At 42.0% G+C, this 71624-nt stretch overlaps 4 protein-coding genes and 1 non-coding gene across 6 annotated transcripts; 3 read left to right on the forward strand and 2 right to left on the reverse strand.

Moving 5' to 3' along the window:
* Nucleotides 1–4255: 4255 nt before the first annotated feature.
* Nucleotides 4256–4327, reverse strand: trnaa-ugc. The gene has a single exon. It is a non-coding gene; the product is annotated as a tRNA-Ala (tRNA).
* Nucleotides 4328–14932: 10605 nt separating this feature from the next.
* Nucleotides 14933–18171, forward strand: kcng4a (potassium voltage-gated channel, subfamily G, member 4a). The gene is made up of 2 exons (XM_007889558.2): nt 14933–15691; nt 17236–18171. The coding sequence occupies exons 1-2, from the start codon at nt 14933–14935 to the stop codon at nt 18028–18030; spliced, it is 1554 nt and encodes a 517-aa protein (XP_007887749.1). The 3' UTR covers nt 18031–18171.
* Nucleotides 18172–21319: 3148 nt separating this feature from the next.
* On the reverse strand, nt 21320–35417 carry si:dkey-246g23.2 (solute carrier family 66 member 2). Its single transcript, XM_007889255.2, has 5 exons — nt 35388–35417; nt 34019–34632; nt 33424–33557; nt 26168–26384; nt 21320–23208 (listed from the first exon to the last, which is right to left on the reverse strand). The coding sequence occupies exons 2-5, from the start codon at nt 34234–34236 to the stop codon at nt 23034–23036; spliced, it is 744 nt and encodes a 247-aa protein (XP_007887446.1). The 5' UTR covers nt 34237–34632; nt 35388–35417; the 3' UTR covers nt 21320–23033.
* A 3430-nt stretch (nt 35418–38847) lies between these two features.
* Nucleotides 38848–42331, forward strand: hsbp1b (heat shock factor binding protein 1b). 2 transcript variants are annotated; one of them, XM_042340510.1, is made up of 4 exons: nt 38848–39054; nt 40479–40524; nt 40876–40970; nt 41935–42331. In XM_042340510.1, exons 1-4 carry the CDS (start codon nt 38863–38865, stop codon nt 41944–41946), a joined length of 345 nt encoding a protein of 114 aa, XP_042196444.1. In that variant the 5' UTR covers nt 38848–38862; the 3' UTR covers nt 41947–42331. The 2 variants fall into 2 exon arrangements, with proteins under 2 accessions (XP_042196444.1, XP_042196445.1); XM_042340511.1 differs by lacking the exon at nt 38848–39054 and adding an exon at nt 39344–39428 and having other exon boundaries at nt 40458–40524.
* Nucleotides 42332–58962: 16631 nt separating this feature from the next.
* On the forward strand, nt 58963–61107 carry LOC103175947 (E3 ubiquitin/ISG15 ligase TRIM25-like). The gene has a single exon (XM_007889258.2). The coding sequence runs from the start codon at nt 58963–58965 to the stop codon at nt 60643–60645; it is 1683 nt and encodes a 560-aa protein (XP_007887449.2). The 3' UTR covers nt 60646–61107.
* The last annotated feature ends 10517 nt before the right edge of the window (nt 61108–71624 follow it).

Raw genomic sequence — 71624 nt, forward strand, 5'->3', positions numbered from 1 at the left:
ATGTCCTCCTGATGTGAAAGGCCGCTACATCGAATGCAAAGACTGCCATTATTTTATTCTAAAGTGACTCGGCATCCTTTCGGAAACGCGGGGAGAAAAGTAGACGTGAAAATTGCAGGCACGTGTGCTCAGGATTTGCATGTACACGGGAGGGATGAATTGACGGACGCTCAGTCTTTCACGAGTTTTCCAGTTCACGTGCTGTGCACATCAGGATGGATTTTGTTCCCACACACCAGCTGCTATGTGCACTAAGCCGATGCTTAATGGAGGCAGATATAGAGGGACAATTAGTATATCAATACCTGAGGCAGGTTCGAGCAGAATGCAGAAGGCGAGTGTGATTAGGTCTACGGACACCGCCTTTAACTTCACTTCCTCCACATTATAATCTGCAAAACGCAAGAATCTATTGCTGATATTTAATTCATCCGGTATCGCAACCAAACGTATATCTTTTTGTGTTTTGAGTTTTTGTTTATTCTTACAGTTCTTGCGAAAACGCTACTCGAGTATAAGCACCTGTTTTGTAAGCATAAATACGAGCATCGAACTTGTTAAGGACCGTAATCTCTAAAGTGAAATTGTAATTTAGAATTTAGGAGCTTCTTGGGTGGACCATGAATCTGACGTATTTTGGCTTACAGCAATGCCACCTTCTGGTAAATGATCAACATGACTCTTGTATTTCGAGAGATTAAATGGACTAACTGTGTCTTCAAACCTGCTTTGCTGAAGTCACATTATTTGCCCAGGTAAAAATCTTATTCACTGACATGACTGAACACCGTCCTGACCAACAATCCTGACCTGAATTAAATCGCTCATTCACTTCACGGCCGTTTGTGAGATGTCGTTGCGCGAAAACCGGTCACGTTTGCCTACAAAACACACAGTCAGTAGCATACTTTGCAGTAAAGTTCTTCTTGAAGGGCTTTGGGACATCCTCGTGATATGAACGGCGCTTTAGTTTTTTTTTATCACCTGTTACCTTCTTTTCTAAGGGTTACTGTAACACTGCCTGAACTGCAAGGAAGCACGTACAAAGACTTTGGAAGTAAAACAAGATAGAATTTCACTCTCTCACAGTTACAGTGTTGACTCATTGCTTAGCAACAATATAGTGTAGTAGTCTGCCAAATCAATGTTATATTTCAGTTGCACTGTAAATAATTTTGACTGTAATTTTGAAGCAAGCAAAACCTCTCTGTCGATTTATACTGTATTGGCACATGGATATTGAGCATCCATCAAATTGAACACTACAGGGAACAATTTGTATTGTTCGGTCTGTTTACACTTATTAAACATCTTGTTTATGTGGCAATTTAACTCTGGCAGTGAGGCGTGAACACGCTGGCCAGCAAAGGTATGATTCACAGCAACACTCTGATTTATTGATCATTATCGTACATTCTGGTAATCTTCTAAAGTTCAGTGAAATGTGTCCAGCTATGTGCATGTTCAATTTATAACGATCTTTGCGTTTGACATAGCACCTTATCATGGCATCGAAAAGGCTCGAAGCCCTTCATGTGATTTTAATGTCAAGTTTGGCGACTATATGTTTATAAGCAAATGCAGCAGCCAGTTTGTGCATAGGAAAGTCCCACAAACAGCCATGAGGTGAATGACAAATGTATGCTGTCTTAACGCTAACACAGGTTACCAACAGGCAAAGTCTTAAAACATTGCTGTTGAAAACTTTAACTGATTGCTATGCATTCTTTATAACCAGAATGGCTTGCAGTTATCACTGAGTTTTAATGACCTCAGAGAGAAGTCAAATTGCAGTGGAAACCTCGGTAAAAGTTAATCTTAACCTGAAGGGATTCTGTCCAGAACCATTGTATAAGTAGCGAATAGGTCCATTTGGATTAATTTCAAATCAATCTTAACATGGAAATGGGTTATTATCCATGGAACGGTTATTTCTCTTGTGTCAGATATTAATAATGGAAAAGAATCTTAAATTCACATCTGCATTTTAATTAGCAACCTGAGGCTCATAATTCTCACACACAGTCACTCCACTTTACAGTACATCCTTTGAAGCGTTTGAGACGTCCTTCTGATATGAAAGGTGCGATGATGTCAAACATACGGATTATTATTATTATTGTTATCATAATCGAAAAGGCTCAAAGCCCTTCACATGATTTTAATGTCAAGTGTGGTACAGCTGTAGGACAACTTCTTGTCTTCAAAAAACATTAACAACAGGCAGGATTGTGGAAAATTCTCAACTTTGCTGTTAACTTGGAAGCCAGTTTTCTGTGATCCTTCAAAATTAAAGCGAATGAAGAGTGGACTTATTTTTGATTCCACGTTCTGTAAAAAAAAAAGTCTTTGAGACTTATTATGATTATTAATGATGAAATATAGACATAAAATACCAGTTGGGGGAGAGAACACGAGGCATGTTGGGATAATTAACACTAGTTATAACTATCACGTCAAATGCTTTTCACCTCACAAGCTGTTTAAGAGTCATGTATCAGCAATATTTTGTCTGTTTCAGCTTGACAAACAAAAATACTTCGCTCCAACAAAGAGGAAAATTCGGTATCTGATTACCCAGCCCTGGACTATCATCCTTCAACCTAATGAGTATCTGAAACTGACGTTTGAGGGAAAAGATTCATAAATCTGTCCTCTCTGCATTATTGAGTGAAATTAATTTAAATCCCAACACTGCGACTGCCTTAACGGCATGTTATCAGAGGTCTTTGATGTATGTCCAGCCAGAAAGATGAAACGCCTTCACTTCAGCTGATTGATAGTCATCTGCATTAACTCTTAAGAGATTCTCTTTGTGTGCTGACTGATCAGGATCCTTGGTCGCTGGCAAAGGCACAGACTCCATCCAATCTACAAAGACAACTTAGATGTCCTGCCACCAATGCTGCTTGGAATCGAATTCTAGGCGTTTTGAGCACAGACTTCTCCTCTCACTGAGCTCCTGACTTCAATTATCCAGTTGTGTATTGGTTAGAGCAATTCCCTTTACAGTATATTCTGTGAAGGGCTTTAAGACGTCTCAATGACATGATCAGGCGCTATATCAAATACAAGGTTTATTAATAATTATGCCACTGGAGTTGATACAAATTAAAATGAAATTGTTTAAGGAATAACAGGCACCTTTTTTGGGGGCCAATCAGCTTTGTTAACAAGAGGGTGAAAACATTTCATTGTTCACCGTAATACCTTCATTTGGAGGTGGATAGTTTCAAAGTACTGTACATTTACCTTTTGCTCTTTCAGTCTGAAGAAAGCCCTCAAGGTGAAGGATGCAGTTAATGATTTAACATTACACCTGTGAAATATACGAGCACAGAAATGGAGCTGTCCCCCTAATAATGGGAGCCATAGATTTTACTTTAAACAGTTGGGAACGTGCAAGTGTTTTGTGTCACAATTAGACGACAGAAACATTTATCAGATGTTTGACACGACTTTTTGAGCAGGTCAAGCCATTTCCAGCACGTGTACATCCATCTATCAATTCAAGCAATCCGAATAAGTGAGCAATTGAATGCTGTCACATTCAAAGATAACACACCATGAGCACAAGTGGCTTTTGTGGCTCATTCTTTAGCCTGATTGCGTGCTAAATCCCTGGTTATTAAACTTGATTTAATGGGCACTGGAACAGACATGGGTAGATGGGACGCAGTGGCTTGGGAAAGAACCAAATTTTTTTTACACCATCAGGAATTATGAAGGACACAGGGACCTGTAAAATAAATTCGAACGACGTTTTTAACTGATGATGAATATTCTTCCGATCAATATATTCTGCTTGTGGCGCATCCACCAAATTGAATTTGTTGCATCTCTTCGGGCGGTGACTGGCACCAATAATTGAGTTTATTGTGCTCCTCTGCTGTGTCAGCTTGTCTCAGTCGGTAGCATTCTCGCCTCTGGTGATAATTCAGTCTCTAGTTCGGGATTGTGAGCTTGCAGTCACGGCAGTCGATGTCCGGTTATTGTCACGGGGGGAAACCCTGCATTGTCAGTTGTGTTGTCCTTCAGATAATAATAATAATCCTCGCTTTGATATAGGGCTTTTCACGTCTTCTAGACGTCTCAAAGCTGCTTCACAGAATATACTGTAAAGTGAATTGACTGTGGGTGAAACTCGGCAGAGAATTGCGCACACAAACAGTCGTGGATTGAAGTGACCAAATTATTATTTTTCTATTGAGGGATTATTATCAGGCATGTGTAGTAAGGAACCTTGCCCAAGGTTTCACCCTGCTGGGAATCGAACCCAGGTCTCTCGCATGCAAGGCGAGTGCTCTAACCACTGAGCTACAGGACTCCAGGTCAATCAAGCTACATTCGCTGTAACAAAAACCCACCAGACTTTGATCGGGAGACCCGATTCCTGTCACATACTCACAAAGACGCGGCGTATAGTTGGGGTTTGTTGTTAAATTGCAGCAAATTCTCATTGCCTCATGGATCTGCAATCACGAGAGATTATTATTTCTCCGCAACATAACATTTACCCATCTCGCACGCATTGGTTTTTTGATCGGCCGAGTGTCTGACACGTATAGAGTCCCATCACCATGCTTGATGCTATCCAAACCAGAACTGAGGCAGACGTATGATATTTACATGTGGAAATGTCCAAGTGTCTGGAAGGGAATACACACTCTCTTCCTGGAGAGACGCACCCTGCTTAACTAATTGCAGAGAGTATTTGACTCAGGTTGGAAAGAGTCAAGTCTCCCCTTATCTTCCATTCAGAGACTAAAACTACTTTGAACCTCTGACATAGAGACAGATGAGTATGTGAAGCAATTGTTTCTAAAGTCTTTTGCCAGCCAGATACCCAGTCAGTTCTCAACAACCGAAACGTATTGCCTGTTCTTGCTGGCTGCCCCTTCTATATATTCATTACCCTGCCAGGAGGGAAGCATAAAAAAATTACATTTCTTCCAAACATTGATCATTTTCCGAAGGAAGAACACTGCCTACATTGTGATGTACAATCAGTAGGTACGAACTATTTATGAAGTCACACTGTCATCCATTTTCAAGTGAAGTGAAGTTTGAAAACTTTCAGCCTGGCTCAGTCAATAGCACTCTTGCCTCTGGGTCAAAAGGTTGTAGGATTCAAGACCTGTGTTGGGAATGTGAGTTTATAGTCCAGGCTTGAGAAGTCCTGTACTGTTGGAAGTGCTATACCTTTGGATGAATCATTGAACTAAGTTCCCCCTGACTGCTCAGATGGACGTTAAAGATCCAGTGGCACTAATTGAAAAGAGAAGTGAGTTTTTCCTTGTGTCCCGCCAGTAATTCCCAGCTAACATTAGTCATGTACTTCATGGCTGTGTGTGGGAAACTGCAATGAGTAAATTGCCTGAGGAGCTCATCTGCAAAATATAAAGTGCTTTGCAGAAGCTTTGAGATATTCTTGAGATTATAGGAATATTGAAATAATTAATCCTTGCATTTGTATAGCATCTTATCACGTCGGAAGGACGTCTCAAAGTGCTTTACAGGCTTTACTGTGAAATGGAGTGATCGTGTATTTGTAGGCAAGCACACAATTGAGCACAGCGATGTCCTACAACCAGCCATTCAGCAAATAACCATTTTTTTCATTGGGGGATTGTTGGCCAGGACACCGGGAGAGGGGAAACTCCCTTCTCTTTTTGAGCAGCGCCACGGGATCTTTTAACGTCCACCTGGACAGGTAGACACGACCCCGGTTTAACATCTCATTCGAAGGAATGCAAGTATTGTTTGTGAGGGTCGGGGAAAAAGCTCAGCCCAATCTGGATAAGCAACTTCTAAATTAAGTGCTTGAGCAAGATTTTAAACTTACATCAAAGGCAGCTCAACCACACTAAGTTTGGCTTGCCCTTCCAGGCCCAGTAAGATTAGATGCCCTGGCCTTTAACTTTGATGGAAAACCCATTAAATTGCATTACTTAAGAAACAAATAAAAATGTTGCCAAACAGGCGGACAGCACTCTTTCAAGTTATTTTAATCCTCATAGTATTAATCTGATTGCATTCCATCTGGGAATTTTCCTTTCTCTCTTTATAATCCTCCCACCGTTGACTTTAACAGAAAACTTTTCCCTCCTTGGTTAAGAATCTAGTTAAGGTAATTGCATTTGGCGAGAGGTTAATGCTTTTGCTGTGATGTTCTCTTGGCTCCCAATTCGATTCATCCAAGGAGATAGTCACTTTATTCATTGCCTTTCACACTAAGCCTAAACATGAATTATTCAATCATCTTTGCTTTGCATGGTTTAGAGCAAAAGAACGTGATCTGATTTTCTGTGATGTGGATAGATTGCTGTGTCTTGCATTGTCGTCATTGATGTATAATGTTAGAGGTATAACAGTTCTACTTCACAAACCAGTTTTTGTCCATTTAAGATCCATCACTGTCAAGCACTGTGGGATGCTATCCTGCATGAGGGGCACTATATAAGGTAGATATATCAGGTAGATAAAGCTGTAAAAAGGGCATATGGGATACTAGGCTTTATAAATAGGGGCATAGAGTACAAGAGTCAGGAGGTTATGGTTAACCTATATAAAACACTGATTAGGCCTCAGTTAGAATACTGCGCCCAGTTCTGGGTACCACATTATAGGAAGGATGTTAAGGCATTGGAAAGGGTGGAGGAGATTTACGAGAACGGTACCAGGAATGAGGGACCTTGATGATGAGGAAAGGCTGGAGAGGCCGGGATTATTCTCATTGGAGCAGAGAAGATTACGAGGAGACCTGATAGAGGTCTTCAAAATCAGGAGGGGATTTGATAGGTTAGAAAGGGGAAAAACTGTTTCCACTGGTGGGTGTGTCGGTGACTCGAGGTCACAGATTCAAAATAGTCTCTAAAAGAAGCCGAGGGGAGGTGAGAAGACATTTTTTCACGCAGCGAGTTGTTCGAATCTGGAACGCATTGCCTGAAAGGGCGGTCGAGGCCGATTCAGTAACTACTTTTAAAAATGCGGTGGACGGGTATTTGAGGAGGACGGGTTTGCAGGGTTATGGGGAAAGGGCTGGGGAGTGGGATTGACATTAATTGCTCTATTCAAAGAGCCGGCACAAACTCGATGGGCCGAATGGCCTCTTTTTGTGCTGTACGATTCTATGATTCTATGATTCTATAAATATAAATTGTTGTTGTTGTTGCTGTTAGTGAACTAGTACTGCTAGTTCAGTTCCAACAGTATTGATGGCGTTAGTATGGATTGGCTTCCTGTTGTCAAAGGTTATTCTCCCACTAGCGGATTGCTTAATAACACAGTGTACTGCAGTATGACCCTAAGGATCAGGAGGATAATGAATGCACACATAATCTGAGTTGATTTAACAAGCCTAACAGTGGTTGAAATGAGACAGAAGTGTTTATCTCAGCAGCGTAGCTGCAGAAGGCAGCATAGACCATATAATTCCTGCATTTGGATTTCAGCCAAGATTTAGACAAGAATTTGCCTCAGTCGATGGGGTTGCGATTGGTAAGATGAAGCATCTAACGCTGTAATTGACATGGTTGTGTTCTGGGGTACGACACACGCTTAAGGACGCTACCCTGTTTGAGAGATGCTATATAAATGCAAGTTGTTGTTGGTTGCTGGTCCAAAAGCCTTTTCTCGCTCCAGGTTTTCTTGTGCCATTAGGTTTCAGGTTGAGCAGGCTGGCTGGTGTGAGCAAGCTTCTCTCGGGTTGTGGCGTTAGCATTTTGGCAATTCCTAATCACTCGCCGTTCTGGGTTGCAACAATCTGACTCTCCCTCCTGTGCACAAAACATTGGCGTAGCCAAGCAGTGCTGTTCCACCTCCAGAAAAAACAAGCCTCTTTAAAGACTCCTTCACAGGGTCAGACTTTAGATAAGGACAATGACTTGTAATTGTCACTTTAGTAGGTGTCAGAGTTTATAACAACAATAATAATCCTTGCGTTTGATATATCACCTTATCACGTCGTCGAGACGTCTCAAAGCGCTTCACGGAGTATACTGTAAAATGGATCGACTGCGTATTTTGTGGGCGATTATCTAGGAGAGGGGATGGAGCTTGGGTTTATTGTCTTCTCTTCAGCTATCTTTCTGTTCTCCTTGCAGGACGGAGAGCGAAAGTGTGGCCAAAACAGAAGCTGTGAAAATATCTGAGGTGTGAACGGAACCTGTTTCTAACCCAGACGCTGCAAAGCAAACTCAACCTACAGAGAAATGGGACTGGAAAGTGCTGAGAAAGGGGCAGACAAGTCAGTCAGAGGTAACTAATTCACGGAGGAAGAATAGAGTCCAGAGGTCATTGAGAGAATATAATTAGAGAGGCTTTCAGGGAACAGATGCAGTATTGTTGTTGATGAAGATGTATCTATGCCACACAGGTGCATAAAGGTACATAAATATTACAGGAGCTAAATTCATTCCACCGTCACACTTAGTTATTTCATCCACAAAACCCACAGTTTATATGGGAAACGCTATGAGATGTTCTGCCGATGTGAAAGGTGCTATACTGTATCAAATGCAAGAATTATTATGATTATTATTATAAAAGAGAAACTAACACATTTGTGAGAAAACACATTTGTCAGACCGTGTGGAGAAACTGTATTGAAGTATTACTGAGTCATCCACGACAAGGTTAGAAGCAGAGCAAAGCTGCCTCTACACTGTTCCATTAATCACTCCCAGGTCAGTTACAGCATAGGTTAGACACGGAGCAAAGGTCTCTCTGCACTTTCCCATTAAGCACTCCCAGATCAGGAGCGTGGCGGGTTAGATACAGTGCAAAGCTCCCTCTTCACTATCCCATCAAGCACTGTTGTTTTGCTCGCATCTGAAGGGCAGGTGAACCTGCGTGCAGAGTACGTTGTTTGAAAAAAATAATCCCGATTGTCCTGCAACTCGGCAAATATTTATCTTATTTTCTGCTGTAGGCTGAGATTGGACATTCTTTGCCAATGGAAACAGTCGCAAGTTCGCATGTTGTTTGCGTTCGATTTATTTCCACGAGTTCCGGAACGTGAAAGGCTCCGGTAAATGGTGTTTGTCGGTGTTTTACTGTAGATCTCAGTTGCTCAATAATCACTCGATAAAATGCAACTAGGAACAGCTCAAGGTTCTTTTCCGGTCAAACTACGTCATCTTTCCATCTGTCAGAAACCTTTAGGATACAATTAGTCACAACTGCAAAGGAGCAGATTTCTCATCGAGACGGCCGAATAAAAGGTTGGATGTTAGGCTTGATATTTCGGAAGCCTTCCTCATCCGAAACTCTCTTGTGATCAGCATTTAAGATGTAACACCGCTGTAATAAAAGACAAGTGCCATTTCAATCGTTTTCAATTGAAAGAAGGTGCAAGATTCTGAACATGGCGTGTGCATGCTGAAGGCAATGTTACGCACTGGCTACGGTTCAGTCTCTTTGTCACTCTAATTAATTGATAATAGTTTGAAGGTTGTTTAGTTCAAACAGGCGTTAAATAGAAAAGTAAATCATGTATTATCCGTGTGCGCATTTGGCCTCTATCTTATTGTCTTATACAACAATTTGCATTTATATAGCATCCTTCACGCAAGGTAATGTCTCAGAGCGCTTAATGGTTTATGCAACTAGGTAAGAATAACCTTTTTCAGCTGTATCAAGAGAGCACAGCCATAACATTATATTCTTTAGTTTGTGTGGGTTTTCGAGTAACATTGAGTTTAATAGGATATTTAGTTAGATAAACAATAACCCTTTCGATCCAAAGTTGGGTTGTGTTTGTACAACAGTGAAATCAGGAAGTATAATTCTATTTTCCAGTTCTATTGATTTAATTAAACTTGTGTACTGTGTACTAAAGGACAATAGATTTTATTCAGCACAGTCATTTTCATATTGTCCTGCAACAAGTGCAGTCAACCCAATCTAATCCCACCTCTTCTTTGGGTATTATTGATCACAATACACAAACCATCTTTGAAAAGACATGCATTCAATTAACTATGTTTGCCTTTAGTTTCAACATCTATGACAAACACTTTATTTGAAGGATAATCTCCTTTTATGTTTGACCTGCTGTCTTACTGTTTTCACTTGGCTCCAATTGGATTAATTGCAGTGTATTTCAACTGGGGCTTTATAGCTCCACATTTTATGATGGTATAATGTAATAATAATCCTTGCATTTTATATAACACCTTATCACGTTCAGACATCTCAATGTGGTTCACGGGATACGCTGTAAAGTGGAGTGACTATATATTTTGTGAGAGAAGGCAGCAGCCAATTTATGCTCAGCAATCTCCCAATGGAAAAAGTAACCATAGAAGCACATGCTGTGTCAGGCAGTAGGAAATGATGACTAAGAGAAGCAGGAGCCCAAGAGGAAGAGGGATGTTCTTACAGCATACAACTGGGTCTGTTGTCCTGGCTCAAACACTAACATAATTCCCTCTCAACACTTCACTTCACTTCAGAAAGATCTGAAGGTTAATGGGGGGTGTGTGAGGTGAGTTTAAGTACCACTTGTTGATAACAGCTTTATGAGATGACTTACGTTGATAGAAGGTGATCATTTTTATTTGATAGAGCGCCTTTCGAGTCAGGAGGACGTCTCAAAGTGTTTCACAGGATTTACTGTCAAGTGTGGTGACTGTGGATTTATGTAGGCAAACACAGTGGCCAAGTTAGGATAAGTCAGCCGTAAGATGTTTGCAATATACATTAGGATTGTTAGCTAACTGAATTATGAATGAAAAGGAAACATGTGCTGATGTGAAATACGTACACCAGTCCTGAAATAAAAAGAAACAATTAAATCGGATTCAAGCTTATGTAATTGATTTGGGGCAAGTTGTCAGCATGAGAAAAAGGCTTTAATAGTCAAAACATGAGAGAAGTTCGGAAGAGGGAATTATTTACACCATTTAGAATTTTAAATGGAATGAGGTGTTAAGAAATTGGTATCAAAATCTCGCACTTGGTACACGTCGTATGTCTTACGCTACACGTCTTACTCTAGGATTGTTGCTCAGTGGTTTTGTTTAAAATCATTTTTTGCATTTGGCTCCCTTTTTGTGCTGTTCAAGACGAAAAGCGCTGTAAATGTCAGTGCTGCAAAAACTCAACACTTCCATCCCAGCGAAGCATTAGACGCGCCTGCATCAGTTAGAGCAGGAACCATGGGTGAGATTTTTCACTGAGTGTTGAATATATTGACCTTGGCACCAACTGCAAATGTAACAAGATTTTCCCAGGTTGAGAATTAATCTGACGTCTTCTGTATAAATAAATACATGATCAGCAAAAAGTGCAAAAACAAGGCCGAGGGGAAGAGATTCCACCTGAGTCCGGGTTTACTCCATTCCCTATTCATCCGGAATTTCGCTGATTCCTAAATGCGGCCTTAGCTCTGAAGCCATTTTCCTTCATAGTTCTTTCAAAAACGAACAGAAAAACGGCTTCAAAGTTAAGCCCGAATTCATCAAATTTCCAAATTCAAGAGATTCTTAAATTAAAGTAGATGGAGTAACTGGAGACTGAGGTGGAATTCTTTCCCTATATGCTGCCAGCTTTTCTTTCACCCCCCCCCCCCCGCCACCTACATTCCAATACGTTTTTCTAGTGTCTTTGCCCACTTACACTAACTGTACACTTTTATTTATATCTGACTGTGCTGCTAAGCTATCAGAATGGGCAGGAATTTTAAGAAGAATAATCAGAATCCTTGCCTTGGATACAGCGCCTTATCACATCGTCGAGACGTCTCGAAGCGCTTCACAGAATACACTGTAAAGTGAACCGACTGTATATTTTGTGGGTTAAAATGTTCTTCTGCGCAGCGAGTGCAGCCACAGCAAGTTTCCTTCAGCACCTGTCATTGTTGGTTTACAACGTTGATTTATAAATCACTGACTGACATTTCAGAAACCTGAGCTCAGCCGTCCAGATGTTGGTACCTTTAAGTACAGTAAGCACCACCATCTGAGCCGCCCTTTACCTGAGCATTGACTCCTCATCGTTGATTGTAATGGCCAGCCCTTGGCTGATCTGATCCCGATTTTAAACGTGCGTGGCTAAAGGTTATCCGAGGTTATCCGATCGGATCCAAAAGCGTAACTCGCGCAAGCGCCTTTAACTTTTGAAGCTTGACGGAAAGCGTTAACGTTTGCAAGCTGGTAAAAGCAAGTTACAACCGATGACTAGCGTTCTCGTGCAATCAAGCGCTCTGAGACGCTACCCTGTGTGAGGGGCTCTATCTAAATAAATGTAAGTTGTTGCCGTTAAGCGGAGCACATAATAGCGGTGCAGGTTTCGAAAAGGTTGTGCGGACTGTGTGTGGACCGTCAGGGACGGGAGGACAGCTTCTGTACTTTACGTATCGGAGCGAAAAGATTCAAATCAAAGGCATTTGGAGTGCAAGTGAATTGCTTCGACGCTGGGCTGATCACTCTTCATAATAATTCCGATAATCCTTGCATTTGATACAGCAGATTATAAATGATAACTGTGCTGCAAACACCAAATTTAAAAAAATCTCTCACACACATACACACACACACACACCTATTCAGAGAATACCAGGGTGCATTTCAGACAAGTTCAGGCAAAGACTAGCAGTCAAAATGTGGTGGGTTAATCCAGTTGCCTTTCACAAAGCCCAGAGTGATGGTCTGCTTTGCTTTGAAAGGATGCAATCTGTCTCCCAGCTCAGTTTGCTGAGTTCCCTCTTTTACACACTGAGTCAGAAGCCTCGCCTTTTGTCCATCTCCTGTGGAATCCAGACACCCAGAGGAGCTTTCACAGCAGGGACAGGGCTGGGAAGACATCATTTGGTGTGGTTACTTCTGCCCAGACTGTTTTGGGGCGAGAGGAGAAAGATCTCAGAGATGCTGGGGCTGTGATTCCAGCTTTCTCTCCTGGTCTATTTCTAAAGATGAACCTTGGACACAGGAGGCACATTGATTGGGTGTTTGGTGGATTGGGGAGTGGGTTTGAAAGGCATCGACCCTCCAGGATTTCAAGGCAACAGCAGCTGTCGCACTCTTAACATGGTGAGTTTCACCTTCTTGTGGCTTCTCGAGAATTAAAACGCATTTTTGCACAGTTTGGGGTTTTAATTTCTGCAAAGAGTGAAGGTATTTTTTTAAGTCAAGTGCAGGCAAGAGGTTTGGGGGTTTAAAAGGGAGGGTTTGGGGTGCAAGGATGAAGGATGCTTTCCTTGTGGCAATGCTTCTCTCATCTCAAACCATCTCTCTCTCTCTCTCTCTCTCTTCTCTCTCTCTCTCTCACACACACAGACACACACCACACTCTCTCTCTCTCTCTCTCTGCACTCTGGCAACCTCTCTGTTAGCTCCAGCTCTGCTCTCAGGTTTGTTGGAATAACTTTCCAGCTGTGTCAGGACCACGTAGATTGAGTTTAAAGATTGCCAACAGCATTGCATTGCATTGCCTTTATATATATATATGTATTGTATATATATGTGTGTGTAAATATATATCTGCATCTGCATTCACACAGTGTGAAATGACATGTGTTGCCATTTCACCTTCCCTCAGGGACTTGTGTAGACACATCTGAACCTCCAAACACAGGGTATTTTACACATTATAACATTGTGGGGGAGTAAAAACACACGTTGACTGTCTTTGACATACTGTATTACACAGTGCACGTTTCCTACCTCTTGCTTTATTTACGACTTTTTTTAAAAAAAAACACAGAAAAACCCATAAAGTCCTACTTTTCTGGACGTTTTGGAATGCTTTGCCATTGCAAAATGCAAGAGTTTGAAAGCTGCATTGTAGTGTGAGTTGAAGAAGTGGGAATAAAAAAAATCACATTTCTCAGTTAAAATGAGATGACCGTAGAAAACGATGGGTGAATTCTTACCAGAACAGGGAGGAAGTGTTTCAGCTCTTAGCGAATAGCGAATAACGCAATGTAGGGCTAATGGGATAAAATGAACAGTTCCAGAGGGATGTGCCTTAAGTTTAAACGCTTCGAGGTGCCACAACCTGTGTGAAGGGCACTATATAAATGCAAGTTATTGCAGTTATTGTCGTTGTTCTGGTACTTAAAGTGTATGTGTAGGAGTGAAAAGATTACATCAGAGGGAATGAAAACCAACACTGAAACATTATCATCAGCCCCTCAGCTCAGTTTAAACTTATGTTTTTTTATTTGAGGGGATGAATCATGTAAATCATGTACCAGGTTGGTAAAGGTGATTGGGGTTTGTGGATGGAAGCAAATGTTTCTTAACAAAAAGAAGTTTATTCCAGCTGATTGAAGTCACGCTCCTTCCCATCCATGTCACGACTGTCCATCCGTCAATTCACTTCACGATATATTCTGTGAAGCGCTTTGAGACGTCTCAACCGCTTGATAGGACGCTATATCAAGTGCAAAGATTATTATTATTATTGGCGCTGGAGGCGTGAACCTGCATCTGCTCTCAGCCTGTGTTTGTCTTCTTGGTGTTGTCTTAAAATTTTGAAGGTGCGGAAAACCGACTTCCGAGCTAAAGACGGGATTTAGGAATTTTTCCGCAGGTCTACACCGTCTTAAATAACGATAATAATCCTCGCGTTCGACATAGCGCCTTATCAGGTCACGTTGAGCCGTCTCAAAGCGCTTTCGCAGAATATACTTTAAAGTGAATTGACCGTGTATTTAGTGGGCGAGATATTGTAAAGTGGATCGACTGTGTATTTTTGTCGGCAAAGCGCCCTCTTATAAACGGCGACGGTTCAAGGGTTCGCCATTTAACCGTTCGCCAGACGGTTCGCCTGCAGGTTCGCCATTTAAGGTGGTGCGGAATTGTGTAGCGCAGTTTCGCCTGTAACTTCGCCTGCCACGCGAGCATTTCTGTCTGACACCTCCTCGTTCCTCCTCCTCCTCGTGCTCAGGTGACTTCGTCGCGGGCTGCGACTCACTAACGTCACCATGCCCATCATCTCCCGAGGCAACGACCACGATTACAGCAACCTGAGCTCCAGCTCGTCTGGCTCGCTCGATCAGATCGCACCCGTCTGTCAACCCGAAACCCCTCCCGTCAAAGGGGCGTACTACCGGCGTTCCACACGGATCCTCCGCCGCTCGGGACTAAAGCCCTCCCCGGGCCAGAGGCAGCACGTCACCATCAACGTGGGGGGAAACAAGTACCTGGTGCCCTGGAGCACTCTGGACGAGTTCCCGCTGACGAGACTTGGGAGGTTAAAGGGCTGCAACAGCTACGACGAAATCGTGCAGATCTGCGACGATTACGACGAGGATTCCAACGAGTTTTTCTTCGACAGGAACCCGCGGGCTTTCCGCATGATCATGACCTTCGTGTCCGCCGGGAAGCTCCGGCTCCTGAGAGAGATGTGCGTCATGTCCTTCCGAGACGAGCTCGTCTACTGGGGCATCGAGGAAGCCAGCCTGGAGAGCTGCTGTCACAGGAAGCTGCTTCATAAGGCTCATCAAGTGGCTGAGATGAAGAGGGGAGATGGGGAGGCTGAACTCAGCAAGGCGAAAGCAAAGGTTTTGGCTGAGAGCACCAAGTTCGGTGACTGTATGAACAAACTTCACGATATGGTGGAAAACCCAGAGTCGGGAATTCCCGGCAAGGTGTTTGCGTGTCTGTCCATCTTGTTTGTGGTCGTTACTGTGATAAGCGTTTGCGTCAGCACAATGCCAGATATCCGATTGGAAGAAGACAAGGTAAGGCTGCTTATTGAACAAGGTATATTTGCATGAATCCGGCGGAGGGTCGGGTTAAAATGCAGCATGTGTTGTGAGAATTGCCACATGTCGCATTTTCACTCCCTGGTTTTTTCATTACCCTGTGACCTCCCATCTTTATTACCTCAAGCCTTGGTTCTTGCCATCCTGAGCCTAATACTTTCCGGAAATAGGTAACCAGGGGAGAGTGTTCGCATTCGCATCCCATTCCTACAATCTGTCTCTGGAATTTCCATGTGCAGGTTGGATGCATGGAATTCTCAGCTTGGTTCGGATGCGTGTGTCAGACATTTTTGTCCCCCCCCCCCCCCCCTGCACACCAAATAATCTTTATTATCTGGTGTGTGAAATTTAGGCAGAATGCTGGATAAATTTTTTTCTGTGTGTGTATGTCAGCGTTCCAGAATCACGGCATTTTTGCAATTTGATATCTTGATCCCAGTTGCACAGAACTCTTGTCTTGATCGGATAAACTGATCTAAACGCATGCATTTTCTTTCCCGTGAAATTAAACCACCTCCTGTTGCAGTGTTAAGTGAGATGTTCTTCCAGCACAAAATGCATGAAATGACGAGGTGTAGATGATAGAACTTTCAGGGACATTCTTAACAGGTGATCACTTTGCAAAACATCTGTTTATACAGAGCAACACATTTGCACAGTGTTTAAAACTATATTTGAAACCTCCATGCCCAGTGTCTTGCATGTTGTGTGTTTTTTTTCCCCATTATGGCTCTGAGGTTATATTCTGTTTATCTTGTAAGGAATCAAAAGACCTCTACATAATCCAGAAAATGGGATTAATCTTCCTGGGTTTGTCAATGCCAGCAATACACTCTTTTTGTCAAACATCAAACATGTAGTTTTGACAGACCATCAGCCCACACTCCTGTGTGTATCTGTTGTACAGTAAGCTGACAAGTATCGAGTGTTCATCCTCTGCATGCTGATCTTTATTGCTCTAAAATAGGAGAACATTCGTTTTGTGATTACTTACACACGAGGAAAGAAAGTCATTTTACCCTCCAACGCATGTCCAGTCTGTTGGTTAAATATGGTCAACTGCAGAACCTGTTAATCACAAGATCGGTTTGGATGAAGAAAGCCCTTTGGCCCATCTGATCTTATCCCAATAGAGCACCCACCCTCATCACAACCTCTTTTTAAATGAGTCCCAGTATACTGGCCTCAAATACTCTTCCTGTTCCAGTCGTTAATTACCCTTGAAGTAAAGGAAAACCTCTTGGTGTCTGTCCTGAAATTGCCCTTTGGAAAAGAATGAGTACGTTCATCTCAGAGCTAACGGTTGAAAAGCAATGTAGAGGTGAAAAGGGGAGCTTTTTAAAACTGTAATTATTACAGTAACGGAAATGATATTTGATGAGGTGCTGATCGGAGTTGATTCCTTATTTCTTATTGTCTCTGCATATTTTTTCTTATTGCTTCTTGTTAGATTGATGTTGTTGTTGTTGTTATCCACTTACCCTGCATGGTGCTGGTCTGTTTGTGTGTTTTGACTATAGGGCAAATGTTCCCAGAGGTGCCGTAACATGTTTATAATTGAAACGATCTGCGTGGGCTGGTTTTCTTTGGAGTTCATCCTTCGGTTCATACAAGCCCGCAGCAAGTGGCAGTTCCTGAGAAGCCCCTTGAACATCATAGACATTTTGGCCATTCTGCCGTACTATGTTTCCCTTCTGGTGGACAAGGGACCCGAAGGAGGTCGCAAACCTTCGGGAGGTAACATCTACCTGGAGAAACTGGGGCTGGTGCTCAGGGTGTTACGGGCCTTGAGGATCCTGTACGTCATGAGACTCGCCAGGCACTCGCTCGGACTCCAGACCCTCGGCCTCACGATCCGCCGCTGTGTTCGGGAGATCGGCCTCTTGCTCCTCTTCCTGTGCGTGTCGGTGACCTTGTTCGCCCCGCTCGTCTACCTGGCGGAGAACGAGGCGGGCAAAGGCTTCAGCAGCATCCCCGCCTCCTATTGGTGGGCCATCATCTCCATGACGACGGTCGGCTACGGAGACATGGTACCCAGGAGCATCGCTGGTCAGGTGGTGGCACTGAGCAGCATCCTCAGCGGCATCCTGATTATGGCGTTCCCAGCCACCTCCATCTTCCACACCTTTTCCCTTTCATACCTGGAGCTGAAACAGCAGCAGGCCAGAGTGCAGGCACGCCTGAACCTCATCCAGCAATCGCTGGAGACCCCCCATCACCAGGGCAGCAACGACACCGAACATCTCATTTCTGCCGCTCCCTGCACAGTCGGTGAAACTCAAACGACAGAGAAAAAATCTTTCAGTTACTTATAGTTTGCATCTGCTGCCTCATCAAAGCAGGTTCCCCTTCATGCTGACTGTGAGCGGGACTTTGCAAGTTCCCTCCTCCTCCTCCTCCTCCCTCCCCTGTATATATCAATTTTTTTTTATCCAAATCAAACTACAGTCGCCTCAAAACGGAGATGGACTCACATAATAATAATAATCCTTGCATTTGATACAGCGCCTCATCACGTCTTCCAGGCATCTCCAAGCGCTTCACAGAATATACCGTGTATACCGAATCGACTACATATTTTGTGGGCGAAACACATCAACAAAAAGACTTGAGGCCAAGTCTTGGTTAGCCAAGACTTGGAGCCAAAGTAGGTAAGTGGGGAAAGAAGCCTTTTCATGGGTTATGTTGCCTAACTCTAGAGGAAGACCTGAAATAAACTAACTAAAAAGCATCACTTATTTCACATGTCGCTCCTTTGCTAGTAAGATTGCAATGACTCCCTCCTTCAGACATGCAATACAATTACAGCATTATAGCTAAAACGCTAGCACTCCTCCCCTCCCCGATCTATAATAATAATAAATTGATATAGCGCCTTATCACGTCTTCGAGACGTCTCAAAGCGCTTCACAGAATATACTGTAAAGTGAATTGACTGTATGTTTTGTGGGCGAAACATAAAGAATGTATCAGATACAGAATTACCCTCTCCTTGCACTATCCCCAGAAACTTTACAAACTTTCAACTCTAATTCTGAAAGCGCGATATACCAATTTGTATTTTAAAAAAGTCTGCTGCTTAAAATTGTATTCAGAGTACCGGGATTTAAGCGATACATTTAACCCATTTGAGAATAGAATCGAGGTAAATGCTCACTTCTGAATTCGCTGCTGCTGCTAGGCTGAGAGCATATAATAATAATCCTTGTATTTGCATTTGTATTGCGTATGCATTATCCTTGCATATGTATTTATTTACTTTTTAATAAAACGTTGAAATTGATTCAAATTGTGCGTTATTGTTTCTCCTCCCTCTCCCTTTCGCCCTTTGCTGATACCTCTCAAGAAATCTTATGCCTTAATGATCATTGTCCTTAATTTAGGAACTTCTTCACTGAATGATCGTCAAAAGGGCAGGATTTTAATATGGATTATTCCTGTACCTCGCTAGATTTTTATACGACCTTATGTGAACTCAGCAGCGAAATGACATGGCCAGGTATTCTGAATAATTAATGTGGATTCTGGACTTAAAAACATATTCTAAGAAAAAGACTTGGATAAGCAGCTAGCTGTGCAATTTCATTTTGAAATATGAGCTCTTTTAAGATGTGTAAAGGCGAACTTTTTTTTTAATGTTGTACTCCATCAAGTGAAATCTGTGATGCACACATGAAGGACTAGGTAATAGAGCAGGTAGGGAGAGGGGAATTGGAGGGAGTGGAGGCTTGCGTGGAGTATAACCACCGGGACTGAATAGTTGGGCCGAATGGTCTGTTGCCATGCCGCAAAATTCCATGTAACTCTGTCAAGATAAAGACTGCCTTTAGATTAATTTGGAAATGGGAATTTAGCATCGATCAGGCCAACCATTAAAATGCACAAGTGCGCCACTTGATAATAGAGAACATTTCAGCTGTTTGGCAGTTTAAAGTCCACAAGAAGCTTCATAGGAATTAGGAGCAGGAGTGGGCTTTCGGCGCCTTGAGCCTGCCCCGCCATTCAATAAGATCATGGCTGATCTTCTAACCTAACTCCATTTGCCTACCTTTTCCCCATATCCCTTAATCCCTCTATCCTTTAGAAATCTATCAATTCAGTCTTGAATATGTTCAAGGACTGAGTATCTACAGCCTTCTGGGGCCGAGAATTCCATAAATTCACTACCCTCTAAGTGAATAAGTGTTTCCTCAACTCTGTTCACTTCTCTCTTCCTAACGGACTGTAACTAATAAGGCTGTATTATATTTCTCTTTGCTCAATTCTCGTCGCCCTCTTCCCCCCACCTCCCATACCTGATCAATTCCACTATTTCTAAACTCCACGTACTCAGTTCATCCCACTGGGAGAGCGGATCACACACCTAATCAGATATCAGGTACAGCCATCCATTCTCCAAGCAGGAGGTGAGCTCATGTTCCTGACAGTGGGCATCTGTCTGGAATGGTTGGCACATCTTCATTAAGCAAGAAACTACGATCGATTTATGGGACTACAAGCATGCTGTAACCAGCATTCAATTAAATTACATTATCAAAGAGACAAGTCAATATATCATTGTTTTGTGACTTACATTCCTTTCGTTATGACAATGGAATTTCAATGATACCAACCAAGAATGCACGCTTAATGTAACATTTGCGTAAAAAGTATTATACCATACACAAAATATAAGCAGGCTTTGTCTAATATGCGAGTATGATATTGTCAGTCTATATCGATACTTGCGTTTTATATCATGTTAATGCAAGCATAACAAAACAACTTTGTGGATTTCGAACTTGTAAACACTTCTAATCCTGTTTGATAAGGTTAAGGGTTTGTTTTTTGTAAGAAACATAAATGGCAACTTATGTTGTCATAACAGAGGCTTAAAAAGTAAGAGTTTTTGCGCTGACAGCTTAATGCTGTAAATGTAAAACGCTGAATCTGAGTGAAGTAATTCAAAGAAAAGGGTCAATAATCGGAACACATTCAAAAACACAACTCCGTTATAAATGTGCCAGGAAAAAATGATCTTTCTTTACAAGGTCTAGGTGGCAAATTGTAGCTGATGGGATATCAATAGCAATGGCCTTTGAATTCACACTTCTTTCTTGCTTCAGTGCCAATTATTTCCAAAGGTTTTGTGCCAACTCCAGTATATCCAATGCACTGCATCTGTAGCCTGACCCAGTTCCAGCTGTTCATTAAGCAACCTGCTTATATAGTATACCCAACGGTTTGGGTTTCACATTGAAATACAAGCTAAAGTACAGAAGATAACAGTGAGACCACTTTGAAAAATAAATGGTGCACTGAGCTCACTTGTAAGACCTTGTAACATTTGAAGCCAAATCACTTCAGATAAATTGCACAGAAATACATCACATAAACTGTGCAGCACTGAGACAGGCCATTTTGTCCTAACTTGTCCAACTAGCTTAAATAATGTTACCTCCCAAAGTACTTTCATTTAAACATCTCTCACAAAAACGTTCCACGCTCCAGTTCAATTCTCCGAGGGTGGGAAAGGAGGTGGTGAGAGTGCCTCATTGTCAGACAGACTTGTGCAATTTTGTTGATGTGAAATAAAAAAAAGGCGATTTTTTTTTATTTGCTTTAATATACAACACCATATTTTTTTAACGATAACAAAAATATTTAGCAGAATAATAAACCCTGAATAAAATATCTGGAAGGGAGCAAGACAACCGCTGATATACACTCAAATATATTTGACCCAAGGTTAAAAAAAAACCAACATAAATATTTCAGTGAGTCGCTTGCAATAGAACCGCAGAAACCTCATCAAAACATTTGTTTATATGTATATTACAGACCTCCAGAGAAATCATAGGAAGTTTGTGTTTGGTGTTGATTTGATGTCACAACCAGGTCACGTTGACTACGTGTCTCGCAAACTGGACCCCAGGTGGCTGACAGGAAGCACAGATAATGTAATCCACACACAATTGGTGAAGACTTATTAATCTTTTAGAAATAATAATAATAATAAACCTTGCATTTGATACAGCGCCTTTAGGAATGGGAGGATGTCTCAAAGAGCTTCACGATCCACTGTAAAGAATGGAGATTGTATTGTGCAAGAAATTAAGGTAGCCAATTTGAGCACAGCAAAGGCCCACAAACAACCACAACCAATATTATTTCAAAATCCCTTCTCTTTTCAAATAGTGCTCATTTACGTCCACTTGGAGCTCGGTTTAACGTCTGACCAGATGTGTGACACCTCCAACACTGCAGTATGCAGCCAGAACTGCATTGGTTGGAGTGTAAGCCTAGACTGAATGAGTTCAACCCCCCATTATGGGGCTTGGACCCACAATCCGTTTGATTCAGAGGTAAGAGTGCTACCCGACTGAGCCAGGCTGACACACAAATTACTGAGGAACTTGCTTATAAAATGTGGAACATGCAGGCATCAAGGTTATAACACATCTTATAGGTTATCTCTCTTTTAGGCAGCTACCATTGTAAAGCGCATCACAATGCTACCTTACATGAAGGGGACTATATAAATGCAAGTTGTTGTACATATTTTGGTCTAGCTGCTGATTGTCATGAGATGATTCAAAGAGCCATTTATCTTACTTCCGTAAAGGATCAAATATTTGGCAAAGCTAAGCTGATTTGCAGCAATCCAAGGCAGAATGCGAGGTGCAACTGTAATAGGTTAGGCAATTTTAGCTGGACAAATACTGCAATGGATAAATATTCATACAAAACACTGCATTGGAACATAATCGAAATATTCCACATATCCAGCATCCCACTTTTCACTGTCTCCTGGTTGTAGCTTATCAATAAGTATGCAAATACTACTTATCATTAAGTACTCTAATAATATGCTAAATCTTTATAAAACATACAGATACTCTCCGGGTTATCATGCGTAACTGGTAACAAAATATTTGACCTAGAATTTGACACACAATGCAAACAAGATGCTTTGTGTTAAGACTTACGTAAGCTTCAATAACTATTCCCTTGTTTCCTGCACCACTTTATCTAATTGGGCCTTTATGGTGGTACTGTATATATCTGGGCCTCTTAATAATTTATAAAAGACATTGAAAGCTGCGTCCTTTCCATTGCACACTGAAAACGCAATCCGCTGCGGTAAACACAGAAGCACTGTGCGATAGAACGAATCCTGTAAGGAATGACGGCAAGAAAATCTTTAGTTCTAGGCACTTCCGATGATCTGAACAGATCACCCAGCATAGAGTAAGAAAGGGGCAATGTTCTGGCCACATCTCACACAGCACAAAAATGGTTTAATGTAGCTGTTAACTCGGTTCCCATTCCAGATCTATTAGAAATATTTTTTGGGCGTCCCTTGCCCATAGATGAACACCTGTAGGAAGATTGCGATGTCAGTGCAAATCTGTATAATTCCACAAACCCAGAATTGCATGGGAGTGTCGTTAATAATGAAGTACGCTGTCTTGAAGGTATCGCCCAGACTCCACAAAAGCACCATCTTCACACTGCAAAATACAAAACCGTATCAGAATCGAATGTCTATTTTACACAAACACCTTTCTAAATTTAAATTCAATTAAATGAATTGATATCCAGTCAAGTTTCTCACAAACGTTCTACTAATGTGATAAACAATAATGAACATATCAGGGTAAGCTTTAAACGTAACAGTGCTGACACATGTACACAATATGAAACTGCATTGTCGAGGTGCTGTCCTTTGGATGAGATGTTAAATCAAGGTACTGTCTTATCTGTTCAGGTGGATGTTAAAGGTCCCATGGCACTATTCGAAAAAAGATTTGGGAGTTTCTCCCTGTGTCCTGGCTGACAATCCCCCAGATAAAATAGGTCATTCACTTCATGGCTGTTTATGGGAAGTGTTTTTGAGATATCTCAATGATATGGTAAGTCGCTATATCAAATGGATTGTTATTATTATTAGCTTCTTATCTGAACTATAATCTACTGTCGCAGCAAGGAAGAGGCACTGACCTTAGTAAAGTTGTACAAAGTCAAGTGATACTAATTCTGACTGATAACCACTGTCGACAGTGGAATGGATGCACTTCTTTAACCAAATGAAGCAAAGGTCTCACTCCTGAGGTCAGTTTATTCCCTAAACAGCAGTAAACATCACTAACATTGCCTCTAATGATAAAGCATTCAAAATAGGTAATTGGTTTTGTGAACACAGCTGACATCTGCTAGACTGAGTGGATAATTACAAAGGCTGATGCAGAATATTTATGTTTCAGGCAACCTGGTCTGATAGCATTACACAGTACAGGAAGGCTATTGGAGCATTGGAGAGCGCGGAGAGATATACAAGGTTGTGAATAGCTTTTCTCTCTGGTGGTAATGATTGAGGGGGACCTGCTAGAGGTTACATTGGGTTAGGTAGAGTTACACAAGGGAGTGCCATCAGTCACTGTGACAAGCCAAAGGTAGTCTCAATAAATAATGATGGGCCAATGGTCAAAATCGACACCTGGATTAAGTCTTTTGCTTGCTTCATTGCTCACCAAATGGGTTTGCTGCCACAAAAAATAAGGGACAAGGAAAAAAGTGAATGCTTCTCCGATATAAAATAAAAAGGGAATATGAAAAACAGCTGAAATTAACGTCAGTGCTGCAGTTCAATCTCTGGGTTCAGAGAGCGGTCAAAACTTCTGTATGGTTTATGACCCCTCTCTCCTCTCTGGTAGGTACGTATCCATTATTCCCAATGTAGCTCTGTCTTTTTTTAATGCCCCTTTCGGTTATTTTTATCTCTACACTAAACTACCCTCACATCTGTAGAACATTCAGAACATCATTGCTTCACTTTGGGGATCTTGGTCCCATAAGTGCTCGCATGCGGAATTGGAAAGTGTGAGACTGACTGGACAAGATTCCTCTCGCACTCACAGCCAAAAGGGTCCTAAGTCAAATGGGTCTGGCAGCTTTGATCCATATCCCAGTGGGTATAAGTCTACAGAACACGACTGCCCATCAACTTTCAAGTTCGGAAGTAAACGGACACTCTCAAAGGCCACTTCGCTCTCTGGTGCTGGGAATCGCAACTGTCACATTTGTGCTAGCGGCGGCTGCTTAACTCCTGCCCACCCCCACGGTTCAAGTGTCAGCATGGCTCAGTTGGTAGCAGTTACTGTCCCCCGATTTAAAAGATCCTGGGTTCAAGCTCCAAGTGGGGAAATGAGCTTGTGGTCTAGGCTGACCATCCACCCTGTATCTACTCTGTGTTGGACTTAAAACTATGAATATTTGAAGATGACACCTGGGGGAAGATAAGTAGAAAAGACTCCCAGAGTTGAAAAGCAACTATTCTGTTTATATTCACATTCCATTTATATTCCATTTATAGCAACTTCCACCTCCCCCCTACCCGCTTATCGTTCTGTGTAATTCCATGTAATTCTATGCAGTATTAGGCATCGACAATTCAGGGTTCTCTGGAGTGTATTAACCATCAATCTTCTGCTGCAGAAAAAAATGATAGTGGTGTGTTTTTTCCCCCCCACATGTAAAGGAAGGGATCGAGTCCTGCTGTATGTAGATGCGCAAATTTTTAATGGATCACGGGTCAGCCGATTAAATAAATCTAATCACAGAAACCCTTTAATCTTCTTAACATTCTGTCTGCAATGACTCGAAGGATGGTGCCTATGATTGCTAAAAGCATTCTCTCTTAAAATTTCAGGTCTTGCCTGACGGTGGAAAGTTGTCATCCAGTATTTGGTCTTCAAAAATATACCGTGAATTCACTTCACAGTACATTACATTGTGGAGTCCTGTAGCTCAGTGGTTAGAGCACTCGCTTTGCAAGTGAGAGACCTGAGTTCAATTCCAGGCAGAGGGCGAAACCTTGGGCAAGTTTCCTTACTCACACAGCCTAATAATAATCCCTCCAAAACCAAAAACAATAATAAATTGGTCATTTTCAATCTACGACTGTTTGTGGGACATTGCTGTGCGCAATTGGCTGCCGCGTTCGCCCACAAAATATATACAGTCAATTCACTTTACAGTGTGTTCTGTGAAGCGCTTTGGGACGTCCTCCTGACGTGAAAAGCGCTATATCAAATGCAAGGATTATTATTATTATTATTATTATTATTATTCCGTGAAGCATTTTGAGACGTCTCAACAACGTGAATGAGGTGTTAGATCAAGTGCAAGGATTATTATTATTATTCATTTAAAAGCTATTATTTATGAAATAAAAACGCTTCTAAATTAAACTGAATTTAAGAAGTTTTGCATAATTTGGTACAATCTGAAATTCCATGACAGAACAGTCACTGAATTTCAGGCCCGTAGAGTTTTGAGAGTCAGGTACACCATACTTTGCAGCGTAAATCTGGATTTTATGTCTACCTTTTGCTAAAACAAGCAAATAAAATCTGTTGTACATCCCCTCCCCAAAATAGAGGCACTTTCGTGAGCTCTCTGCCTCCATACCTCATTCCTGCTGTGGATTTGTTCTTGAAGTTCTGTAAAAGCTGAGGCACGCCAAGCATAGCCTCAGTGAGGACAGCGGCGAAGCCAAGAGATTCCACGTAGAGCTGGGAGTCGATCAGGAGGTAAGTAATTACGAGGCAGAACACGCTGAAGAACAAACAGAACTGCACGTAATCCACAAAACGGCTCCAGTTCCAAAAGTATCTCGGCTCAAAATCTACAGAGAGGAAGAAAAACACAAATGTTTTTATTATTATCTGAAGCTTAATACAAATGAACGATTATAGCGCTGTGAAACACAGTGCTTTTATTCAATGGGATTTCCTCCCTCGTCCTCACGTTCAAATCCTCCAGGACCTTGATACACCCTATCTCTGCGGCCTCCTGTAACCCTACTGATCTGGCTGCTTCCTAACCCCTGTCCGATCCGACTGACCATCGAGTGGGCAAGCATTCTGCCCCCCACTCTTAGAAGACTGTGGGCTCAAGCCTCACTTCGGGACTCTGAACTCATAGTTTAGACTGAAACTTAGTGCTGGGGCTGTGCTGCATTCTCACAGGTGCCTTACTTCAGGTGAGACCCTATACCCAGATCCTGTTTGCCCACTCAAGGTGGATGTTAAAGATTCCGTGACGCTACTCGAAACGACAAGGGAGTTTCCCCCACTGTGTCATGGTCAATAATCCCTCAGCTAAGATTGATCATTCACTTTGTGGCTGTTTGTGAGGCACTGCTGTAAACACATATAGAATGAAATTGTAATATTTAGTATTTGGGTGCGATTAGGTCTAAATAAATCAACAGTGATATGATATGAATTCCGTACTTTTTTTGACCAATTCATATAAATCAACGTCACAAGGAGTCTCTAATTGCAATTTCATAAGCAGGTTTACACAACGTGATGGATGTTTCAGTGTTACGATTAACCATGCAGCTTTAAGCAGTTCTATTTCCCGAGAGAGCCAGTGATACACAGAGAAACATATTGCAGCGAATTCCCAAAGAAGCAGAACAAGTGTAATATTTATGAGACCGTCTGTATTCAAGATTGCCCTGAAGTTACCCTGGCAGAAACAGCTCCGACGCACACGATAAATTCTTCCCTTCAAGAGGAATGAGAATAAAGCAAAGCAACCATGGAGCTAATGTGGACTAAGTCAAACTATCTATTCAATTTTCCATGAGACTTTTTAAGAAAAAAAAACATTTTTGGAGTTATATAAAGTTACAATCAATTCAAAGGACTCACGTACTTCTGTAAACAGCTTATAAGAAAAGGTAATCTCTACTTTTCCTTGGCCAACAATCCCCCCAGATAAAATTGGTCATGGCTGCTTGTGCGGCATTGCTTAATGCAAGTCAGCTGCCACATTCGCCTACAATATCCACAGTCACTACACAACACAGTAAACCCTGTGAAGCGCTTTGAGATGTCTTCCCCATGTGAAATGCTGTACACCGTCCAGGGTCTTGGGACGTCCTCCCGACGGGAAAGGCACTGTACAAATGTAATCTTGTTGTTGTTGTTGAAAGGCACTGCATCAATGTAAGTTGCATCGTATTTTAATAACTGTAGAAACAAATGATGTAGGAAAAGATCCACTCATGTAAAGCGGCTAAATTGCTTCACTACAATGTGCATGTAATTCTGATGGTTCCTGGTTTACTATGAGGACAGAAACAACATTGATCAAGCTGCTGGTGAGGGATTAAAGGATTAGCTACTTAAATTAAAATAAATATATAGATATACTTTCATACATGACAAAAATCGGTACACTTGTGGAATAATCTTTTAAAAAATATATTCAAATCTATTTTTTTAAATTGAAGACTTTCGGCTGTCGGGTATTGAGTGAGGCCAGCTTTGCCCGACAAGAGAACTGAAAGAATATCATGAAAACTCAAGAAAAACGAAAAGATTGGAGTGATAAAATGTGACTGTTAATGTGTTAGTTACCATTGGCAATTATTATCACATTACACATCACATTTTTCAACCTCCCCCTTTCCCCCATCACAGGGGATATGAGCGAAAACACATGTAGGTTCAACTTCAATAACGCAGCACTAGAAATTTAACAGTCATGATCTCACCACTTGTGCACAGTACTGAATTTAGGCTCTGTAAATGCATTGAAATAGTTCACATCAAGGTTGGCAACCAAATTTTAGGTGGTGATTTAAAAATGCTATGTCATAAAATACAGGCGGGCGCATAGAGTTTCGCATTAAAAACAAACCAATGACGTGATTACGTATTACTGACTGCTGCTTAGCACTCCAGGACTTAAGGTCATGTTGATATCTAGGCTGAAAGTAGGTTAAGGCTCCGTCTCTGTGCTCTGAATCATGGGATTTTCCAGGCAAAATCATCTGCACTTGGGATTTGATCTGCTGGCACTTCACCTTGTATTTCCCAATAATTGAATTGCTGATGATTAAAAGCTAAAGTACTTACTGACCTCTATTTTCCATTGCCTTTAGCGGTTGGGCGTTTGCAAAATAAGGACGATTGATCTTGTCTGCCTCAATACTGTATGTTCTGACATAACGATATGAAATCCTACACAAGATTTTTATGCAGAGTATTTGTTCGGTAGGTTGCGTCTACCATTTGCTGCACTATATAATCCGCAGTGGGTACGGATACTCCAGTACAAGGCCCGCATTTGGGATAATAAAACGAGGCAAGGAATTGGTTTCTAATTGATTTGAGCTGCATAAAGTATAAAGCTGCATGAAGTGCTCCAAGACGCTACCAGCATGAAGGGTGCTACATAACAACAACAAATTACATTTGTAGAGCGCCTTTCATGTCAGGAGGATGTCCCAAGGTGCTGAAGCATAAGTTGTTGTTCTTCTTGTTGTTGCCATACAGGCCTTTGCACCAAAAATCCAGATACACGGAGGAAATTACTTCACAAATTATTTCGCTGAACGGAAACTCTGAGGGATTTTTTTGTATCCATCTCACATATCTTTACCCTTTGCTGTTTTGTTTCACAATAAAGAATGGGACCTTCAGCCAGTTGAAGGCTGTGTTGCCTCTATTTCCCTTGAGGAATTAATTTTGGCTGAATGATATGCTGTGATATTGATTTTTGTCAAAAATAATGTTCAGTAACCTCTCTCTCTCTCTCTCGCTCTCTCCCCTCTCTCATGGAACCTTTTCATTTTACAACGATAAACACTGGTTTTAACATCTTCCAAGTAATGCGATAAAGTTTTTTTTTGATGATTAAACATGACAATTGTCAGAATTATTATTCCTAAGTAACTTTTAGCCAAACTAAGCAACATTCTGTGAAGTCTTATAATAACCATTGTGTTTGATGTAGCACATTTACTATGGGCTGCTTTTTTTGTTATTGATGATATACAAATGTTACTGACATTCCTGTGAGAATATGCAACCTAACAAACATCTTCAAAATGTGTCCCTTGGGAGGGCAACAGTACCTTTGCTTGTCCGGAAATTGATTTGAATATGTACTGAGCCTCGCAAGAGAAAGAAATATGATTTGGGAAATTAATTACTGGCTGAAATCATTGGAACATATACATCACTGGGCTCCACTTCAAGTCAGGGAGCTAACAACTGAATTCCAATAAATCAGCTGTCCCAATAGGGATAAATATGAATTCCCAAAGCCCTTGGGTGGGCTACTACCATTGACGTACGCTTCTACGAAACAAATGGAATGGAAAGTTTACCTTGTTTAGCGAACACTGATTTCGGATTCAATTTGGAATGTGGGAGACTTATTTGTGACTACGATGGATGCGGAAGTATCCTTCAGCGATACAGAAGTTGACGATTCGCTGGGAAGGCCTGCCTGTGCGAGGGTGCTGAAAGACGCCATGTGTAATTTTCCAACTGAGCATCTCAGATAACCTGAAATTTCTCATGGTCTTCGCTACAAGACCATTGCAAACTTAAAATTGTGTGCAAAGTTCTTAAATTCCGTCTTCATCTGGAAACTTTTATTTCCTGCAGCTATTCTGCAGTAAAATATTTTAAGACAACAACAACAACTTGCATTTATACAGCGCCCTCCAAGCAGGGGGCGTCCCAGAGCGTTTAAACAATAGTGGAGCCTGATGCCAAGGCAGGGGGAGGGGCAAGGTGACCATAGGCACGGTTGAAGGGGAAGGTCTTCAAGCGCAACCTGAAAAGGGGGAAAGAGAGGGGGCAAGGTGAAGGGATTGAGGGAGGGAGCGCCGTAGCTTCGCGCCGTAGTGGCTAAAGACTCCCCGTTATGAATCTGTTTTGCTTGCCACTTGGGTTGCAATGTAAATTATGCTCTCGTAATGATCTGGTAATAAGGTTTAATGCTACCAAACTTTACCTGTATTATATGTGCTTTAGAACTTATGTGGGCTTCTTGGTTTACCAAGATGTTATCGGTGCACAATACTGTGCAATGTTAGTTGTGCAGGGCAATGACAGACTCCCCACGGTGTGCACTGGGTTTTAACGGTGGAATCACAGTCGTCTGCACTACCGTGGGTAGTTTTCAGTTCAATGTGGGAAAGACTGTCAGCATCTGCATTCTGCAAGTTGCCTTTCAGCTCATTCATACGCAAGCAGCAACCTCCTGTGAGGTCTCTGAACAGCCCAGATGTGGTTGGGTTATGCTTCTACTCGATTCACACTTGTGTGTTCAACTAAATTGTTTTAAAGTATGACTATCTCAAGAACAAGGACAAAACTTAATCATGTACTGGCAGTGCTAATGGGAGCAGGGATATTAAACACCCTCATAACAGCTACATTAATAATTTTCGAATGTTCTTCGAAAGGACCAAGCAGAAGCTTGAGATAAAATATATTAAACCTCTATATTCTTGTGATTGATTACATTAAAAACCTACTCAGTTTTAAATTAATTGTAATTGCTGTTTAGTGTGCTACATTGTCTACTGCTCGTATTCAGCAAAGAAAAATCTCATCTCAATTCATAACAGATTATGTAAACGAGTTCCTTATCTGTAATTTGCAGTCATCTGTGCCTATTTATAATAATCATATTAAAATCTTTTAATCATCTGGCACATCCAACTGATCCTGACATTTTTATAATTAGACAAGTCAACGACATCTTGTAGCAATGTAACAAATGCATTGCTCAAATTGGGCCCATGTGCCAAGAAGGTCTATATTGCTTGCGTAAGGGGATTGCTTTTCATTCAAGATCTATTTTCTCTCCTGGGGCTATCCACAGGTTGGATGACCATCATGATTGTGTAAAATCAAATTTAATCTGTTTCCATCTATTTAATGAATACGATACAATGCAAACTGCTTCACTGCTAATGCTGTTTAAAATGTTAATAGGAGCGATAAAAAAAAATCACAGTGAAGCAAATAAGAAATCATTCCCTACACTTCCATAATAAATCCCTGGTCTATATGTATCAATCTTGATAGCAGGCTTGACCTTGTGCTTTTAAAGCTCAATGATATTAAAATATACTGCTGCTTTCCCCATCACTGAGTTAATTGCGAATCCAAGGTGTTACTTTTTAATTACTCTCATATTAATACCATTGACTTAATTCTCCATTCATTATCACCAGAGTTAGCGTTAAGCCCTAAATGAAGATGTTTCGGAGGGCGAGAGAAACTAATTTGCTTCAAAACTCCTTTTACAAACAAATTTTACAGCTTTTCAAAAAAAGTCACACAGAAAGTTAGATTTTGCTTCAGTGGGTGTAACTGCTGATAACTGCAATTAAATGCTCACTCATCCATTCTCACTTTACGAGTGGACCGTGCATTCACATACAGAAGTGCGCTAATGATATAAAACCCCTCAAGATTTTGCTGGCCGAATACATAGTCACTACACTTCACCGTAAGTCCTGTGAAGTGCTTTGAGATGTCTTCCTGACATGAGCTGGTGCTGTATCAAATGTAAGGATTATTATCATAGAAGTAGCCGGGTACACTCAGCAGGCCAGGCAGCATCTATGGCGAAAGGAAAGTGAGTCAAGTGAGTCACTTTCCTTTCTCCATAGATGCTGCCTGACCTGCTGAGTGTACCCAGTGACTTCTGTTTTTGTTTCAGATTTCCAGCATCTGCAGTATTTTGTGTTTTGTAAGGAATATTATTATTATTGTTATTATTATTATTATTATTATTATTGTTAAATTCCAAGGATTTCAAATATGCAGAATGTTTAAATCCTCCGAAAGTAGCTCTCATGGTACCAAGTCATATTTATAAATTTTAGTCGAATGCTACAGTCCACAAACTCACAGGGACTCGCATTCTGAATGGATTGAGTCACATCATGACTGGATGGTTTTAGCCCTGGGTCATCATCAACATAATAATGAAAGAGTGAGTTCACTGCAATTGATCTGACAACAAAAGTCTGCTCACTTTCAACTTTGTATGACCTTAGATTAATATCTTGGCCTTGAACATAGTTAACACTGGATAACAAGCAAGATTCCACTCTGTATGCAAACACAGCTATTTTCAGCGCTGAGCTGTAGGGGCCATTGCGTGATGTTTGATCTTTGCAGTCATTATCACGGCTATATTGCACACAATGTTGAAGTAGTTGAAAAAAACATACGTAGCTCTTATGAGTTATTCACATCAACAGCAATGGAACAAGTAACAGAGTAACCCAAAGCGTAAAACAAATCATATCTTCGAACTGCAAATATTGTCCTTCAGTTGCCAAGTGACCATGTTGGTTTGTGAAGTTTCCAACACGCTCGTTCTTTCTGAGACCCTCTGTAAATGTTCCAAGCTTCACGGTCTTAAGTAAACCTTGGATTTGATACCTTGCTTTTCACGTCAGGGGGACATCTGAAAGCGCTTCGCAGGATTTCCTGTACGTGAGGTGACTGTGCATTTTGTGGGTGAACGTGGCAGCCAATTTGCGCACAGCAACGTCTCGCAAACAGCTGTAAATTAATACCGAACATTGATTGCCATGGGAAATGATAGGGTAGAGCAGTGTTAGGATGCAGTTGGACATGCAGTAAACTCCTGATAACACGACCCTGGTTTAATCTGTCACTTCCACACATGCATTAACTCATTATCCTGGGCTTTAAAAGCACATCTCCCAATATGAAAGGCGTTATATATGAAGAGTAAGGATTATTATTTTGTTGTAAAGTGCTTTACAGAGGCAGTGCGGGTCACCGAGCCGGGGCTGGGTGGGTGGGGGGAAGGGTTGTGGGTGCGGGTGTCTATGACTTTAGGACAAAACTGAAGACACAAACCTGTGAAAAAATGTTTCTTGGTGCTAACTCTGGTTGACGTCTCCAGCGAACAGCACAAATGCTGCAAGGCCAACATGGTGATGATCAGCACCACACTCTGCCACAGGAGAGTGAGCTCAAAGTGTCTTCCAAGCCTGTGGAAGAAAGATTCGAACAATCTCAATAGTGTACACAACACACACAAAATACTGCAGATGCTGGAAATCTGAAACCAAAACAGAGAGAGCATTCCACATACATATTACCACTGGATCGAATAATAATAATACTTGCATTTGATACACCACCTTATCGTGTTGTTGAGTAGTCTCAAAGAGTCTCACATGATCCACTGTAAAGTGGATCGGCTGTGTATTTTGTGGACGAAATGCGGCAGCCAGTTTGCGCGCAGCAATTTCCCCAAAACAGCCACGGGGTGAGTGACCAATTTTATTTGGGGGATTTATTTACCAGGACACCGGGAGCGAGAAACGCCCTTCTCTTTTCGAATAGCGCCGCGGGATCTTTAACATCCACCTGAAATAGTATGAAGCCCAGGGCTGTGTTGAGGTGGTGTCCACCTGTATGGCTGAGAAGGGTGAGCAGCACCACTCACCAGAAGAAGAGGCGGAGGATGTTGGCCACCAACAGCATCAGGCACACGTATGTGGAGAAACCCTCGGGATTGCCGCTTCTCTGTATGTGGCGATACTGCGGAATGTAAGGAGCCGCACCTCCGAAGACCATGAGCAAAGAGGCAATCCAGGAGAAGAGAGAGAAGATGAAGAGTAGCACCAAGTTGCTCAGCGTGCTCCCAGAATCCGAATCGGCCATTGGATGGGAGGTGGATGGAGACGGATAGATGGATGGATGGGAGATGGATTGGGATTGATGCCAGATCACTGCCACTTACAAATACGGTAAAAAAGGGGAATTGTTTGCCGATTTCCTGATCGAAATTCCGAAAGAAACGTATTTGTTTCCTCTTTCTCCCTGTTGTGTTTCGCAGCCCTTTGCCTTTTGCGAATGCTTCGCCACATCCGGCGTGGAATACGAGTTGAACGCTTTCGGAAAAAAATTTGCTCTGCCAATAAAAAAAAGAACCGGTTCGGCGAGGTGAATAGGATTGGGTTTACTCCTGTACACCTTTTCAGGGACTCAGAACATTTTCCCCTCCCACAGATTCTCTCCACAACTTACTCTGGGTTGTTACAAGGGTGGACTTTATTTCTAGATGTGCCGAGAGAGAAAAAAAAACACAAGGAAAAATATATATTAGAGAGTGAGTGAGAGAGAGAGAGAGAGAGAGTAACCAATATCCTACAATAAATAGTACATCCAGCTCACACTGTTGTTAAACTGGTGAGGTGTCTGAGTTTAGAATTCAGGTCTTAGCATTTTAACACACACAGACATACACAGATACAAAGATACATACATACAAACATACATACATACACACACACACACATACATATACACACACACACACACATACATACACACACACACACACAAGACACGTACAAACAAAAGTGCCGCAGTTTTCTCTCATTTTGTTCGACAAGGCGATCAGATTACAATGCTGTACGAATGTTTCTCATTGCAGTCAAATTCGCTTTACGGCGCATTCAGCGAAGCGCTTCGGGACGTCCAGAAGATGTAAAAAGCGCGATATCAAATGCAAGGATTATTATGATTACTCTCAGGTCCTGCGATGGACACAGGGAAGAGAAAAAAAAAACACTTGCTCTGAGACCTACTGACCCTGGGGTCCAAAAATAACTGGGATCGACTCTCCCCACACACACACACACACACACACAAATAACTGGGATCGACCCCCACCCCCCACCCCCCCTCCCCCAGCACTAACCCAGTCCAGGCACCTCATGGACATATTAAATGCAGTGCTCGGTTTGACTTTAACATGTGTTAGCACGTCTCCCGGAAAACTATTTGAACCACATTAGGACTGTACTCACTTCCAGCACTGCCACTCCTCACTGTGTCTGTGCCATTACATGTGGTTTCTGTGCAACACACACACACACAGAGAGAGAGGGAGAGAGAGAGTGTGTGAGAGAGACTCTGACAGATCTGTGGTCCAGTTTCACTCAATGCGGATGTCTCTCTCTCTCTCTCNTTTTGTTGTTGTTGTTGTTGTTTCTGCAAAGAAGAAGAAGGACAAACTCATACTTTAACGTTTCTCTCGACTTGTGCATTTCCCCTCCCAGATCCCAGCAAAACCTGCTGGCAAGTGTGGGAGCCAGGCTCTCACTCACCACTCTGCCCTGGGAATAAACCTGCGCTGGGTTTTTTTTATTATTAAAAATAATAATAATAAATAATAATAATAATAATAATAATAATAATAATAATAAATAATCTGCTGCATATCACACAAAAAAAAGCAGTGGCACACAGGCTCCTCTACTGCCCTACCTTTAAAGATACTCTCCCCTCCTCTTCGCCCTCCACACACCCCCTCCCCACACACCCCACTACACCCCCCACTACACCCCCCAAACTGATCAAAACAAACCGGTGGCAGTGCCAAATAAGTGGGAAGTTCAGCAAAATCACCGAGTGAGTTCTTTTGAGTGAGCTGCCACTTGCAATTGCAAACCAGGAGACCCCCACCCCCCCCCCAATCCCCCCCCCTACCCCCCAATCCCCCCCCCTACCCCCAATCCCCCCCCCTACCCCCCCAATCCCCCCCCCCCCCCCAATCCCCCCCCTACCCCCCAATCCCCCCCCTACCCCCCAATCCCCCCCCTACCCCCCCAATCCCCCCCAAGTCAGTTGTATAACAGAAAAGATTGCAGCCACACAAAGCTGAGCTTGAGTTTGGCACTGCTGCACCAGCTCCGGCTCTCAGTGCGCAAAGCCATCTCTCACCACAGATACTTGACCACTCTCTTTCGAGCCGCTCAAACCGTGTTGGTCGCACTGCACTCTATGTGCCAAGTTCTTGCGGGGGTTACGGCGCGGACTCTTCGCCCTCTCTGTGGCTTGTGCTCAAATCGCGTTTAGTCGCAGGTTTTGGTGGGGTTTGACGTTGGAGGATGTTCTCTGGTCGTTAAGGGCCACTTAAAACTTGTCCAAATCTTACTTCCTCACTGGGGAAAAGTTTCCATCCTCTCTCTCTCTCTCTCTCTCCCTCTTCCTCTCTCTCTCTCTCTTGACTCGGATTTCCAATTAAAATGTGACTCACTCCCTTTGGTGGACAATCAGAACGCGTGAGAAAAGATGGCTTTGGGTTTAAATAATAATAATGATGATGATGATTATTGTTATTATTTGGGTCTTTTTCGAGGGGGGGGGAACAAGAGAGAGAGAGAGAGAGAGTGGGGGAGAGTGGAGAGTGTTGGGGGGGGGGGGGTGGAATAAGAGAACATTAACAGGACACAATGGACCTCAAGCGGTGTCACAGTTAACAGTTACTACACGTTAACAAAAGCGATCGGTGAAAGGAGTTAAAAAAAAACGACTTTTAAGGGGCATTTGCACGACTCTCCCTCCCCCTTGCGCCGCCGAGGAGCGTTAAACATCTTTTTATTTATGACTCTTGTTTAATTTCGCCCCGAAAGATACCCGGTCCATTCGCTTTACAGTGTGCGCCGAGAAAGCGCTTTGAGATGCCTAGAAGACGCTATAGCAAATGCAAGGATTATTATTATTATTATTATCATAACTAAGTCCCGTGCACTCTGGGGCGCTACCATTCGTGAGGGGCGCCGATATAAATGCACGTTGTTGTTAATGTTATTAGTCGGGCAAATTCCTATCGCAATTTGGTACGTAAATTGGCCACCACCATTTGCAAGAAGTTCCACTCGCTCACACTCGAAAAACATCTGCCGAAACAAACCGAAAGAAGGAAGTCATTGCCCTGCGGCAGCTGCGTGTGTGGAGGATCAAGATTATTCTCAGTTACCAAAATGCTTCTGAAGTGCAAGTCCACGGAAGTTAGGATCATTTTCTTGCACTAATTCAACGCTCGTTACAATAAACTCCAATTTATTGAGTTCTACTTATCATTCCATGACATGTCACGGGTAAACAGACAGTTGGGAACGGGGTGGTGGGTGGGGGGGGGGGGGGGGGGTGGTTGGGTGGGGGGGGGAGATAGTTTTGAACTGTTGACTTTGCTCTTTATCTTTTGTACGCAATGTGCAAAAAGCAACGGCAATTTGCACTTATATACAGCAGCACCCTTCACGCTGGCGGCGTCTTTGAGCTCTTATTTTGGATTGTGACATGGCCTTACGATAACCAGCAAAGAACTGGTTCTGCTGAGACAGTCAGTGGCAGCTCAGAATGGTGAAATTCAGGAAGTACAAGTCGGCCGAGAAAACGGTTGTAACACTGCATCAACCGACCTGAAAAAGGCATATCTGCCCGAAAAATACGGTCACGACGCTTCGCTGTAAACTCTTGCGAAGCGCTCCGAGCGTCAAACGTTCCCACGGTCAAGTGCCCTGACGTGAAAGGCGCTGTAATGGTAACAGTCCTTGCATTTGACAGAGCGCCTTGTCGCGTCCTAGAGACGTGTCTCAAAGTGCTTCCCAGGATATGTAGGTCCATTATGGACAGTGCTCTGTCACTTCATGAATGAATACCCCCCCCCCCCCTCTGCCCACACTCGGGAATTCCATCCCACAGTCCCTCCACCTCGCCCCCCGCCCCCCCTGCCCCCCCCCCCCTCCCCCACCGCCCCTCTTTGCTTTCGTCAAGACTCTTCCTAAGACCCTCCTCTTCAACCGCACCAGCGGTCACCCTCGGATGCTCGGGATGCCGAGCCCTGACTGTCCAGAGCCGGGGGGGGGGCGAGCGTCCTACCGGCCCGAGAGGCAGGAGCTGCGTCATAATAATAATAATAATAATAATAATCCTTGTGTTGGACGCAGCGGCTTGTCGCGCCTTCGAGACGCCTCAAAGCCCCTTCGCGGCAGCGTGTGCGGCGAAGCCAATTCACCGGTGTGTCGGGTCGGGGGCCGACGGGGGGGGCCCCACGAACAGCCGGGGATCGGTGTGACCGCGTCATTGCCGTGCGGTAAGGATTGTGCGCGCGTGGGTTTTGGGGGTCTGTGTGTAATATCATATACATATATAATTTTTTTTTACACACGCGTACACTTTTTAAGAAGGAACTCAGCCCGCAATTTGACGGCGTTGTTGTGGACGTTGTTGCCGCCGCCGCCGTCGTCGCTGCCGTCGCTGCCGTCGTTGTCGTCGCTGCCGTCGTCGTCGTCGCTGTCGTCGTCGTCGCTGTTGCCGCCGTCGTCGCTGCCGTCGTTGTCGTCGTTGTCGTCGTCGCTGCTTGCCGCCGTCGTCGCTGTTGCCGCCGTTGTCGTCGTCGCTGCTGTCGTCGTCGTCGCTGTTGCCGCCGCCGTAGTTGTTGCCGTCGTTGTCGTCGTCGCTGCTGCTGTTGTCGTCGTCGTCGTCGTTGAGCGAATGACGTGTGTCAGCCGAGTGCCCGGATGGGGGCGGGCGGACGGTAGGGAAGAAATCTCGCGAGGTTTAGGGGCCGGGAGGGCGGGGCGAGTGGCCGAGAGGAGGGACCGGGACCGCCAAACGGGCGGGAAAAAACTACAGCTCCCAGAGTGCCAGGCGGCGGCGCGACCGTTGGACGCCGCGACCGTTGCTGTGGGTGCCGCCCGCCCCGCTCTCCCCTCCCCGCCCCGGCCCCGCCCCGCCCCGCCGCCCCGCGCTCCGGCGTCTGGCAACAAACACACGGCGCAGAGAGCGAGAGAGACAGAGAGAGAAAGAAGTCGCTCGAGACTCACGCCATCGGTTGTCGAGTTTTTTTAAAAAAAAACCGTTAAAAAATTCAAAAAGAGGACGAGCTTCTCCGCACTCCCCCCCCACCCTCCCCCCTCCCCCCCACCGTCTCCGTCTCTCTCTCTCTCGCTCGCACGCACGACCGACCGACCGACCGTACGAACGACCGACCGACCGCCGCCGCCTCGCCCAGGATGTCGGAGACCGACCCGAAGACGGTGCAGGATTTGACCGCCGTCGTGAGTGTGAAAATCGCAGGCTCCGTAGGCCCGGCGCAGGCCTCACCCCCTCCCCCCCCCCCTCCACCACCACCACCACCACCTCCTCTCTCTCTCTCTCTCTCTGTTTCCTTCCCCTCTGCAGCTTCTCTTCACTCTTTCCTCAACAGCCCCCACAGCCCCCACCCACCTATCCATCACCCAGAGCTGGCACTGGGGGGGGAGGGGAGGGGGATTCATATTTTTTTTGTTGGTGTGGGGGGGGGAGGGGGAGAGGGGGAATCAGTCGGATGTCTGACTGACCTGATATCTGCAGAAACCCATCATCACCAATTCTTTAAAAGAGTAAAACGCTCCAAAACCACACTGAGATTTGCATATATATGTATTTATATATATTTATACTGCAGGTGTGTGTGTGTATATGTGTGTGTGTGTGTGTGTGGAAAATGGGGAGATGACGATAATAATAATAATAATTATTATAATAACTAATAATCCTTGCATTTGATATAAGGCCTTATCACGTCTCCCGGACATCCCAAAGCGCTTGGCGGAATTATACCGCGAAAGCGAATTAATCGACCGGGTCCTTTGCGGGCGGTATCCCCTCTCGCCCGGGTCCGAAAATTCCCGAGGTCCTCGATTGGATTGGGTTGGAATGGAATGCGCGCTCTCTCTCTCTCTCTCTCTCTCTCTCCCGCTTATCTAATTCCCGGAGAGTATTCATCAGACACAGGTTGGGGGTAACTGCTGGGGTCGCTGACCTCGCTAAAACTGCGTAGCTCGCCATTGGGGAGGGGCGTGGGGGGGGGTAATCGCCTGAGTGTCCTACATGGTTTTGGGGGGCGCGGGGTGGGGGGGGGGGGAGAAGCAAAGCCGTTGTCGTGGTTAAGAGTATCCAGACCAGAACGAAGATTTACAGACATTGCGCCAGCCTGGCTCAGTCGCTTGTGTTCTCGCCGCTTGTGTTATTTTAAGCAGGTCTCCGCTAACTTTTACCAAAATGCAACTTGTTAGATTATATTAAGGCGTATCTGTATGTTTCAGGTTACAACATTGCTTCAACAGATGCAGGATAAATTCCAGACAATGTCTGACCAGATCATTGGTAGAAATATCCTTTCTGTCAAAGATTACAAAAAGCATAAATGCATTTTTGAGTAAATATTGTACTCCTTGTGTTTGGGCTCCATTTATACCTTTCGCAATTTAAGTTTAGTTAGAAATCTTGAATTCCGAGATTTTCACTTTCATTTGGCTGCATTGCCACTGAATTGTACAGTACATTTTATACAGAGAGTAGGACTTTTTTTCCCCATCCTTCTGTTCCTTGCTTTGAGTGTGATATTCATAGAATTATACAGCACAGAAGGAGGCCATTCGGCCCATCGTGTCTGTACTGGCATGATTGTACAGGAGAAAATATATTTTGCAAATTCTCGATGCATCCTTGACCTTTTTTCACTTGATGAGATGAGTGCTCGCATTGATGACTTGGAGAAGAACATTGCTGATCTCATGACACAAGCAGGAGTTGAAGAAATAGAAGGAGAAAACAAGGTAGATTGATGTCGAAATTTTGTGTATTTGTCATTTTATTGAATGCATTCTGCATCCATACAAAGAGACCCATGGCACCTGTGGTGACTTCCCACGGGTTCAAACAGTAAGTTTTGACTGGCCCATATTCGCAAGGTAGATTTAGTTTCACTGTCTCACCCTTATGTGGACGCTACAAATGGGCTGGGTTATATTTGCTTAAGATCTGAAAGTTTGACCATGCAACCTGTGCTTCAGGGTGTTGGTGGGTGCACTTTTATACAGGGATACATGTCCTGTTAGTGGCATACATGTCGTCCTGTTAGCAAGTTGTGGACAACATATATGCTCGAGTCAAAGAGCAGCTGTTGTATTGAAATATTGCTGCACAGCTCTTTGGGAGCTTCAGAGCCATGTTGTATAAAAGTATCTTCAATGGCTTGTTCTGTTTGCAGCCAAACATAATTGTATGACCCATAAAAGCACCACCTCTTCTTATAACGTAATTGTATGACCCATAGAAGCACCACCTTGATAGGTTCACAATGGTTGACGTTTGTGCACAGTGCACTTCCTGTATCGTTGATACTGTAGATACAGCAGTGTGCTGTTTAGTCACTTGATCGTTGCTGATTCAAAGAAATTGAATATAAACCAAAACAGACTTTTAATGGTGCAGTGGTAATATTTTTGGTTTTTTCCCCCAGCGGGAAAGTTTCCTTAATTTGGGATGGTTAGTTTAAATTCAACGCTTTAATGATCTTCAAAATCGAAAAATGCTCTTTAAAAGTCAGATTTTGGATTGTGGAAATCTTAAAATGTTGGTTAACAATGAGTTAATCAGTTGTTTGTTAATCGATTTCCTACTGATTCCCATTTGTCCCATGTTTTTAAACCTATTGTAAAACACTTTGGTATCATACGACTGCACCATCATTCATAGCACAATTTTACAGTTCCAACTTGTGTTTTTTTTAATCCACAGGTTGTCAAGTAACATGAAATGGGTGGCAGAATGAGGTTTTGGTTACCTAATTCAACAGTTTGCTGTGCTGAAGTGTTTTTTATATTGAATGTTATTGATAATTATGGATGTAACCATATGCGTCGTCATACTACTTAAAGTTTAATACACTAGAGAATTGTACACTGGTTTGAAAATCTGTCTCCTGTTTGTTATTCAAAGTAAGATATCATTTTGCTGTTAAACGATTAAAACTCAATTTCCCTTACAACCAAGAAGAACAAAATGTTTTTAATATTCTTTCCCATTAAATGAACTTGCCAGACAGCTCTGAAGTTAAGATACACTTTAACGTGTACATTTGTGCCATTGTCGCTTCTGTTTTTGACATTTTCAGTAAAAGACCATGAAGACCAAATGTGTTTCTGTTCCTTTGTGCAGTTCTTCGTGTGAGCTGTAGGCACTGTTCACCTGAAGGCAGCTTCTAACCCCAGTAGAATTTGTAAGCAAGTCATTGTCATTTTAGGACAACCATTATTAAGTGTTTTACACCACTATAATCCCACCACGGCTGCTTCTTTTGAAGTCACTTTTGCGGGTGATGTAATACACCAATCGCTGAAGTGTAATTATACTAAATCCCCGGCTAACTAATGGGGGGGCGGGGGGAAAATCTGGTCCAGCAAACCGGATTTCCCAGCTAAATGAAATACCAGAATATTTAGCTGTCACAACTGACTTATAGGTAGATGAAATTCTATTAATTTCTTTAAAATATATCAAAATGGATGAAAGAGTGGAGTTTTCACAACTTGTCAAATTTTACTTGCGTAGCTGTTCCGTAAGTACGAATCAGTAAAAGCACGAGTGTTGGACCACGTTTTTCTCTTAATGCATTTAACAATTGTGTTCAACAGAAGCACTGAATATTATTAAATTACCTAGTGCTACAATTCTGTATAATTTTATCTGTTTTAAGTTTTGTATTTTGCACTTGTCTAAAGCTCTTTAGTTCTGCCAGATCCATTGATTCAGTGTACTTGTAATGCTTTAGTGAAATGAAATTCATCTGTATGTTTATTTAATACAGTAGCTCTTCACATAGAAGTGTTCTTTAATGATTGTGCCATTAAGATTTATTTTTCATCCCTTTCCCTTCTGTCCAATGCTTCACACTTTTGTTGACATTTCTTGTTATTTCTTTAGATGTTTAAACCAAGGAGCAAGAGACAATAATAAAAGCTACAGTTTGTTGGTCAGACTGGCAGCCTACAAATAAAAGTGACAGCCAAACTGACAGCTCATACTTCATTTAGTTTTACTCTGCTACTAATCATGGAGTCAGATTTAATTTATTGACTATTGGTTTTGGCAAATAGTTCCCAGCAGAAGTTGAACCATAGCGTATACTCAGTAAGCGCCTTCAGGTGTTTATTCAGACACTGAATAAGTTTATTTTTTGATGAGGCAGAACTTTTTCAATGTATGGATTTTATTTGAGCAATTGCAACGTTTGTATTCCCCCCACCCCCATACACACACACACATTTTTCAAAGTGATGAAAATTTTTTCAAACGCACAGATTTTATTATTTTTTTATTTATTACTGTTTATTATTTATTATTATTGTCTTTTATTAAAAATTATTTAAAAACCTGATAATAATCCCTAAAAAAAAATTGGTCATTTCAATCCACGACTGTTTGTGGCACGCTGCTGTGTGCATTTGGCTGCCGCATTTCGCCCACAAATATACAGTCAATTCACTTTACAATCTATTCTGTGAAGCACTTTGAGACGTCTAGAAGACGTGAAAAGCGTATATCAAATGCAAGGATTATTATTTATTTCTCTTAAATAGAAATAAAGGCTTTGAAATTTTATAACACATTTGTGATTGTGTGTGTGTATACAAGAAAAATTCTACCTGATGTTGAGATTAAAAATCGATTTGCTTCATTAATCTCAAGCAGAGAAGGTCAAATTTACCTATATCAAGACCGCTGCGAACAACCTAAACCAAAACAGATTTGCTGTGAATACTCTAAAACTGTTGAATATTTCTGGCCTGTCACAGACTGCTTGGAATAGCAGTGAAAGATGCTGTTCAAAAGGTAAGCAAAATGTATTATACTATGGGAAAATATTTACTATCACAAATCAGTGAATTTTAGGGCAGTAACGCAGTGTGAGGGTGTCCAAATGCAAATAAACTTGACTTTTCAATATCAGGTTAATTGATGTTTACTGAATGACTGGGAGGGAGATATCTGCAATTCTAAGAAATAGAAAAATGAAGATGTTGAAAAAACTCATGTGAAAGAGAAGGAGTTGTGGCCCTAGGTTATTCACAAAAAGATAGTTTCAAGTTCTCTGTGCAATTGCCTGATAAAATCTTTCAAGTTAATTTTTTTTAAAAGAAAGCTTGAATGAGGCTTAAAAAGAAAATTGAGTGAATTCGTTGGTAAATGTCATTCTATTGTAAATGAAGCAACCAAGATGATTTTGAGCACATTAAAATGTGTTCAAGTTGATCCATTCAGTGTGTCTTAATTAATGTTATCCATTATATTTTCCATCAGTCAGAAAAATAGTTGCTTGATTCATGTTGATGGGCCTTATTTTTCAGCTCCTATTTTATTTATGATTTAATCTTTAAAGAACTTCCTCATTAGTTGTTTAACTGGCAGATGCTATTAATAATTCAATGGGATTTTACCCTGTTTTTTCAAACTATATGATCAAAATCAGCTTGGTTGCTTCATTTGCAACAGAATGACATTTACCAATTAATTCACTCAATTTTCTTTTTAAGCCTCTTTCAATTTTTTAAAAAATAATGCAAATTTCAAAGAATCTCTTTGCAAACCAGCTTGACATATTAACTGATAGAGATGTCATTCTAGGAACACTTAAATTGCAAAGTAGCATTAGTGTATCATATTGCATGAGTAAATAATTCAACCAGTTTATATTAAAAAAAGTCTTATTTAAAGATTAATTTCTCATGCCTTTAAAGTACACATGGAAGAAGGAGGGGTGGAGTAGGGAATACATTCATTTGGGAATTTCTCAGCTTGACTTTCAAAGCATTTGAGAATCCTAATTTAGTTTCTTATTCAATTAAAAAGATATAAAGCATTCAAAGTCAAATCGTACACCACAGGAATTCATATGCATTTCCTTCCATTCTTCCCTGACTTAGTCCCTTACTCTTGCAAGTTTTCAATATTTGTGGAAATAAGACCAACTGCAGTACAATATACATGTAACAACTTGCACTGTATCCTGTATTGCCTTTTATGTAGAGAATAAGTGCTTCACACAGATTTTGTGGAAGCATACGCAACAATAAATGAAAATCTACAAATCCATTTAAAAAAGGTTTGGAGGGAGTGATAGAAACAATTATATGCTAGTGTTTTCACAAAGTTCACATTTCCTTCACTTAATTTGTTTTAACTCCCACATGTTATTACAGGCAAAGTAAGGTACATTGATTGAATTCAGTATTAATATCTAATAATAATAATACGCCTTGCATTTGATATAGTGCCTTATCACATTTTTGTTGAGTCTTAAAGCGCTTCACAGAATATACTGTAAAGTGGATTGACTGTACTTTGTGGGTCACATACATGTGGAGCCACACACACATGGAGTCCTGTAGCTCAGTGGTTAGAGCACTCGCTTTGCAAGTGAGAGACCTGAGTTCAATTCCAGGCAGAGGGCGAAACCTTGGGCAAGTTTCCTTACTCCACACAGAGCCTAATAATAATCCCTCCAAAACCAAAAACAATAATAAATTAGTCATTTTCAATCTACGACTGTTTGTGGGACATTGCTGTGCGCAATTGGCTGCCGCGTTCGCCCACAAATATACAGTCAATTCACTTTACAGTGTGTTCTGTGAAGCGCTTTGGGATGTCCTCCCGACGTGAAAAGCGCTATATCAAATGCAAGGATTATTATTATTATTATCCATGTATATATATTCTGTAAAAAATAAACCTTGTGGTTTGATTGTTCCCCCTAGATCAGTGGAAGCAAGTGTTGGGGAATAAACCACTTTATCTTCACTTCAGTAACTTACAAGGCTAGATGTACTGCAGGCAATCTTTGATAGGGTACCTGGCAGTCTAGTTGTCCTGACAGGTCCACATTAACTCTTGCTCTCAGTGCAAGTGAAGCAAAGCTCAGTGTATGCTTGACAACCAGCTCTTTAATATCATTAAACATTAACATTAAGAAAATTAATATCTATAATATTGAGATCCAGCATCAGGTACAGATCTTTTCAAGCCAATTACATTTTAAAAGTTCACTTTGCACTGACTTCAATTAGCCTGGAGTTATACAACTATTATGAAGTTATGCGAGACTCTGCCTGAATTCAATAGAGGGAATCGCCAAACTCTGTACCAGTGTCTACAGTATTTCTTCCACATTTTTTATTATGCTGGACAAGAGGTTAAACCAAGAAGCAGCCAGACACTCAAGATACTAAAGCACAAACTAAAAACAAGAAATTTCCCTTGGTATCCTTCAAGCATCTCTAGGCTGACTGTGGGACTTCACTGACTCGAAAGGCTGTTGTGCTGCCTACAAAAACAGTCACTACACTCGTCATCAATTACTTGTCAAGCACTTTGAGAAATTTCAATGTGGTAAGGCTAAAAGAATGTTTTACGACTGGATATATACTGTCCCCTGCTGGATAAGTATAATCCTAACCCTCATGGAAGAATACAGGACGGATGGGTGAAACACTTGCTGCTTATATCAAATTCTTGCATATATTTCCCATCTGGATACAAGAAATGTTACTGTCTCTAAACTCCATTATTTGTTGTTCAAACTCATGGTCTTCAGTCACCATTCCTATTTGATTCTGTCTTATAAATAAGTCTCACCCGAGCCATTTATTTGTGCTGTGCCTTCGCATCTGCATTTCAATGAGTTTTTACTTGGGTCTGTAAAAAAAATTCAGGAAGTTGAAATTATTGTTTGGTCTTAAAGAAACCCAGAATAAATGTTTGTGATAGAAATCGGAGTATCCTAGTTCACAGATGCAGCGGTCAGCTGAAGCAACATTTGTCCTGGAAATCTTTGGGAAAAGGGTGAGCTGCAGGAGCCGTGGTGAAATAGCTATTCCGAAAGCTGTTCATTGACTGGCATGTTTGGCCCTAAAGATGGTTTATGTTGCAGCTGCCACAAAATGAACATTTGCAAGGGCTGATCTTTATATATTAGCCTTGTGCTTAACAACAGCTGTAGAAATCCCAACTTTCGAATTAAGGCCGCGGTCAAGAGTATTCCAGAAGTCTGTACAATCATAAATATTAATAAATTTGGATTCCTGGTGCCTTTGCTGTCGAGACAGAGAAAAAAATGAGTCATTCCCACAGCGGGCTTGTGAACCTCCTAATAGTTCGGAAGGGCTCAGGTGCACCGGATGTGTGGCCCAAGGGAGCTTTAAATTAAACTCTTAAAGTGAAAGTGCTTTGAGACTTCGAGTCACATGATAAGTCACGATCTCAAGTGCAAGAATTATTATTACTATGATGAATGAAAGAAACAAAATCTTATTCACGATTCCAGTTCATATCTTGTTCGTGAACAAAGTGCACAGATACAACAACAGCAACAAAATTACATTTATGGAGTGCCTTTCACGTCGGGAGGACGTCCCAAGGCGCTGAAAGGTACATTTATACATGTCCCGAAGATTTCAAATTCTGTTAAACATTTGCTCAGTAATTCATAATGGCATTCCTTATCATAAGTCACACCGTGTTTAAAAATAGGTTTGACAGAGTGATATAGATGGCGACCTTAATTATTCAACATAATCATTGTTTCAGCAGGAAATGGATTCTAATTAAGCTTATGAACTCTAATGTGAGGTTGGTTCGCCAGTCATGTGCCCCCAGGGAACTCATTTGTCAGGATGCCACAGTTATCTGATTTCCTACTGAACCAAGTAATGTGGTACATAAGTCTCTTTCATTGGATGATACAATACTGAAAGATGTTATTTTTAATTACTCGCTGTTGCATTATAGACTCGAGAGATAATCAATTCCATCTGAGAAAAGGAGTAATGGCTTTCGTTTTCACCTCCTGAAGCTGTTCCAGACGTTCCACTCTTACCAGTGTCCAGGTGTGGCTCATTTCATACCAGTGTTCAGTTGTTGCTCTGCTATTGCTGGTGTCCAGATGTTTCTCTGCTGTTGCCTGATTCGGACTGGATCTAAACTTCGATTTCTGCCTCCATCAGTAACGCACAGATTCGCAACCACTAATCTTCAAGCTTATTCAAAGTTGAGACTGAATTCAACAATTTACCAAATTAAAATGCTGCATAAATAGAGCAGATCTGAATCCAGGTGGCAATTCTTCCCACCCACCGATTGATAAATACGATTTAAGAAATAAAAGTCCTACTTCAGAGAACAGATTTTCTCCAAGAAAATCAAAGTAATCAACAGAATGTGAGACAACTACTCATAAAACTATCTTTTCTCCAGAGGTTTTGTTACAGATGCCTGATGCCTCATTTATATTTCTCTCTTTATATTTATATTTGGAGTTCTGTAGCTCAGTGGTTCGAGCTCTCGCCTTGCAAGCAAGACACCTGGGTTCAATTCCAGGCAGAGGGCGAAACCTTGGGCAAGTTTCCTTACTCCACACAGAGCCTAATAATAATCCCTCCAAAAACAAAAAACAATATTAAATTGGTCATTTTCAATCCACGACTGTTTGTGGGACACTGCTGTGCGCAATTGTCTGCCGCATTTTGCCCACAAATATACCATCAATTCACTTTACAGTATATTCCTTTTGAATGCTATCTGATTCAAACACTGCTTCAGTCAGCGAGTTCCACAATCTCACTACCCTCTGCGTGAAATAATTCCTCCTAAATTCTCTCTTAGATCCCCTAGTCGCTATCTTATACTTCTGTCCTTGGTTAAGGTCTCCCCAATCAGCGGAAACAGCCTATTTATGCCAACTTCATCAAGCCCTTTTATAATTTTAAACACTCTGTCAAATGACTCTGATTGGCTTGGTTATAGTGTGCATGAGTTGGAGAGTTTGATGATGCTGACTTTGTCTTGAGTGAACTACTGTTTCCCCTCAGTAACTTTCTTCAATATTCCTAAGAATTTTATATTGTAAGGTTTGTGGCAGTAAAACGGGAAAGCTCATAGCCTTATGTGGTGTGAACAATAACTCGTTGCGTGGGCTCTGAGGAACGTTTATTGGCAACTCACACGTTTGTAAAGGCAACTCATTATGCAGGTACATCGAGCAAAGCAGCAATAGTACAGTGCCATACTTTACAATGGCTTTACAGAAATACGCTGATTTATTGAACCATTATTCACTGCATTAATAACTAAGACAGTTATAGCCAAAAGTTTTAAAATGATTTCCAGCAGTGGAGAAGAGGAGAGCCATTTGTGTAAATAATTAATAGCATTATAATGATAAATCAAACAGAATTGTTTGTATTGAAGACCCTTTGTGTCTCTTTAGTGATAAACGGCACCTGGGGTAAAGTATCTTAAACTAGTAGCTGTTTTGGGGCAGTATATAAAATAGTTTACGATGGAAAATTTTGTGTAAATCTGTTAGACCCTTCCCTTTCTTGCTACATTTGCTTGAGGCTGATTTTTAATGTAATTTACCCATATCTGGCTCAGGCAAGTATAACAAGCTACAGTTTTTAGCTACATAACTTCCAAAAAAGTTATTGGGAGTGACTTTTGCTAAGTATAAACCGTTGCAACGTATTGCTTGATACTCACACTCATGTAAATCGGCCCCGTATCTGTAATGACTGCTGAAATGTGCCCACGTCACAAATTGGGTGGCAAACAAAGAATAGAGTGAATCATGGCAGAAGGATGGAGACCAATCGGGTACAATGGAACACATAAAAGGATAAAAGAATCAACATAAATTACAAATATAAAGAGGGAGATCCAGGAGCGAGCTAATGGATGAGATTAAGAATGAGAAAAGAATTGAAGGAAAGTATGAAGAATTGATACATTTGAGTTTGATCTCCTTCATACAATGATTATTACTGAAGGACTTAAACGCGATACAAGTAATGACACTCTACCCATGGATGTATAAATGGACACTTTGCATTTGAAAAACTGCAAGTCCAATATAGGAAAAATGAATCGAAACACCATCATCTGCCACAGAAGTGATGTATTGAATTAACAAGTGTACATCAATACGCTACAGAAATATATAGAAGTGCTCAACAGTGTCCAGTAGGCGGGTGCACATGACGTGCAGATAACGTGGGTGTAAAAAGTGGATAAAGTTAAGAAGAGAGTTTGAGCAGAAACATTGAATTTCGGACAATAATAATAATCCTCGCATTTGATATGGCGCCTTATCACGTCGTCGAGACGTCTCAAAGCGCTTCACAGTACGTGCTGTGAAAGTGGAGTGACCGTGTATTTTGTGGGCGAAACGCGGCAGCCAGCATTGAGCACAGCAATGTCCCACAAACAGCCACAAAGTGACTCCTCCGAGTCAGAAGGTTGGAGTCCCACGTTGGAACTTGGAATCACATCGTCTTCGCACCTTACAGGAGAATCGTAATTCCAGAGTGCCGTTTGAATCGCTCGCGGAGCATTTGTGGCGACACCACCATAATCCAGTAGAGTATATTTTCCACAAGATGCCATGTTATGCTTGTTTGTTTGTGCCTGGGATGGGTGCGTAACAGGCTTGAGACACAGCCACGCACTGTTTTGTGCGTGACCACTGGAGGGAGCTGAGATATCAGTAATTCCTTTGGTTGTTCTTTGCTTGCTTCGCATAGTACCATTTATTAGGACTAAACTTTAAGCTGAAGCTTTTGAGATCATTCAGCAACCCTGTCTGGTCAAATATACATCAGAAGGTGTTGTTGCCCCTATTATCTCTGCCTTTCTTATTTTTTATCGCCTCCCCCCCCTCTCCGTCTTAGATTCCTCTAAGACCCTTTATTCCCTCAAAAGTGGACGCACAGAACAAACTGGTCCCCAAATGTTACTTGTTTGAGTAACCCTTTAAGAAGTACGGCAATTTAACACCTGCACCTCACAGGTATTCGAGCAAGCTCTCGTTCACGGAGCACTGTGATACAGGTTATGAAAACTGCCAGTGCTCATTGCCCTACTTCAAATCACTGTCGTATGAGCTGAATACTAATTGTTATTTTCAAGCGCTAAGCACATAAGCTGGACATTTTTGATCAATTCCCACCTCTCCCCCACCCCACCCCCCCCCACGACCACCTCCTCCTAATCCTACCTTTTTCACGCATGATCGATCAGTTTCATCAGCTGTCAGCGAAGTGCAGTTAACACTCATAGAAAATAGCTGCTGGGCAGACAGACTACACCCACACAAGCATTGCATTTACATTCTGATCTTTCAGAGGGAATTTACTGGCTTTACGTTGGGTGTCAGTTAGACAGTTTAATGGTGTGAATGCCATATAATATCTCGGGGAGATTACATAGATAAGAACCTCGGCTTTGTCCCTTGCTGTCTGTCTGCAATGTGAATTTGATGATGGCGGGATTTTTCCCGGGTTGTACGTTTGTTTGCAACCAACCCTCCCGTTCGCAAACCCTCGCCTTGCGTTACTTCAGCTCTCTTCGGTGGACGCAGTTCGTTGGTCGACCGTGCTTGCGGTCATCTCCTCTCTCCCCACACCCGACTCTGCCACTGTTAAGCGCTCTGAGAGACGCTGCCCTGCGCGAAGAGCGCTATATAAATGCAAGTTGTTGTTGGATGAGTAGCCCTGTGGCTTGGCCCACCATAAACTTTGAACCAAAAGCCCTTGTTGATATAGGTGAGGCGGCCCAATAAGTTAATGAACAGCTCCAAGTTGACTCTTGCAGAACGTAGCAATATTGCCTGTTAGGAATTTCGCTAGACAGATTGAGGACACGTCTGACTGTTTCCTCAAGCTTACAGGGTTCAGATAAACAGAGCAACTGCAATTTTGACACATTTAATCCTGCCACCATGTCTGAGGCTGCATTTAAGGAAGAACAAGATACCTCACAAATGGCACAAATCAGAACACCGTATTATTTTGCTTTGATATCAGCTTAGTGTTATATGAGCTGTGAAAGCTCTGACATTCTATGAATAATGTGCAAATGAAAAGGATGGAATCCATTGAAAGAATTCTCACCAGCTTAGGGGGGAAAAAAATTAGTTTCCGACAAACACATCCAATGCAATTTTGCACAAGACGTTGCATCTAGATTTGTTGGCAGGGTGATCACACAACCTACAATTTATCTTCAATTCAGCAAAAAAAGTTGCGTGTAATCAATTATACTGCAGGCAGGCCACAGCACGATGCTTTCATCAAGAGCAAATACAGTTAGCCCAAATGAAAGGAAATATAAAGAGGTTTTGGAAGTTTAAACAGTTTGTTTTCAAATGTTAACTTTCTCTCAGCCTTCCCTGAAGATGCTCCATGGCGATATTTTCTTATTAAAATTACATTTCGAAGGTGGTAATGTGCGGAGGTTTCAAACAATCATAGAGATCACAGCACAGAAGGAGGCCATTTGGGCAAGCATATGCTGATGCTAGCTGTCCACTGGAGTTATATACTTTAATCCCAATTCCCTGATCTTTTCCCTGCACCCTTTTAACATCGTTTCTCTTCAAATATTTATCTAATTCTCTTTCAAATCTTGTTATGGCCTTAGCTTCAAAGCCAGTTGCGGCAAATTATTCCGTGTTCTATTGGGTTGTGTTAAGAGACTGTTTATGAGTTTATCATCCCTGCAGCCATAGGGGATTTGTCTACGGCAAAGGAGTTTAGATTAAAGGTGGGAAATAATGCCTATCTATTGCTGCTCCCTCAACGTTAAAATAACAGCTTTTATCGTCTAGCATGAGGAATCGCTCACTTCGATTTCGCTCTCAAATGAAAATCGCAGAGCCCTTAAGCTTGCTCCTGGTAAACCGTAATATTTAGTAATCTATAATGAATGGAGCTGACACATTGTTCTATAACGTACAATGGATGAATTAAGTTTGCGATGGCGAGAACCATGGCAAACTGGTGACCGACCCTAAATCTGCCTCTATCGATTCTTCTTTTGCACAAGGCTGGGCTGAAAATTGTCTTGTATGATGTAATAATATCATCGGTGATAATCATCACATCACAGGCCAGATTTATTTTTCACCCCCGCAGTTCTTCAAGAAATGTAGGAACAGGTGTTTAACTAATCGAGCCATTTCCAACCGTCTACTAGATCATGACAGATCTTTAATCCTATTTGCCCACCTATTCTCTATCCCCCTTAATACCTTCACTTCTCAATCTATCAATCGAATTTAATCTAATCTATCTCAATCGATCATATATTTCACCAACAAAATACACAGTCGAACCACTTTACAATATATTCCGTGAAGTGCTTTGAGAGGTCTCAACGATATAAGGCTCTATATTAAATGGAAGGATTATTATTATTATCATTATCATTATCAATTGCAATGCTCTGAGATGCTATCCTGCTTGAAGCGCACTATATAAATACAAGTTGTTGCTGTATCTCCCTTCTAAATACCCAGATGGTCTCTATGTCAGGCTGCCTTTCGTGGACATTCCTTGAAAGACAGTTCTGCCTTAAAAGAGGTGTAACCTGTTAGAACATCCAAAGCTTTTATCTGCATGGGCCACACTTCTTCTTGATAGAGCGAGGTGACTGACACATCAATACACGCCCAGAGCGGTAATATTCCAATTGTGGATAAATATGGTGACCTTGTCAGGCGAGTGCTTCACATCTTTCATTGGTTGGTAAATTTACTAACCATTAGCGAGTCACCCCTGTGGTTTCTTACAAAAATCAGCGGAATTCATTACTCCTTTGGCTTTTCTTCCGCAGTAGCCTTTGAATCGCTCGTCTTTTGCAAGATCCGACTCCCGCTTTGCAAAGACGTGTTATTATTTTGCATTAGTCAAGTGAAGAATATCTGGTTTCATTTTAATGCCTTTCGAAATTTAACATGTAGTAGATGCTTGCTGTCTCCCGGCGTGAGCTATCTTGTTACGAGCAAATTATTTCTTTATCTGCGTCAAGGTATTCTTTGCTTCTCTTTTTAGAAGAAAGCAAGGATCTTGTGAAAGGAACTGCCACAAGTGTGAGACATTACCTCATGCTTTGTGTCCAAAGATGTCCTGTTTGCTGACAAAGCCAATTCTGGGCAGATTAGCGCAAACACTTAGTTTAACGCAAGCTAGTATAGTGCTGGTTCAGGGGAGAGCAAATGACTTATTTTTAGTCCCATTTATCATTTTGACATCTGATTTCTATGGGCGTGCTAAATCACAAGATTTGTGTGTTATGCGTGAGTGTGTTCTTAAAGAATTCAATGGTCTAAAACTAAAGATATGACTGTAGACACTGATCAGTACTTCCATTGCTCCTGGTGATGGTGCACTGCACACAAGTTAAGGAGATATTAATGGGCGTAAAGCATTAAGTATCCATCAATTAAAACCCATATCCTCCTTTTTTCAACGACTCATTTGTTATCTCAGTCATATTTCTTGTGAAACAATTGTCCAACTTAATGAATTTTCTCAGTCCTATCCTTTACTCTAAAGTTTCTTGCGCATCACAGTGACGACCAGTATGCTAAGAGTTTAAATATTAGTTTGAAAGAATAAAATGTAACATGGCATCTGCTTAGCATTGGAGAACCCAGCATCTGATAATTTGGTTGATTTTTGCTATCGAAATTGAAGTTAATTAAAATTTTCTTTGCATCGCACTGGACTTACATTCAATGTACTTTACAATATATTTGGTGAAGCGCTTTGAGACGTCTCAACGATGTGACAAGGCCCTATATCAAATGCAAGGATTATTATTATTATTTACTCCACTGTCAAAGCTCATGGCTTCGTCATTTGTTTCATTTTACAAACATTTTAAGTTAAAACGCGTTGAAGCCTTGACCAGATATGAAATCCCACAAATCAGCAGTAAAGAGATTAACTCTAGTTTTTAAAAAAAATATCCTGACGGAAGGATTACCTTTTGCATGCAACAAGCATGTGATAACTTATCTTTAAGTCGTCCGATGTCTAATATTAATTAATTCATGTCTCCAAATAGATCTATAATTGCAGCTCAATCATTGCTCAGACGCTCTGAGAGTCTATTCCAAGTGAAGGGTGCTATACGATACATTTTGTTGTTGTTGTTGGTCAACTAGCATGATCAGCAGATCAGCTATTGACAGGGCAAAGACTTTGCTGGCTAGTGCCCACTAGTGCTGGAGAGTATTGCAGCCACCGTGTTTTTTCTGTTGCCTTCAGCTTCACGAGGTGGATGGGTTTTTGTTGAACCCACGTGAAATTCAGTTCAAGTTTGAGGAATCAAATGGCTTGCGTTAGGTTCTAAACGTGAATGAGAGTTACCCACAGGACCAGATCAGTGACAGAGTTCCCTGAAGGTATGAAGACTTGGCATAAATAGAAATGTTAAAAGTGTATGTTTGATGCTAGAATCTGTCAGTGTTGACCATATACTCATGAGACATTATTCTCATACGTACTAGTATTCATCTACAATATAACTAGAAGGCATCTTAAATGGTAGTCAGGGCAGAACAATCAAGTGTAACCGATTACAAAGCACTGCATGATTCACTATAAAGAAGTGTTGGACAACATGATTTATAGTGTACATGGAATTGACCCAATTTACAATATTTGTACCTCAAAGCGTTTAGTCATTTGCTTTGCAAAGGATTCTAAATTAAAGTGAATGTTAAAAAGATAGCCTTACGGTGAAACCACTTTCTTGTGCAATACCCAAAGGATTGGCAATACTTATTGTGCTGACTATTACAGAGTAACATGGAAATGGTTTCAGGCAAGAGTGAATCGTTAGCCTATCAAGGCTGCTCATCCAACATCCAAAAAGAAATTCCAATTAAAAACCCGAATCATGGAGCACTTTATATCAGGGCTACATAAAGAGAGTGCGCAGGAAAGAAGATAGGACTTCATGCTTACATAATAATAATAATAATAATAATAATAATCGTAATAATAATATGAGGTGTAAAAACATCACTGAGACATTCTTGTGCATCTCCAATGCCACAGTGCAGAGAAACAATGATATACAATGCTTATTGGACCCAAGAGAAAATTCGGACGAAACATTAAATAAATCCTCTAAAGGTAATCACACAGCTTACTAGTATTATGTGTCATGTTGCTTGCCAGGTTAGGACCACCAACCAATAGGCCTTTGGGCTGAGGACATCTCTACACTTCCAAGGTTCATTGATGACTCTGCAGTATTCAGAACGTGTTGGGCTGCTAGCTAGGTATGTCTCCCAATGAAAATATTTTAGAAATAGCTCTCATTTTTTATCCATCTTAAGTGAAGGTCAGATTTGGACTTTCGCTTATTTGAGATACGTAAACGTATCCTTGAAGGGAGATGGTCAAGGAATCAAAAATTAATACTTACCATTATCCTCAGCCAAAAATCTTCAAATGTCAGGGAGAGATTGGGTGAACAAAAGCACGTGATGGTTTCAGACATTTAATTCAACATCTACTGATCAGATTCAACTCCAAATATGCAGCACTGTAGGCTCCAGAAACTGGGATAAGCTGTCAGCAATGTTTATGTAATGCAAATGCCACTCACTGACAAACAATGAAAGGGACATCTTTGTTCAATGTCCACGTTGCTTTTACAAGCACTGTTACCTTTTGGGAAAATGTTCTCCTGACAGAATCTTGTCAGAAAAGCAACTCAGAGAATAGGAAAAAGGACTGAAAGTATTTAAATAAAATGCCGATTCTGACACCAGCTCATGATGAATTTCCCCCGGCACATATCCATCACCCCAATTAATTCAGCACTAAAAATAAGATGGAAAATACACTCGGGTTTAAAGGAACCTAAGCAAAGAAGCAAGATGTGATCAGAATATCTTTTCATTGATCTGGTTTGGCTGTGTCGGAGGTAGAATTAGTGGAGCGATCGCACTCTCAGCAAAAGATGGCTAAGAAATTTACTTTGATGCAAGGTCAAAAATTGCCAATTTCTTTATTTACGATGATGGTGGTGATGTTGGGAGGAAGGAGTGTGGGTGGAGGTCTAATGGCTTGTAGTGAGAATAAAGGTGGCGTGTCAAACTGGACATCAAACAGGTTGCCAGGAAGGGTGGTTAAAGCCGGAACTCATTTCAAGATTAAAGCTTGATGCTCTGTGATTGCCAAGATGGCAGGCGGGTACTCTGGAAGGATGAGATAAAATGGGCCGAAGGATCTTCATCCGAACTGATCTTGTGAATATGGGCGGTTTCATGAGGAAATGCACGTTAGTTCTAAGGGTTGAATATAGAAGGAGATGTGATAAAGAAAGAGAGGTAATCTATGCTCTGAGACCCCTGTTTTTTTGTCTCATAAGATGGTGCAATATACAGTCCCTACACTTTACAGTATATTCTGTGCAGGGTTCTGAGACGTCTGGAAAATGCTATACCAGATGCAAGGATTATTATTATTACTGCTGGCAACACTAACTACCAGGACCCATGATTAGATTCTTGGCAGGTTAGCTGGGGGTGGGGGGGAGAGGTCTGTGTGTGTGTGTGGGGGGGGGGGGGGGGGGGGGGAGGGGGTGCTTCTGTATATTTTGACTATCTTGCAAGAATCTTTCCTATCTCCTGTTTTATTTTCACATCTGCGATTTAGCCAACGCAAGCTTCAAGTGGTCCGGATCTGAATGCAAATCTTCCTGAGTTTATAATGTTATTTTCTCATGCATTTCATTATTCCACTTACATTATCTGTCAAGTTTCACAATTTGAGAAACATTTTAATAATGTAGGGATTGTACCACATTCCACGTGAATAATTTATTTGTTTTTTTATCTCTCTCTCTCTCTCTGCCGCCGAATCAAGACAATTTTTTTTTCTCTCTCTGTTTTTAAATTAAATTCCTCTTATCTAGTAAGGACATCTTTCACCCAACTTGTTTCCTTGCTTTGTCTTGACATCAAAGGCAAGCAAACAAAAAAAAAATAAGCATTTCAGCTAAAAGCTTCGCCACTCCAACCAAGTGGACAATTATGTCTTTTTTTTTTGCACTGCACAGATTCACTGAGAATGACAAACAGAATTTGTCATATTGTGGTATCTGTCTCCGCCTGGACTCTCGTTGTTCTGTCAAATGGGTACAACTAATATAATTGAGTTGTAATAATTAGTGTCACTCATACCCTAAAGTTGCTCAGTTGCAAGTAGTTGTCTCATATACTTGTAGATGCAGCCCAGAATATTTACAGTTAAATAATATAATAATCTTTACATTTGATAATAGCGCCTTATCATGTTGGTGAGACGTCTCAAAGTGCTTCACAGAAGCTAGGATTGTACGTAGGAAAGTTTGTTTGGAAAAGAGATGCTTCGGCAAAGGAGAGAGTGCATCAGCAAGTTCCAGTGCGATTTATAGCAAGTCATGTCAGGATTTCCTGTATTTTTTGTAGGCATATATTACAATGGATGACTGCTGTCCAAATCAAATAGGAACTCACGTAAGTTAAACGGGAAGACGGGGTGACTCTTAAGGTTTTAGCGTGTATTTTATTAACCTTCGGAGAAAGAGAATTGAACTGGGATTTATAATCGGGCTGGAATTTTGGTTTGTTACCATTTTGATTAATATTCATTTAATTTTTTATTTCATTTTGATTGTTAGTTGTGATGACGGGGAACTGCGTGCTTGCAAGGTGCGTTCCGCGAGATCGGGAGTTAGTTATGAAGGAACTTTGGTCTCAGTTTATTAAGCAAGCAACGGATAAACCAAACATAGGTGGAGCTGTTTGCTAACTTGCCTGCAAGTGCTCAAATCAGTTTCTGGGGAAGAGTTAATCATTCATAACCAACTGACAATACAGGAAGTCACATTTGTTTCCTTTCACTTTCATTGCTTCTCCCTTTTCTCATCAGAATGGCCGCAGTGTCACAGCAGGCTATTTTTGAGGAAGGGCTCCTCTGCGCCATCTGTTTGGAATTGTTCACGGATCCTGTGACAATTCCCTGCGGGCATAATTTCTGCCTGGAATGCATAAAGCGGTATTGGGACAAGGAAGCCAGCGCCGGTGTTTCCAGCTGCTGTCCCAAGTGCCGGGCTATTTTTCCTGAGAGGCCCCAGCTTAGCAAGAACACGGTTTTGTGTGACCTTGTGAGGAACGGTCGACCGTCAGAAAGGCACGCGCTCCCCGAGTCTGATTGCCACCCGGTGAGCGTCGCGTGCGACTTCTGCGTCGACCAGGAGTTCAAGGCCGTCAAGTCGTGTTCCGTGTGCGCAGCGTCGTTTTGCCAAATCCACGTAAAACCTCATCAGACATTAGCCGAGCTACTGCACCATCCGTTGACGGATCTGGTGAAAGGTAACGGAAGCCGACAGTGCGAAAGGCACGACAGGCTGCTGGAGCTGTTCTGCAGGACAGACCAGACCTTCATCTGCTGCATGTGTGCCATCCGCGAACACAGATACCACGTCCTGGTGACTGTACAGGAGGAGAGGGCCGAACAAGACCGATGGCTCTTGGCTAAACGGGCGGAATTGGAGAAAGTCATCCAAGCGACCGACGCTGACATTCGGGACTTGACGCAGCAAACCGACAGGATTCCGGTCTCCGCTGTCAAGGTGAACAAGGTCATCGCTGGCAGATTCTCTGAACTGGCGCGGGCTGTGGAAGAGGCGCAGGAGAGAGTGGCCACGTTCATTGCCAGAGAGGAGCAAGCCGCTTTGCGGAAGACCAGGCAAGCCATCGGCGAGAGGAAGCGACGCTCGGCTGAGCTCGCGAGGAGGAAGGATGAGATGGAAGAACTCTCGCAGAACGTGGACGACGTGAGTTTCCTCCAGGCGCTCAAGATCTTCAGCAGTGAAAGGGAAACGGCTTCAGCTCGGTCCAACTGCGAGGTTCACCTGAGCTTTGCTGGCGTTAATCGAGTGGTGGCTGATCTGAAGGAGCGTCTGCGGAGGAAATGCGACGAAATCTCGGGGAGCTTGACCGGGGAGGTGGCTGAGCTGAGGAGCTACTGGCCGTTGCCGACGGAGCTAGGGAGGAACCGTAGCAATTTCCTGGCCTGCGCTCGCCAGCTCACGTTCGACTCGAAGACGACGCACAAGCACCTCTCCCTGTCAAAGGAGAACCGCAAGGTGCTGAACATCTGGCCGAAGGAAGCTTTCTACGTCAACCACACGGAGAGGTTTGACTCCTGCTGGCAAGTGCTGTGCATGGAACATTTCGAAAGAGGCGCCCACTACTGGGAGGTGGAAATCAGCGAAGGGAGCCTGGCGGGCGTTACGTATAAATCGATACCAAGGAAAGGAACGGACAGCGTTTGCTTCATCGGAAAGAACAGCCTCTCCTGGGGCTTGCAGTCGTTCAGTGACCATTGCTTAGCGTGGCACAATGGGACCCAAGTTAAAATAAAACCGTCGAAACACGAAAGACTAGGAGTGCACCTGGACTATTCTGCCGGCCAGCTATCATTCTACGGGATCAACCACACAATGACCCTAATACATCAATTCCAGGCTGTGTTCACGGAGCCATTGTACCCAGCTTTCCGACTCATAAAAGCGGAGTCATTTTGTTGCATATCTCCGATTGACCCTTAAGGTTTTTACGGTGATAACGAAGAGGTTCTTTGTTTATTCAGACGCTGCAAAAAAAATCGTACGGTACTGGGTAGGACTTTCCTTTGCTTTTGTTTCACTCTCTAAATTTCTATCAGTGATTATCGACTGTTAACTTTAAACGGGAGCCCAGTTCCATGCTGAGCTGGTTCTGAAGCCATTTGTCAACTTGGCTCAGCTGGCAACACTCTCGCTGTGAAGTCAGAAGATTGTGGGTTCAAGCCCCAACTCAGAATTCAACGGCTACGCTGGCCCTGCGATACAGTGCTGCACTTGTGATGCATTGTTGGAGGTGGCATCCTTGGGAATGGGCAAACCCTTCATTTTTAATTTCATTTTAAAAAAATCCATTAATGATTGAAAGCTGTTTTGGAAGCAGCATTCGCTTTGGAAAGGAAATGTTAATTTTGTTTGAAAAAATAAAATAAAACTGCGTTTTCTTTTGGCTTCTGTTAAAATTAAGTCAATAGGAGGTTTCAAAAGAGAATTAGATAGGTACTTAAAAAGGAAAACATTTTGCGGGGCTATTGGTTAAGAACGGGGGATTGGGATGAGTTGGTAGCTTTTTCGAAGAACCAGCACAGCCACGATGGGCCGAACAGCCTCCTTCTGTGCTGGAAGTTTTTATGATTCTATGAAGGCGATACCTTTAGGTTTATCTTATTAAAAGCAATTTTTCCAAGCGATGTGTACATGAGCAATTGGCTGCCGTGTTTCGCCCACAAAATACACAGTCAATTCACTTTACAGTATATTCTGTGAAGCGCTTTGAGACGCCTTGAAGACGTGATAAGGCGCTGTATCAAATGCAAGGGTGATTGTTATTTGGTGAAAACATATTGAAACTACATGGATAACGCTTTTGAATAACAGTAAATTTGTCACTTAGGGTTTCGGGAGAAGTATTCCCATTTGAAATTTCTCAAGGTGAAGTGCAAAACACATCGCAAACTACTCTGTCTGATACCACACGGCAGTTCAGATCTTGTTAGGAATTAACTCTTTAGCTACCCCAATGGTCAAGTCGGTAAAAGTCAGTCTGGAACAAAATGGAAGCAGGTTAACTTGTAAGGTGCCAGGTTGGTGATCAGTTATTCGATTTAACTGGGCCAATGGAGCAAGTGAGGTGGTACAAACGGACTGAGTACCCTAGTTTTTGAGGCACAAACCAATCCCGGTGATCTCTCCTAACTAAACAAATCTGCTTCAAATGCAAATCTGGCAATGCTATTTTACTACATTAACAGTAATTTGAAGCTTTTAGATCCAGTAACAACTCCACAAAGACAGCAATAATGAATAATGTAAGTGCTAGACCTGCAAATTGATCTGACACGCAAATATAACATGAAGTAATGGTTCAATTCCACCAGAAATCGTTGCACTTAAGTATTTTCTAACGTGTTTGTTACTGTTTAGTTTGATCTCTAAATTTTCCACGCACCCACGCTTATTCTTCCTAATAATGCTCTGTATATATTATGCATTTGTCAGTGAATTGCCACCTAATGTGCCCGTAAACAAAGGCTCAGATAGAGCAACAGGCGAGCAGCTCTGAATGTGGAGAGGCCTGTCTGGGAGAAGCCAGGGCAATCTGCAGCGTAAACACATGAGGCACACAACACCCTGGTTGGGAACGCAAGGGAGAAAGGATCTCCTTCAGCGCGAGCAGATTTATTCCAGAGTTTCGGAAATATATTTTTAGAAACAAAGTATATTTCCGAAGTTTATTCGTGAATCAATCAGTGATGCCCTTATGGGAAATGGGAAGCAAACAAACAACATACAAGCAACCATTTTGTAGTTCAGCGTTGATGCGATGTCGATGTTCGATTTCATTTATATTATATTGTGAATATTAAATATAAATTTCAATATGTTGAAGATCCCCTGGCACTATTCTAAAAGAGAAGGGAGTTTCTCTCTCTCTCTCTCTCTCTCTCCCAGTGTCCTGCCTGACTATCCCTCAAATAAATTCAGTCCGTTCACTCACTTCATGGCTTAAAAAAAAACTTACCCTCAGAATATCTTGGAACCTCCCATCTTTCTGCGGCTCTCTGGTCAGAAATGCATCATTTCCACTGCGCAGAAGGTACATGTGCCAGAGTTCACACACACACACACACACACACACACTGCATGGGGATTGTACATCTGCCACCACGATGAGCCTGAAATCTCAGCCTTGAAGGCAACCCTTCTTGTTTGGTGGTGGGTGGGGGCGGGGGGGGGGGAAGGGTTGAAAATTTCCAGTTTCTTCACGAAACACAATTACTTCCTCGGAATCTAATCAACGTAAGCCGAAATCACGGAGGAAACGATTTCTGCAATCCAAATTGATCAGCTGCCAAAAAAAGATTCCTGTAAAATGACAGAGTTTCAGCGAAATGCTTCAAGCTCCCAGTGGAAGGTAGCAGTCCCATTCCTATAACTGTGAAGCTCATTAAAAGGCAGTTCAAGTCAGTACACCCCATTACCTTGAATATGACATACATATGGTGAGCTCCTTCAACTGTTGCTGCAGTGTGATTGAGGCATTGTACGTTCAGAAAGCCTTTGCAGCCAAACCATCCATTAATGATTGAAGATGTTTATTCCGCGTTATCATCTAATGAAAGAATGTGCAAGCTAACTCTTGCATTAAACAGGGGAAACGCTGAAGGGTCAATCCCTTGTTCATTAAAGGCTGTTGTTCATGTGGAAATACGGAGGTCTAAGGTTTGGGGGGGAAAAAAATAACTTTAAATGTAAAGGCAATGCAAATTGCAACACATCACGGGAGCGAATAGCAAAAAAAAATGGGCGTTGACTTCAGGACTGAGTCACCCACACTGCAAAAATCTTCCATTTTGCCAGAGTTATCTGAACTCAGCTGGGACAGTTTTGCAGGATGATACAGTGAGGCTCAGAGCAGCCAGGATAGTCAGACAGATAGTAAATCGCACGGGGCTCCTGGTTAATTGCAGTGATCTCGGTTAGGCCTCACCTAGAGTTGTAAAGGTCAATTTCAGGATAGATACCACAAAGTTTTTCTTTACTCAGAGGGCAATCAATGACTGGAACAGGTTGCCAGGAAAGATGGTTGAAGCCAGGACACCAGGTTCGATCCGGGGAGAAATGGTAGGGTGCAGGGATGGGATCTGCTGAGCTGAAGGGTCCTTCTTCATCCAAACCAATCTTGTGACATCTTGTGAGGATGAGATCAGGCTTGGCTCTGGTTTCCCAGTGAAAGAATAGGATGCAACAGCTGATAAACAGGGATTTTCCACTGTCTGCAGTGTACTTTTCACTCTTCCTTGACTCCCTGCCTCTCTACCTCCAGCTACCGCAAAATGTGGACAGTTAACCAGACACAACACTTCTTCCATTCATACAAGTTACCAAGTACGTGGTCAATCCCCATTCAATCTTTCTTTGCGGACCCCAACACTCGGACACATTTGCCTACAATTACGCAGTCAGTGCACTCATCAGAGAAGCACCTTGAGACGTTTCGACGAGGTGCGACATCTAATGCAAGGATCATTATTGTTACACATCCAGTTCTTTTCTGAAGAAGCTAATTGATAAAAGCAGCTTCTTCTCCCGCTGGATATCCCACATCCCTGCAACTTAACTGGATAAAACATCCTTCTAATCTCTCATCTTTCCTCGCGGCTTGTTAGTTTTAAACCTGTGTCTTCTCCTGTGTCTATGCCCTGTGGCTTGCTTACATCTGCACCATTTACATAGGCATCTCCTCACCAATTTAGTTTCTTCAATGAAAATAATCTCATTAGTCAGACCAGGCTCTCGCCCTATTCCTCCCCTCTCATAGTTATTGTTTCACCTCTCGAAAATGAACCAACGAACAGTGCTTTGCTGTTGCTGTCTCATCGTCAATCCTATTTTTCATTTGTTTTAAAGCGGGAAGGAAACAAATATACTTTTGAGTTATTTTCTTGTCACTTCTGTTTAACCCCACACCAGGGGATTTAAAAAAATTGCTTGAATGAGTTTTCTTTTTTTTAAAAAAAAAACTCTTTATTGCCATCATTTAGGGATTATCACCCAGTATCGACTTTGGCATGCCTGGAGTTTGCGAGGAAACACTTGGAAATGAAAAGCAGCAACATAGAAATTGCAGAGCGCAACAAACCTGATTGTTTTCAGCAGGAGTTCAGCCTGCATACATTTTCATCAGTGAGACCAATTTCACTACAGTGATGCTGCGCAAGAAAGATTCACAAAGGGAAAGGAAAATGCATTTCATTTCTTTTATATATGTTTGAGCGTGGAGGGAGGGGGGGGAAACAAGTTGATGAAGCATTTAGATGCCTCGTAAAATGATCTAAAACTATGAACGGTCCCGAAAGACCAAAGGGGGAAGAGAAACAAAGCCTTGCCCTTTTCTATTGCTTTTCGGGGGTTAAAGAAATAAGTTGGGTGACGTACGTGAGAGCGAAGGGAGTGTTAGCGTGCGTTAGCACTGTGTCGTGCACGGAGATTGGCGATGGCCTGGCATATTCCCTGCTATTTGGCAGCTTGTTCCGCAAGCAGGTGAATTTCGTTCAAAAATCTTTTTGTAGGCAAATGCGGCAGACAATTTGCACGCAGCAATTTGCCTCCACAAACTGCCAAAGAATGACCAATTTTATCGGGGAGATTGTTGGCCAGGACACGGGGAGAAACTACCTTTTCCTTCTCAAGTAGCGCCGGCGAATCTTGTAACGTCCACCTGAACTGGCCACAGTCGGGACCTCAGTTTTAACTGAGGGCCAGAGTAAAAATTCATTGAGCCCCATTCCCCCCTTCCCAGTGGCAGACTGGCTCCCTGAAGGGGCTCGGGATTGTGATGTAAAATAGGGTCGCCGATTTGTGGGGTAATTCGGGAAGTTTCCCGATATATATAGCCAGTCCACCTTTGTTTATCCCTTAAACACATGATGACATCTTGATTTAAGGTGTGTTGCTGATGCGGTGCATTTAAAAATAGCCTCACCACATCTGGCCACAAAAAAACTGCACTTGCTACTGTTACCACGTTCCTAACTAGCACGAGCTATTAACAGATTTGCTTTTAATTGATGTTTGTTAACGTTTTTTTCCCTCCACTCAAGAGATTCATTACTGTTAAGTACTTGCATTACCCGTTCCTCTGGGCTCAGTTTGGTTGACCTTTTTCGGTTCACTGATGAACGCTCGAAGAGTCTGCAAAAGGTTAAACAGTTTAGCTGCAAAAATCATCCACAAGAGAACACCCTGAAGGTGTCAACCCACGGAAGGTATCTACCGCCCCGAACTTACCATTTTTAATGAAGAATTTTTTTTTACCAAAATGTCACTTTGCCTAGGTTTAGAGATACTCCAGATACTAATGACGCAATTGCTCAAGTTTGTTTCATTACGCACCCTGCCCGCCCCACCATCGACAGTCAGGCTTCCAGCCTTTCTACTCCCACCCTGTGGAACTCCATCCGGGACCTCTTTGCCTTGCTCCCTTCCTTGCCTTCTTCAAGGCCCGTCTCAAGGTCTTCCTCTTTGACCAGTGTCTTCAGTCACGGCAGTGATGTAATACTGGAGAGCTTTAGGATTTTACCGGAAAGTGTAATGACTGTGCATTTTGCAGACGAATGTGGCAATCAATTTGTGCACAGGGAGGAGAGGGAGCTTGTCACAAAGCACTTCACCTGATTCACTGTAAAACGTAGTGAGCGTGTATTTTGCAGATGAAATCTTTCGGGTCTCGCGTCCCATTAGCACCCAGCTTGGATGGATGCTTATGCAAATGGGTGAAATTAATAGGGTTTTAGGATGCGTCCTGGGTGATAATGAAACGCTGTGATGTTCCTGTGCACCACACAGTCCATGTGAACCATTGCTATGACACCTGCTCCACAAAGAGCTTGCAGAACGTGTAAAAAGTAAATCAGCTCTTACATCTGCTTTCTTGTAAGCCAAAACCTTGGCTTTTTACTGAAGAACTGAAATCTCTACCAATTGCTTGTTCATATCAAGTCCCGGGTAACCTTGCGATGTGTTATATCTGAAGCAGCCCGCACAATGCACATTCTTTCCTTTTCATCGGGCCCCCTCAAAGCGAGCTGCAAGCCGGTGCATTGTTAGAGACATCACAATAAAGGAGGGACGGAGAGAGAGAGAGAGAGAGAGAGAGAGCTAAGGAGAAAGAGTTCTCAGCAGAGATTTTGCACAATCTGGCCGCTGTGACTTAAATAAATCTCTTTTTTAAATTTCTAATTCTTGCAGGTTCTTTTGTGTTGTAGATATCCAATTTGGAAATTTATGGACTGTGAAGAGGGTCCTGCCCGCATTTGTATAATTTCTCACAGAAGCACTGTGCTATGTTTTATGGGAAAATAATGTGCATTTGGATTCTTTCAGGGCAGCTATCTTACAGGTTTTTTATGCTTTCTGTATGCAAAATAGACATTAATGAGTTATCATGAGAGGAAAAGATGGTTTTATTTTCTATTGTAAACATAAGTTGTGTCTCAGTGCACTGCTATATCACATGGAAATTATACCAAAATGTTTGCACCGTTCTCATACTTATTGTATTTGCATTCCACTAACACAGACACCGACTATCTTCCAGGCATGAAGGATGGGGGCTTTGATATATTTTGAAGACTGTAATTTTGTGCATTATTGGTGTAAATATTTCTCTCTTCCAATTTGTTGAGTTTGACAAATCTCTGATATAATAATAATAATAATATATACTCTTAGTGATTGTGCATTTGTAGGTGAATGGGGTGGCCAGTTTGTGCATGGCCCAAGAAATGCCTCACAAGCAGTCATGAAGCGAATGACCAGTGTTATGTTCTCCGCAAGACACACATCAGCTACAGCTGTAAACGTGACAAGCTCTCAGGGCTCCAATAACATTCTGAGCTGACAACGAGATCACGAGAGGTTCAGGTGATGACAGTCCTTTGACCCGTTTGATATAAACATTCCGATTATCCGTCCTATTATCTTCCCATTTCAGCATCCAGCTGTCCCCTGAAAATGAACAGTGTCCTAGCTTCAACTGCACTTTCTGCTGCCAATTAACCTCTGTGTGAAGAGATACTTCTGTCATCCTTCCCCAACTTACCTTTCACAATCCTGAACTCGTGCCCCCTAGCCCTGATGTCTTGACATTACCTTATGTTGTGCTGATACTCTGCTCTGTTGTGCCATCATGTCGCTGAGATATGGAGAGAATTTGAGGGTGGGTGGGTTTACAAGCCATTGTTCTGATTATTTAGAAATAATCACATTTTGATTTTTTTCAGTCTAACAAGGCTGGTTACGAAACGTTGCACAAATGAGAAATGGCAGGAGACATATCACACTCGTGAACCAACGTAACAGGAGCGTGTATTTGCCTTGTATTTCCTCTGTCAATTTCCTCTGTCAGTATTCATATATCGTTGTATACTTAGCATTCTTACAGCATAGCTAGTTCATTGCGAGTGTTTATATTTTACCATATGTGATTTTATTTCCTCAGTAGATCAGCGCTCAACGACTGCTGTTCTAAACTAAGTTGGTTTATCCTAGAATTTTATTAATGTGGAATTGTATGTTATTGTATTATCCACTGTGACAATAAAACTTTGCATATCAATCTAATTCAACCATATGTTCCGCTCGGTAATGATTTTAGTGGACTGGAAAGATTATTAATATAATAATATTATTATTAATAAGGGTGTCAGCCTGGTTCAGTGGGTAGCACTCCCGCCTCTGATTCAGAAGGTTGTGGGTTCAAGCCCTGTGTTCAGGGCTTTGAAATCACAGTTGAGGCTGACACTCCAATACAGTGCTGGGGGAGCTCTGTGTTGTTAGCGGTGCCGTCCTTTAGATGTGATGTTAAACTGAGGTCCCCTCCCAACTGCCTGTTCAGGTAGATGGTAAAGATCTCATGGTGCTATTCGAAAGGAGAAGGATGTTTCTTCTGGGGTCCTAACGAACAATCCATTGCTCATTCTGGCCAACAATACATTGGCAAATCACTTTTGCTTTGTCTGGGTACAAGAAGAAAGAATCTATGCTCCAGTGTACCGTCAAATCATTTGAATAATTTCTCTGGTATTATAGTGGCACATGTTAATCGGATATAATAAATGCCACACTCATTTAGTTGAAAAAAAATCAAGGTTTAGAATGGAATGCAGCCTGCTACTTCAGTCGTTTTATTTAAGCTGCTGTCTTGATCATTTGTTTCCCCAATTTAGTATGCTCAGTGTCTCTTGCATATTGCAGTATGAATTACCGTAATAAAGCCTTGCATGTCATCCTTACATAGCAAATTGATGATGTTTTGGTTGTGCCAATTTACCTTGTTGCAAAATTTCTGTCTCCTCATCCAGAATCTGTCAGACCTGACACTTCAGTGAGCAATGGAACAGAACGTCCAATGGATCATCAACAGAAAGAGCGGTAAGGAATTGCTGTCTAACATGCTACAGTGCTGTGTCAAGTCAGTAATAAAAGATAGCGCACCAGGTGGTTAAAGTAACTATGTTTTTTTTTACACACTAGTTAATTGCCAATATTCACTACCACAGAACCACAGATCCGATATGAGATGTAAGATACTTCTCTCTGTTACCCTCCCAGATGCTCCATATTTAACAACAACAACTTGCATTTATTTAGCACCCTTCACACGGGGCAGAGTCTCCAAATGTTTATGAAGAGGGACTGCTCAGCTCCGGTCTTAGTTAGGTGAACACTGACATTGTTTTTCATTGTTTTTCACACAGTTGGAGTGGACATTGGCTTTGTACCCTGCGTGAGGGACGCTATATAAATGCAAGTTGTTGTTGTAATATTGTATTGTGTTGTTGACATCTATAGGGAGAAATTGGACCCATGTCTAGATTTACTCCATTTACGTAGCATTTTATACCATCTGGCATTTGGCAAGTTCTTAAACACGGCCTCAATTTTAAAGCCGTTTTTCTGTAAAAAATGATTATTTTTGAGAAATCCAGGGGAAAAAAAAAACGACTTCAAAGTTAAAGACTGAATTCAGTAATTCAGCCAAATTGTGCTGCGTTCTGAAATGCTAAACGAGAAGAGTGAACGTAGACTGGGGTGAAATTTCTCCTCCCCTCCATTATCACGAAGAGCAAAGTCCCTGAGCTCGTCAAAACTTCTTCTCTTTGATTTCCAGCACTCCAGACGTCGAGGTGAAATTGTATCCTCACGTGCCTCGAGTTGTCTAGCAGGGTCTTATTCTGATAGCTTGCCTTTACCTTTTATAAAGTTAATTGCATTAGAAAGACTGATAGCTTGTAGCAATAAATAGAACACGATTATTAATGTTCAGAAATTTGACTGCCTAGAAGACGTTCATTATTGAAACGTAGCAGACCCTTCTATTTGAATACCATTTTTAATGAAATTTGGCTTGCCTGTGGAATTGCAATTTTACTATAATGAATCTGAAAGAGAGCATCGCCAGCGAATGCTAAGAACAGCGCACAAAACAGGACAAGAACCTAATGACTAGACAACTGCATTTTCTCGGAATGACCTCAAGGATTCTGAGATGGCACCAATCCAGAGAAAATATTGCTTCAGTTTCTTTCTGCACAGCTAACCCAAGCCTCTGATTACATTTTTTGGTCCGAGAGTGAAATAATCAGAATTTCAAAGGCTGCCGTCTCTCAGAAAGGGGTTCCTTTCAGAGATGAGAACTAAAGACAATTTTCGAGACATTAGAAGGTTCTTCAGTTCACATTTGAAAAATGGCTCAACTCCTCAATGAGATCTGAAAAGCTCCCGCTGTTCCTTTACAACAAGAACAGGAATGGGACAAGAGCCAAACAAAAGGGTTCATTTGATGAGTTCTCAGCATCTTTGTTGCATGAAAGTTTCAATTCATTTTCCAGAAAAGTTTACAGAAGCATTATTTTGATAATAAGAATCCTTGTATTTGATACAGAGCCTTATCACGTGGTCAAGACATCTCAAAGCGCGTCGCAGGATATACTATAATGTGGTCTTGAAAAGCAGATTTTTCAGCTGTTGGCTGCCTTATTCGTCGACGAGAAAAAGTGTAGTCAATTTACAGTGTGTCCTGTGCAAAGCTTTGTGATGTCCTCCTGACATGTGCTATATCAAATGTAAGGAGTTTTGTCCCACCGCAACCCTTTCTTGAGTTAAAGGGAATTGGGAACCTCTTGCATTGGTGTCACATAAGAACGTAAGAATTGCTAGACGACAGAAGACCAAAGCCCATCCAGTTCTCCTTACACCATCCTGGCAGTCGCATGCACAGGTGATGTCCCAAACCGTATATTGTATAGTTTCAGAGGCAACATTGTAGGCATACAACAGCTAACTGAACAAAAGCGGGTGAGCACAGGGTTAGGATTCAGAGCATACTGGGAAGAGATTGAAGATTGTGGTCTGATCTGCCAAGTATCAGCTTCGCTCTGACTTTAACTGAAGTCAATTTCCTTTCTGCAACAATTGTAACCTAAACCTTATTGACTTTCTACAAATTGCTTTAGGGTAATGTACCTTAAAGTGCAGTATCCTTTTTCTTGGTCCACCGATTGACTTTTAGTTCATTAATAATATCAGTTACACAATTCTGGAGACGATAGCACAATTTTAACTCATCACTTCGAAGGGTATCATTTTCCCTCATCATCTTTCTCCGTCAGAAGTGAAGATCTTGTCTTTTCAAGTGGAAACATTTGGGTCTGAGTATTCTGACAGTGGATCTTGACTGTGGTCTTTTTGTTGGCATGAATAGAACATTAACATCAATATTTTGGTTGAAGCAGAAGGTGAGTTGGTCAGATTGCAGTTTCTGAGAAGTACTTTTTGCAGTTTCCAAACCTTGTGTTAATTAACACTTACGGTGCATAATTAACACATGCATTGAAAAAAAAGCAAACGGTTGATAGGTAACACATCAACTGGTCTCTGGTTGTGTAAATCCCCACTCCATC

Source organism: Callorhinchus milii, unplaced genomic scaffold, assembly GCF_018977255.1.
Source record: "Callorhinchus milii isolate IMCB2004 unplaced genomic scaffold, IMCB_Cmil_1.0 Scaffold14, whole genome shotgun sequence".
In the NCBI taxonomy this organism is placed as follows: domain Eukaryota; kingdom Metazoa; phylum Chordata; class Chondrichthyes; order Chimaeriformes; family Callorhinchidae; genus Callorhinchus; species Callorhinchus milii.

Bases quoted from the DNA above. Each gene is read 5' to 3' on its own strand.
- kcng4a (XM_007889558.2), top strand. From the start codon at position 14,933: ATGCCCATCATCTCCCGAGGCAACGACCACGATTACAGCAACCTGAGC. The intron at 15,692-17,235 runs GTAAGGCTGCTT...TTTTGACTATAG, and splicing joins TCCGATTGGAAGAAGACAAG to GGCAAATGTTCCCAGAGGTG.
- si:dkey-246g23.2 (XM_007889255.2), bottom strand. From the start codon at position 34,236: ATGGCCGATTCGGATTCTGGGAGCACGCTGAGCAACTTGGTGCTACTC. The intron at 33,558-34,018 runs GTGAGTGGTGCT...TTTCTTCCACAG, and splicing joins ATCCTCCGCCTCTTCTTCTG to GCTTGGAAGACACTTTGAGC. The intron at 26,385-33,423 runs GTTTGTGTCTTC...TCCTCTCTGTAG, and splicing joins CAAGAAACATTTTTTCACAG to ATTTTGAGCCGAGATACTTT.
- hsbp1b (XM_042340510.1), top strand. From the start codon at position 38,863: ATGACGTGTGTCAGCCGAGTGCCCGGATGGGGGCGGGCGGACGGTAGG. The intron at 39,055-40,478 runs GTGGGTGCCGCC...TTGCTTCAACAG, and splicing joins TGGACGCCGCGACCGTTGCT to ATGCAGGATAAATTCCAGAC. The intron at 40,525-40,875 runs ATATCCTTTCTG...ACCTTTTTTCAC, and splicing joins TGACCAGATCATTGGTAGAA to TTGATGAGATGAGTGCTCGC.
- LOC103175947 (XM_007889258.2), top strand. From the start codon at position 58,963: ATGGCCGCAGTGTCACAGCAGGCTATTTTTGAGGAAGGGCTCCTCTGC.